The sequence below is a fragment of the Eupeodes corollae genome, chromosome 1 (genome assembly GCF_945859685.1).
Source record: "Eupeodes corollae chromosome 1, idEupCoro1.1, whole genome shotgun sequence".
Taxonomy (NCBI): domain Eukaryota; kingdom Metazoa; phylum Arthropoda; class Insecta; order Diptera; family Syrphidae; genus Eupeodes; species Eupeodes corollae.
In genome coordinates this window covers 21,476,596-21,539,055 of record NC_079147.1, presented here as the reverse complement: position 1 = coordinate 21,539,055, position 62,460 = coordinate 21,476,596, and the positions used below count along the sequence as shown (strand labels likewise).

Genomic DNA, 62,460 nt, shown 5'->3' with positions numbered 1-62,460 from the left:
ACACAATCAATAACCAAGACGATAATCCAAAAGAAATTAATGTGGGATTGGCCAAACCTTGACACATCACACTACTCCAACAGACGAACGAGACAGAACCGACCACTTATTAAACGGACAGACATAACAAAAGAGAACTAGCGTCCCTTCTATTTCTATCCTTTCATATTCTGTATATAGTGTCAGCAGGAGAGAACACAAATATTCGTCACGCATTCGAAATCCATCCGTCAAGAGGGTAGGACGCTTCGAAGTCTTTGCTCTGTTTAATTAAAGTACAATCTATTTCATTATATATAAATTCGTGTTTTATTTAAGTAAAATAAAGAACCCCTAGACAGAAGGAGCTTGAACCGCACATTGTACCACCAAGTACTAAAAACAGTGTTGATGAAAACGCACAAATAATTAACAATTGTAACAATAAAAATAAGCCAACTGATGGCAACTCTTCAAGTGAAGCCGAGCGATCAATTGAGCAACCGATCTCATCAGTTGATCCAGTTGATCGCGACAACTTCTAACCTAAATTAGAAATTGAGGCTCCTTAAGTGCCCGATGTAAGATCTACACCTTACGTGACTCGAAGTGGTCGAGTAAGTGCACCACCTGTTCGGTACGGTAGTCGAAAACAAAAAAAAAAAAGAAGCGTGTAATGTAAATGCTTATTTAATTTTAACTACAAATCTTATGTAAATGCTCACTTATTGTGAACTAGAATCTATCCATCAACTTGTAGTTATAAAAAGAAACGTCAAACCAGTTAAGCTTTAACCACGTTAATGTGTGGATAACACACATTGCAGTGATATTATTGACAATGCAAAATACATAAAATAAGAAACATTTCTAATTTGAGAACAATATATATAATAAAATCATATTTAAGACACGCACTACCAGTAGCATTTGGTCACGAGTCGTATTCAGAGTAAGCGATTCGTCTTCTCCCTTGTTAAATTTAAATTTAACCAAAGTTAATTGTAAAAGTGAAATAAAAATGAAACTAAAATTAGAAAAAGGAATTAGGTGGGAAATACAAACATAAGTGCAATCAATATATTTAGGTAAGTTATTTTGAAAACAGATATTTTAATGCATTTTCAAGTAGGTAACAAATATTCATATTTAATTTTTTTTATTGATACTACTTCATTTAGAATTAGTTTGAATTTACTAATCAGAATCTAGGGTTCCACAAAAGGAGATTATGCGAAGCAGAATGCAATTTATCTGAAATGTTGTATTCAGTGATCATTATTTTCAAAAAAGATATTTTAATACATTTCAAGTAGGTAACAATTATTCATATAACAAAATGCTAATGTTTCAAAATACTTTCTTACATTTTCCCTATTTAAACAGGTTGTTGCTTTAATTGGTTGGTAACTTTTAGGTGCAACAATGCTGTTGTTTTTGTTATTTGGGAGCTGTTGATTAATTTAAGGTAAGTTGCACACGTATATATTGTAGTAGCTATATATATAGGTTATGATACCGCTAAACCCAAAAAATACTAAAGGAGTATTTTCCCCTTAAACCACTTAAGTAATACAAAACCAACAAACAGATGAATCAACAACAGATGAAGTCACTTATCCAAATATAGAAAGAAACATCGATAACCAAAAACATCACGTATGCATGTTGCGCACAACACCAACAAATTAAGCAGTTTGCACCCGACACCAACAATCACAGTAAATAGCTACTCATCTTTTATGGCATATAAGACAGAAGTCACGTTCATATATTCCAGACAGTATAAAAGCAGCCCAAAAAACACATAATAAACAGAGTTTTAACATCAAACTCAAACAAGAGAGTTCTAACTTAAAAGTGCTTCCAGTTTAATAAGAGATACTTTTAATATTGTTCTAAGTTTATTTCGATAGTTTAATAAAGTTAACAGTTTAAATAGTATTCAGTTGTTTTCTTCAAAATCCACTTAAGGAAAATACTTGACTGCATTCAAGATCAGATCAAGTAAAGAAGGAATTAGCTCTTCTGATTTAATATCAGAAATACGCTATTTGACAACCATAAAACAGGAACAATCTTAAAATGTATATATAGTTATGTCACAGACATGCACCACTACCATACCTACAATATCACTTAACGTGATGGACGGATATAGCCATCGAGCTATCGGCGCCGTCCAATATAAACAATAACTTCCGTCAATGACCAGTGACAAAAATCTTAAACAGATAAAAATTCTTCCCAGCGAGTAACATAAACAATTACTCGCTGTAAACATAAATGTGCTGATTCGCACATCTTATCGATTGTGTCACCATCATTCCCGTTAGATCATGTATTGATCGTATACCAGAATATTAGAATGGGGATGATCGGTTGGTTATAAATAAGCCTGTAATAGTCGATGAGTCGTCTATTTCATTCATAACTTCGTATAAGCCTATGGTTTCCCCCGACCCACGGTAAGGGACCAGAAGCTTCAATAAATTAATCTTTAAAAACTGTAATTAAGAATTAATTGTCTCCGAGTAAAACATTTTATAAAGTTTAAATAAAAGTCTAAAAAACTAAGAAAAAATTAGTGTTGTGTTTTTATTTGAAACTCCCGAGTGGACGGGAGTATAAATGGTTTTTTTTTACCTTAGCGGGTAATTAAAGACATAACTATATGTTAAGAGATCGCATGCTATCAGTGTCTATTGTTATATTAGCCGCGTTTTATTATCACCATGATCTGATCCGGATCTTGGATTTACATGCATTACAACAACAACACAAGATCCTGCTTTGTGTTTGGATCTCAATTTGAGATCCAAAATTTAATTCTTTTTTTCACAACAAGGAGCGCTCTATCATTGTGATTTCACATGTAAATGTTGGTATCATTGCAAACAAATTAAATAAAACCTGTATTGCCATATAAACATTTCCATTTGACTGAAATAAAATATTTTTTTAAATAGAAAGTGAGAAGCTTTATATTTATTTATTTGGCATATAATCCATGAAATAATTAGATATTTTAACAAAACTTGATATTAATTGGTGAAATTCAAATAATTAAGTCCAAAAAAATGTATATTTGACATAATTTATGGGCATTCTTTTCCCAAAAAAAAAAGAACAAAAAAAAATCATTGAGCAAAATGTTCTATGGGCAACCCTGCTTTAAACGTCAAAAAATATAAACAAAATCGAGAAAGCTGCAGCAGAAATGGGAGAAAATACAAATAAATCGTAAGTAATCTCTAAATTAATTTATTTTAGTGTCACATTTATCAAGTTCAATTTTATTAATAGGTCAAAACGAATCTGGACTACAGATGAGACGAAAGCGTTCCTGGATGCTTACGGGAAGAGGCGTTTTGAGTTTGAGAGTGCCAGACTCAAAAAGTTCGCAATGAGAAATGTCTTGGAAGATCTTACTTCGTTTGGAGTTTTGGTAGATATTAATCTTTAAATTTGATGTGACTCGTTATTTATACATAAATATTCATTTCTAATGTTTTTTGCAGACTCAAACGACAACCGAAGAGATGCTGAAAACAAAATTAAAAAACCTCTTGAGGGCCTACAAATCCAGCATAGACCACAACAAAAGAACTGGAGAATCTTTTATTAAAGCTCCTTTTGCAGAGCAGATGGAAGAAATTTTTGGTTCGAAGCCCATAATGAAAAACAGCCACACCATAACTCTATGGGAAGAGACAACCGAAGGGCTGTCAATGGGAAGAAATAGTTTTCCACGACCAGGTAGCAACTTGAAACATATTGAACATTATGTGTGTAATCAAATGCTTTTTTTCTTTTATAGAATCAATCGCAACAACATCAGCCGCGTTGACTTCAACTTCCAACTCCCAGTCTGCAATACAAAACATTATTTGTCCACAAGCAGGTAACAGCTTCGAACATAAATGTGTGTTGTATGTGTGTTAACAAATTCTTCTTTTTTCCTTAATAGAATCAAGCATATCAACATCCAGCCCAGCAGCTTCTAACAAAAAAAACAGATTGAGTGTAAAAGAAAAATACTATTTAATGAAAGAGAAAAAGGCTGCCGAAAAAAATGAAATTTTAAGAACCTACACAGAAGAAAAATTGAAAAAAGTAGATGAGGCAGAACGAGCCAAGGAATCTCGTTTTGAAAGAAAAGAAAAGTTGCTAAGGGAATTATTTAATAAACCATAAACTTTATATGCATTTGCACTATGCCAAAGTTTATTAAATAATTCTCCAAGCAACTTTTCTTTTCTTTAAATTCTTTATCTATGAAATGTGATGTTAAGTTCCTACTTGCTTTTTTGTTTGTTTTTTTTTTTTTTAATGTACATACATATCTAAACGTGATGCTTTTTTAATCTATGAAATGTGATGTTAAGTTCCTACTTACTTTTTTGTTTTTTTTTTTTTTTTTAATGTACATACATATGTAAACGTGATGCTTTTTTTAAGCTATGAAATGCAATGCGATGTTAAGTTCCTACTTACTTTTTTGTTTGTTTTTATTGATAGATAGATAGATAAGTTTTATTACTAAAATCCAAATAAAAAAAATATAAAAAATAAAATCCAATCCAACGTCTTTACTTTTTTGTCGGTAGTTGTGGTTTTTTAAAAATTTAAATTTCAAACAAATTATATAAAAGTTCACTTCCAAGAATTTCGATAGAAAATCATACAAAATTCTTAAAAGTGTTACATACAACCCACCGTCATTTCATAACTACTCTCTTCATTGGGATGGTTCAAACGGTTCTGAGTTCTAATTTATGTCACCTAAGTGTTTCTTACAACCATTTTCAATTTAAAGAATGATTTCAAAAAATTCCCATGTAAAAGTATTTTGAACATTTTTTTATGTATGTAAATATTTATTTAGTTCAATATGAAATGTGATGTTTTAAGTTCCTACTTACTTTTTTGTTTGTTTTTTGTTTTTAATGTATGTAAATATGAAATGAAATCAATGATATGTGATGTTTTAAGTTTCTATTTACTTTTATTTTAATTATTTGTTTTTATATTAATAAAAAAATGTATTCAAAGAGTACAAGCAGTTTTTATTCTTTAAATTATGTGTCTATTGATTAAATCTTCCATTAACTGCTGCCGCCTTGAACTGCTTGAAGTTCCTGAATAAGAATCAAGCTCTGGAAAAGATTCATGCTGATGGCTTTCCTCTAACTCATCGTTGTTGTCTACACACATGTTATGTAGTATGCAAGCGCATGCCACTAAGTTCACGACAGAGTTAATATTCGTGTGCTCCGTAAAATGAAGTATTCTTCTAAAACGAGTTTTGAGCAAACCAAAAGTATGCTCAATTACTATTCGCCCAGAAGAATGAATTTCGTTGAATCTGCGTTGAGAATCTGTCATATTCCCATTGTCTTTGAAGGGTGGAATCAGCCATTCAAGACATGGATATGCCGAGTCACCAAGCAGGAATGAGTTGAAAGGAAAACGCTCTTCTGTCCTTTCGAATGAAACTCTATATAAATCCGATCTTCGGAGAAGTCGGCTGTCGTGCAAACTCCCCGGTTCTCCACAAAAGACATTTATAAACTTTTTCTTTGCATTAACAACACCTTGAAGTAAAATGCTGTAATAATGCTTCCTGTTAAAATAATTTTCTTTGTTCAGAACCGGGGCCTTAATTTTTATATGGGATCCGTCTATGCAACCCAAAATTCCTGGCATCTTTGTTTTTTCCTCCATTAAAGCAATATTTTGAGCAATTTCATCCCTGCTTGGCCACTTAACATATTCATGGCCAATGGATATTAGCCACATTGTCACTCTTTGAATAATATGCCATGCTGTGGACTGTGACACGCCAAATAAATTAGACACTTCGCGAAAAGTGTTGGTATTTGCCATGTACCACAAAAATATATATACTTCTTTTTCGGCAGAAGTTTTCGGCAGACCTCTTCTTGGTGTCGAATTGAACCGTGGTAAATGCTTGTACCGATCTGAAATACATTTTAAATACATTAGCTTCTAAACATAAATATATTATTCACTGACTGCATACCTATCAATATGTGGACGGTAGACCTATGAAGTCTGAAGTGTTTTTTAAAGTCTCCATCGGAATAGCTTTGAATTATTTCAAAAAAGTTTTTAATCCTTTGGTGATTTGCAGGAACATTTTCAGAAGTTGTAGAGCTACAACTGGAACTTGAATCATCATCGATAAGATTTAATAGGGATAAAATTGAATTGTTTGATTCTTCGCTTTCATCACTGTCCAATAAAATCTGCAAATTATAAAAGTTTTTAATAGATAAAAGAAATACAAATTAAAATGAATACTTACATCAACCACAGAAGCTTCCATTTTGGGTATTTGTTTATATTTTTTTTGCTTCGAAATGTCACTTTTGAAAGAAAGAATTTGACACTGCTACCAAACTTTAAATAATAAAAAATATGATGATCCAATGCTGTTTTATTATCATGATCTGATCCGGATCAGATCATGGTGATAATAAAACGCGGCTATTGTAACATTATTATTCATTTACTATCAATAAACCGAACGTTATTCTTACTTTATAAAATTTCCCCTACCGATCGTTATTTCTGTTATATTTATATACTATTCTCTTTTCCTCTTTGCTTAAAATATTGTTAACTCTAGACTTAAGAATAAAGTTTCAATAAAGTGCAGTTGAAATTTGGAAGCAAAGCAGTAAAGACGTATAATACATTATAGTTTTCAGAAGTGGGATACGAATATCCATTTAAAACCCATCGCGTGAATTATTTAAAAGAAAAATAATTTAAATTGTGAGCGAATAAGTTTTTTTGTCTTTTTCTCGCCTATAAAAAAAAACCTTGTTTTACGGCACGAGAAAAGCGACAAGAAAACAGATAAACAACGAGTATTTGCGCCTGGAGATTGAATTGGTGATGGGAGAAAAGGCGCTGATGGCAAGAGAATACGAGATGTTACGACAGATGGCACAACTAAACAAACAAATATCAATAACTGGAACAACAACAAGCGAAGAAAAAGGCAGAATACAACAGTTCGTCATTTACAAAGAGATGGTACCGCAATGGATGGTATGGCAATTGCATATAAAAATTTCATGTAACTTAGGTATACAAACATTGGATTTGGGAATATCAAATACCTACATTTAATGAATAAATCATAAATCACAGGAATCGTTCATACTCGTGTTTATGTATTTATGCATGAAAAACAGGCACATATTCATGAAAATCATGTACCAATCTGCTACCTGAAGGCGTTAAACGCTTTTGTTCATTCTGTGCGGTATATAAAACTCAATCAAAATTTCCAAGAGATCTCATTCTGCAAATGGTGAAGACACCATGTCTTCGCTTAAAAAGAATCAAAAACTGAGCTCTGTAGAGCATAACCGTTGGATACCTCTGCAAAACCGCATCCCGATACTGATATCGACATCGAAGTGGATGAAGTTGTTGTTCCACCAACTGAATCTAGAAAAAAATCAAACTAGTGAAAATGTCCATGCTTTGTTTCGTGAACTTAAAATTGATCTATACAGTATAAAAAGAATGTCTATTGGCATCAAAGTTAATTGTGAAGATATTGATACACATGCTTAACTTTGTGCTGCACTTAAAGTAAAAAATTGGCAATTTTTTACACACGATCTGCCAGCAGTAAGATCTTTTAAAGTTATGTTATATGGCTTATATGAAGTTAAAGTCGACGAACTTCAACAAGAACTAGTGTCACGTGGTCTTAAATGTCTTAGTATCAAATTGCTAAAAAAAAGTATGATAATTTCATTGATATTTTCTATCTTATCAACCTTGAGTGTGGTTCAGTAAAATTAAATGAACTAAAAAACAATTTCGTTCAGTATTTAGAACCGAAGTTAAATGGGACTTCGCCCGAAGGCAACGAAACAAAATGACGCAATGTTATAATTGCCAAATGTTTTGTCATGGTGAAAAAATTGCCACGTAAAGACTCATTGTGATAACTGTTTCCAAAATCACGCAACTAATGATTGTGACTCTTTATCTATCAAATGTGCAAATTTTAAGGAAACGCATAAAGCCAATGACCGTATGTTCATCGCATTGACGACCTACTATAGCGATGGCACAACAGGAGGCAATGACCAGCGCAACTTCGAGTTGTGTTATTATTTTTATTTATTTATTTTAATGCTGACATATTTAAATGTTATTGATTGACATAATTTGTATATATTTTGATTTGTAAGGAAATTATAATTATATGTAATCGATACTTTGTAATAAAAATTGTATTATGTGTAATGAATAGTTTAAGTATAAAAGAGACATAATTGTCAACAATAAAGGCATTCGTCAGTAACAACCAATCATACCAAGGTGTTTTTATTTACGAATCTCCACAAGAACAAGTTCAAGTGCTTGGATCTTGATTCTTCCTAATCTTATTGTTTATGTACAGTAAGAAAAGTCAATAATTGTATTGAACAATTTAACTTTACAAAACACCGTATTTGCATGAGCCAACAAAGTTTTTGTAAAATTAGAGATAAATTATCATCGCGTAATAAAGCACATCACAACAACAAGACGACTTTTGCAAGAACAATGCACACAATGCCACAGCAGCGGCAACATCAATCGTTTGTAATTGACATGAACGACTTTCCTGCGATTTCGCCACACAAGAGGTCCAAGGTGCCAAACTCAACTGAAAGTGTAGCTGTAGAAAATGTTTCAAATGACAACAACAAAGGTTATAATGCTCACGGTTTCCGGAGTGGGTAGGATCCTACCAAACTGGGTAGGTTTTTTTACCTTGGGTAGGTTGGTAGGTTTGAAGTCAATTTGGTAGGTTTTTCCAATATTCTAAATTCTAGAATAATTTTATTTTTAATAATTGACAAAAAAAATTGTAATGGTGTCAAATCTACCCAAAATATTTGTGCCAAACAAATGTGCCCATCTAAACCGAGAGTAATAATATTAATTAGTGTATGTAAACGCAGTATCCTCATTGTTAGTGTCTGAACTCATCCATTTTCATGTTTTGTGTTGACACTAACTTCACATTCTTGATTTTCATTCGATTGGATTTTGTTGCAAACAAAACATGGATAGGTAAATATATTATTGAATAAATAGTAAAAGTTTTTATAAATTAGTACTAAACAAAATTTGTTTGTTAGATTTATAATACGAAAAAAAAGAAAATCTGAAAGAGAAATCGACGATTCGTCTTCGAAGGCCAGCACATCCAAAACAATAAAGTTGCCTTCAAGCAGGTAAATGGCGGATTAACTCACAAAATTATGAAACTAAATTTAAACATGTTTGCAGCAAAGAAAAACAAACTTCTTCTAGTGGCAAAGTCGGGGATGGTTCATCTGAAGTCGGGTTCATCACCTTTACCATGTTTAACATTAAATGAATCGCCTTCAATAAGCCGGTTAGTTTTATTAAAATGAAATGTAATTGACTAGTTTACTGAAATAAAGTATAAATCTATATTTTTCATAGAGAGCAAAGTATTGAAGAAATTGAAGAGGGTAATGAAGATGCAGAAAAAACGCAAACTGCAAAAAGAAATCGAAATTTTCGCGAGGAGTGGAAAACAACTTTTCCATGGGCAACAATGAAAAATAATAAATGCTTTTGTAAAGCTTGTGGTCAATCACTCAAGCCACCTAACATTACATCAAAAAACCGATTCACATATTCGGAATTTAGAAAAGAAAAAAACCAAGTTCAAATTGAATCGTTCATGAACCAGGAAAAGATACAGTTTCGGGAGCAAGTCCGCCTAGCTGAGCTTACTCTGGTGTTTTTTTTAATTTCACACAATTTACCATTTTTGCTTATGTAGTATATTTAAATATTTAGAATTATACTAAAATTTATCCAATTGTATGGTAATGCCTTTTATTTATTTAAGTTGGTACAACTTAGAAATTATACCAAATACTTAGATATCCGAGGGACATCCATTTTGATATAGATCAGACTTGGCTTGCTCCTTCAACCTCAGCTTAGAGTATGACGTATTTTTTAATTAATAAAGAAAACTTGAATTATTATAGAATTGTAACCAGAGTTTTATTTCCTCAACATTAAACATAAAAGCTTATGAACTATTTGCCAAATTTATTAAGAGAATGTTTTCCTGATTCAAAAATAGCGAAGTCGATACAATGCGGTAGAACTAAGGCGACTGAGCTGGCCGAAGTTTTGGGCAATAGAGCTAAGAAAAAAATTGTTTTGGATCTTTAAACTACAAAATTTTCTCTGATAGTGGACGAGACAACAGATTTGTTAACAAAAAAATCATTAGTTATGGTAGTAAGGTATGTAGATAAGATCTCTAAATGCATCCATGATCGTTTTTTGGGTCTTATTGAAATGTTCAAAACGGATGCGGATACTATTTACAAGTGTATTAAACAATTTTTTAATGAAAATAACATACCACTTAACAATTTAATTGGTCTCTAATGTGGCAAGCGTCATAGCAGGAGAATTAAATGATGTTCGAGCCCTGCATTTCCCCAAATAATCGAACTAATCCCACCACTCTGGATTTATTCCTAACTAACACGCCCGAGCTTTTTACCCAACCCAACGTTGTAAATTATCTTAGTTCAAATCACTTTCCCGTTCTTATAGGAATTAATTCTACCCCTGTAGAGACATTTAATATTGTCTATGACTTTAAAAACACAAATTGGAACAGATTTAAAAGCATTACCGGTCATTAGTTCTAATAATATACATTTTATTCAAATTGATGAGTCTGTGAGTGCTTTCACGAACTCTGATTTCCGAAATCAATCTTGGAACCATAAGCTTCAATACTTAGATAAAGGGAGTAAACCCTTCTGGAATATTATAAAAGTTGTTAAGAAGAAAAAAGTTCACATTCCATCCTTTAAGATAGGTAATACAGTATTGCTTTCAAACGAAGAAAAAGCAGGTGCTTTAGCAACTGAATTGTGTGCTAACCACTTAGTTGCAAGCAATTTAACTGTAAACAGTTATATTGAAAACAATGTTTCGCAATCAATACAAAGGCTTAATACTAGTACCATTGATTTTACTGATGATATTATATCCACTGATGATCTAAAAGATATCTTACGAAGTCTTAAAAATACCAAATCACCAGGGTTTTATTGGTTTAAAAAATGTATTTCTAAAAAATCTTCCTAAAAAAGGTATACAATTTTTAACTGTGCTTTTCAATGCATATTTCAAAATAGGATACTTTCCAAATACTTGGAAAACGGCCAAAGTTATCCCAATCTTTAAGCCCAGCAAAAATGCTTGCCTGCCTTCTACCTACAGGCCAATTAGTTTATTAAGCTCTTTAAGTAAGTGCTTGGAAAAATTAATAAAAAGCAAACTATTACAACATGTGGAACAGTTTGATATCCTGCCACAGAAATAGTTTGGTTTTAGGAGACATCAGAGGCTGTCCAACAGGTTGATAGAATAACGAAAGATATTAAACACAACCTTACTATTGGAAAAAGTACGGGAATTGTCTTTCTTGATGTCGAAAAAGCATTTGACTCCGTGTGGCACGAGGGACTCATTCACAAACTTCTTGTTTTAAATTTTCCAATCTACCTGTAAAAATGATTTTATCCTTCCTTACAAAACGCACTTTCAAAGTCTCCGTTAATAATTGGTATTCTGATGTAATTGAAATTGTTGCAGGTGTACCTCAAGGATCCGTTCTTGCCCCTTATTGTATATTATATACACATATGATTTTCCGAAACCCCATAACTGTAAAGCTGCAATTTTCGTGGATGATACCTGCATTTACAATTGGTTCCTTAATCGAAACAAATCTGCAATCTGCTTTGTTCTCAGTGCAATCATATTGCAATGATTTGAAAATAAAATTAAACGCTTCCAAGACACAGGCCCTCTTTTTCACTAGGAAAAGAAAAGCCTGTTTTGGTTTCAAGCAATAGGCTTCAGTTGAATGGGGTTCAAACTGAACGGAAATCGAGCGCTAAGTATCTTGGGGTGCACCTGGACAAAACGTTGACATTTAGTTTGCATATTCAAGAAACACTAAATAAACTTAATATGGCGATAAAAACTCTATATCCATTTATAAATCGTAGATCCAAATTGAGTGTTGAAAACAAATTGTTATTATACAAAGTCATATTTCAAAGTATAATGCTATATGGTTCTCCTGTATGGGGAACATGTGCTAAAAGTCATATGAAAAGGCTGCAAATTATGCAAAATAACATTTTAAAAATGATGCTCAATCATCCCTGGCATTATTCTACTGAGGATCTGCACCAAGAAGCAAAAATTGAAAAAGTTGCATTTGGAATCTCAAAATTATATGATCGATATAAAATATTGTGCAGTTGCTCTGACAAAACCTTAATATTAATATTATTATCTAATTAATGCGTTGTAATTTTTCTATTCACTTGTTTATTGTTTGTTTATTAATTTTTTTTTGTATTTATTTATTTATTTATTTATTTACTTATTTATCTACTTATTTATTTATTTATTTATCTTTTTATCTGTTTACTTATTGTTAATTATATATTTTTGTTATTTGTTTAATTATTTATTTTTGTTACTTATTTATTTGTTTATTTATTTGTTTATTTATTTGTTTAATTATTTATTTTTGTTATTTATTTATATATTTAAAATTATTTATATATGTACATAACTGTGATAAACATTGTAGTAGATTTACTAGATTGTGTTAAATTCACACAATGATATCTTATTATTTAGAACTATAACATAAACATATTTGTCCGTGTAAACTAGGACTGAATAGTACGTGTAAATTGATCATCAGTTGTGTTGCTGAACGCACTCATTGATACAGGAGAAGTTTGACATATACACATTGAACATGACACTTATTTTACATGACTGGACGGAGGCACCTCGTGGACGGATTACGGATATACTACAAACATAATTATGCTTTTATTTTTATTATCTGTTATGTAAACAACATCTTTTTTGTGATACATACCAACCCATTTCTCTCTCCTCTCTTCTTACGGAAATATACTTATTTTAAAATTAAATGAAGGTTTTTCATGTAGCTTTTCCTTCTAAATACTTGTTGTATCTGTGATATTATTATTTTATAAATGTTATATGTAAGTAAATTGTGCAATCTAGTTATACGAACAAATTTATATAAATTTTTGGTTCAGTGAAGCATCAGTTATGGATCTATAATTTAACTGTCCACAATTTCTATAACGATCAAGCTTAATGTTATATGTGGCATGAAGGAATGGCAACGGGAGGTGAAAATGAGATGGCCTGTTGTATTTTTAAACACATGGACCAAGAAGTTCCGTTAAAAATGTAATTTCTTATAGCGAGTCTTGCCCGGTCCAAAATAAGAACACGCATGTTAATTTCATGTTTATAGCCGATTAAGTGAATAGCGACTATTCTTTAATTGAACGAAAAAAAAGAACACAACAGCTAAGATTCACCATCCAACAGAGTGGCAGAACTTTATTGCTGACATAAGGAACAGAAATCTTTTCAAAATGAAGGTAATGCGTCAGCTGAATAAAATAGTAAAATCTGAAAAAGCACTTGTAGATACAATTAAGGCTTAAAAACTTTCGAAGTGAAATTGAAGCTATCAGTTAAACTTGTTTTTACTAATAGGAGAAAAACAATTTATCCTTATAGTGTAAACAACCGTGATCTAAAAGGAAGAAACTAGCAATGTGATTCCCGTTCGCTCTATAAAGCCAGTATCCAGAAAGAGATAGGAAACATCATTAGTGAATATTTTCTTATAGAAAATGGTAATACAGCATTTTATAAAGAATACGGGACGTTATTCCACATAACAAACGTTATAACACTCTTACCGACGACGACGACACGGAAATCTAAACAACAAATGCAATTTGCTCTACGCGCTTTTGCGCGAGCTGCACGTTAGTGAACATGGCAACATGGCCGGGGTATAATTATTTGGGGCCGGGCAATGGTTTGAGTGAGCACGCGCCAATAGTAAATAGTACAGATTTTATAGCCTATATTCACGATTTGGAGTATGCGTTAGCAGAAAAACCAGAGGATATAAGGGCAGCGATCGTGAAGCAATAAGTAGTTTTTTGACAGACTTCAAAGCGACTTATAGTGTTGCTGATTTAGTGGGAATTCTCGGTCTCGGTATAAAATATGGCATTGAGAGTGTATTCAAAGTGCAATATCCTCGTAATATTGGTGGTCAAAATGTTAATGTAATGGGTAGAGATATTTCTTGCTGAAATGATTATTTGGAGCAACAAAAACTAAATCATTTAGAAAGTGAATGGAATCGACTGAAACAAAAATATCCGCGAATAAACGACTATAAATTGAGTAGTGAAGGAAAAGAATTAAGAAAACATTACGATAAAAACGGTCACTATTGGACTCAATTACGTCAAAGATACGAACAAGCCTATGGTATAAGCTTAAGTGGTGGTGCTAATAAACGTAATCGTCCACCAAATGGCGACGATCAAGAGGAAATAAGTCCAAATAAATTAATTCGATGTGATGAAGACTATCCAGACAATCCAGAAGTATCTAGAAACGTTAACTACAAACCAGTGGATAATAGTCGGGCTGGTGATTTTAGTGATGATTATTTGGTTGACGAAGTACCTGATATGGCACAAGAACGAAATCATGGCCAGGAGCCGATGGATGTTGCAGAGAGCGGGACTTCTAGGGGACCGAATTCAGGCCTTCGAGATGGTGCCAGTGGTTCAGGAGGCTCTTCATCTTCTGGGTCCGCATCGACCAGTATACAGGGAAATCTAACATACATACATCCAAGTCAGCCATCCAAATGGGTGAATTTGGATTTTAGCGAAACAAGAATTTTATACTCTTATGGCTATCGAGTTAAAGAGGTCAATAAGATGACTTATGATGCAATTTCTACACCGTTGGCATTGATACCGGTTGATTTTCTGCCATTCTATTTATCACATGCCGAATGGGACTCATTGCCAGCCGGATCTAAAGTACTACAGGTCAGCTGTACAGTGACACCGTTGGGCACAAGGACTGCATTTGATGTTGGTACAACGGTCAGTGGCAGTGGAACCTCAGAATATGTTCCCATAGGATTAGTGGCTCATGGTACAAATATTCAATTTTATGGTTCGAATAAAAAATATGAGAGCGCCACTACGGATCCAATGTCACCTACTAGTGTAAAGAATATATCGGCTGAACAAATAGCCAAAAATTATTATACACATGTTTCATCGAATGCAATGTGTGTTCCTATGCCCATTAATGAATATTGGGTACACGAATGGAATAAATCGAAAAATCCCGATAAAAAATATCCACAATATCTAATACATAATCGTGGTGTTGCTCGAGCCGACTAAGTTGTAACACAATTTTTAACTAATCAACATATTGCTAAACCAATTGCTCACTACAGCTATACACCAAAGGAGGCTACAATTCGTAAGAACAAAGAACACTTTATACCGTATAATAAAAAAAACAATTGTGTTGAAACCTGTATGAGACGTCCACGTTCATTGGTCTTAAAATATTTTGAAGATGTTAAAGGTGCACTGTTGTGATTAAAAGAAATGGTTTAATACTTTTATGATCACAAAGATTTATTTCAATTAATAATATAATTTATAATTCAGGAAAAAGCAAAGAGGTAAGCTCGGGTTTAAGGTTAGAAAGGAAGTCACTAAATATAATTAGATGACAGTAAAATTAATGACAATCTAAAAAGGCAAACACTGTTGCCAACAAATTATTTAATGGTGTTATTACATCACTCCCTCAGACTTAATTTGGAAAGAAGACTGGTTTTTTCCTTATCCTTCCCGTACGTCTGAGTGTAGGCGTAGCTGTGGATTCAGTCATCTGCGCTGTTTTTTTCTGCTGTTCAATTTGAAGTCCTGGTATCTGACTGCCCGATGCCATGGGGCTGGAACCACTTCTTACTTCGTTGTCTAATCGAACATCGCTGTATGAAGAGCTGTCGGGTGACGATAATGAGTCTGTACGCAAATGCAAATCGATGTCGAGATCGTCAGTGTTAACGTCGTCTTCGTTTTCTGTATTTTTTCGTGCCCGCAGTTGATTTTGGTGACGTTTGACGTTGCCTCTAGATGTTTGTACGATGAACATCATCCGACCGACTACCTTGGTTATCAGTCCAGCGATCCAACGATTACCTCTGATATAAGATCTTGCGTACACTTTTTGGCCGATTTCAAATTTAGTACACTGATGCTAACTTTGGTGATTTTCTGGAAACATGGCCGAAAATATGGTGCGAGGCTGGCGGCCGTGCAAGAGTTCCGATGGTGATTTTTTTGATGATTGGATTGGTGTCGCTCGATATGTGATGAGATATTTGTATAAAGCCTTCTCTCGGTCATTCTCCTCCTGCATTATTTTTTTGAAAGATTCCTTGAATGTCCGGACAGCGCGTTCAGCTAAACCGTTTGACGCTGGGTGAAATGGTGCTGTTCTCACATGTTCAATGGAATTTAGCTTGCAGAACATTTTGAACTTGGCTGATGAGAACTGCGGGCCATTGTCGCTAACGATTGTGCTTGGCAGTCCCTCGATTGCAAAAATTTTTTGTAAAGCATAAATTGTAGATTCTGTTGTTGTCGATGACAGCTCAAAAATAAATGGAAAACTGGAAAAAGAATCTATAACAATTAGCCACATTCGAGAGAAAAAAGGACCTGCGAAATCGATGTGGATTCTTTCCCACGGTCCAGCTGCCGCAGGCCAGGATGAATATTGTTGCTTCGGTTGACTTGCATGTAGACCACAGTTTGAACAAGCTTCTGAACAATTTTTAATCGCTTGATCAATGTTCGGGAACCATATATACCTGCGCGCTAGTTGTTTCATACGAGTTTGGCCCCAATGACCCTCGTGAAGCATTTTGAGAACCTGGTCTTCGAGCGATTTCGGTATGACGACGCGGGTATGCTCTGTTTGCAGAAGCAATACTCCACTCTGCAGAGAAAGAGCAAACTTTCGATGAAAATATGGAATTAAATTTACCTGTGATTTAGATAGCTTCTGTGGCCATCCGTTTTGAATGTAATGTAATGTTTTAATGTCAACTGTAAACATTTTTTTCTCTCTGTTATCAAATTCAATGTCATCTCCCATGGGTAGGCGTGATAAGACGTCAGCATTTGCATGATTCTTTGTGTTGCGGTAGTGAATCGTATAACTATAGGCCTGGAGAATAATTGCCCAACGTTGAAGCCGATGAAGAGTCATAACTGGTAGTTTTTTTGATGGGTGGAAAAGAGTGACAAGTGCTTGATGATCGGTGAGCAAAATGAACTGTCTGCCATAGAGGTACTGATGGTATCTCGTAACGCCGAAGATAATTGATAAGGCTTCTCTTTCAATTTGAGAGTATTTTGCCTGATGCTCGTTCAAGGTTTTCGATGCGAAAGAAATTGGCTTTTCTGTGCCGTCTGGATAGCGGTGTGAAAGAACAGCTCCTATTCCCGTTTTTGACGCATCAGTTGCTAACACGAGAGGAACATTTTCGTCGAAGTGAATTAATTGAACCGCATTGATGATATCGTTCTTCAATAAATTAAAAGCTGTACTTTGTTCTGTTCCCCACACGAATTTCTTGTCGTGTCGTCTAAGTTGATTCAAGGCTGAGGCCTTTGACGAAAAATTTTGAATAAACTTGTTGTAATAATTTATTTTGCCAATAAATGATTCTAATTCCGTTATGTTTTTTGGTTCTGGCATTAACTTTATTGCTTCTATTCTTTTTTCAGTTGGTCTAATACCTTTTGCATCGATTTCGTGGCCTACATACTCTAATTTGTCTTGCGCAAGGTGACACTTTTCTTGTCTACATTTGAGGTTATGTGCGGCGAGCCTGTTTAAGAGTGTTTCGACATTATTTCGGTGTTCTTCATTATTCTTACCAGTGACAATGACATCATCGAGGTATACTGCGCATCCAGGTATACCAGCTACTACACCTTCCATGATTCTTTGAAAGATGCCAGGTGCACTCGCAATTCCGAATGGCAATCGTTCAAATTGGAAAAGGCCAAAAGGAGTGTTTATAACCATCAGCTTTTTTGAAGACTCTGTGAGTTCTATCTGAAGATAAGCGTCACTCAGATCAATTTTAGTGAATAACTGGCCACCGCTTAGTTTGTGAAACAACTCCTCGATTCGTGGTATCGGATATCGATCAACTTCAATTTGTGGATTTACAGTGACTTTAAAATCAGCACAAATTCTTATCTTGCCATTCTGTTTTTTTACTACCACAATTGGTGCGGCCCATTCACTCGAGTTCACTGGCTTGAGGATATTCTGGGATACAAATCGGTTAATTTCAGTGCGGACGTCTTCATAAAGTGCGAATGGTAGATTGTAGGGTTTGTAAAACTTTGGTTGAGCATTTGGTTTTAATACTATGTTAGCCTTATACGTGGAACAGAGTCCTAGTTCGGATGAGAATGTGGACTGAAATTTAATTTTAAGAGCTTCGAGATCTGCCTTAAGAGATTTTTGGTCTACTTTGAAACATTGAGGGGTTGAAGAACTGCACTCGTTCATGTTCTTTGGCATTTGTATGCCGAATTCCAGTTTTTGAAACCAATCCATGCCTAGGATGTTGGTTGCACTGGGACTGTCAACGACTGTTAAACTCAAACTTTTATGATATGACGCTAAGGCTACGTCGACTAATATCGTGCCTTTCAATGGTAAGATGTTACCACCGTATGTTTTTAAAATCTTTGTTGTGGGTAAACACAAGGGATTGTTCAGTTGCTTCAAACCTTCAAGACCAATAAGTGAACACGACGCACCTGTATCTATTTGGAACTTAAGAATTTTCTCATTGACGCTTACATCTACGAATAGCTTATCTGAATGTATAGGGCTACTATGATTGACTTCGATTTGTGACACAAGTGAATCAAATAGATCAACAGTACTTACGGTTTCAAAGGGTTTTATCTGATTTATAGTTTCATGATTTTTGCTCTGCCACTTTGAGACCTCTGGTTTCCGATTGTTTGACTGGGATGATCGATTATGATGAGTTGAATTTGGGACTTTTGATGACATGCATACGGCTGCAATGTGCCCGACTCTTTTACATTTCTTACAGATCGATTTTTTTTTATAATGGAAGCACTCAGATCGTTGATGAGAGATGTCGCATCCTGGGCACGACTTATTACTTTGTCTAACTACATTCTTACTCCCAGTACAATAGTTACCTACCCGCTTACCTCTTGATCGTTGATGTGTTGATCGGTGCACAGCATTCACCTCTGCTTCACTTTTCTGCTCACCCTTAAGCTCACTGCATGTTTTCATAGTTTCCTCGTAGAGTTGTGCAATTTGAATAACCTCTTCCAGTGTTGGGTTTTCTTTTTGTAGAGCAGTTGACCGAACCTTATCATGTGGAGTATATAGGATAATCATATCCCTAATCTTCGAGTCTACGTATGATTCTCCACATCCTGCTTTTTCACAGACAAACATGCATTCTTTGGCTGTTCCACGCAATTCTGCAACCCAATCCGAATAAGTTTGGTTAGGTTGCATGAACGTCCTATAGAATTTGAATCTAGATGCAAGCATGTGAGGCTTTTTTTCAAAATGATTAGTGAGTTTTTCAATTAATTGACCGAAAGATACTTGCGCAACCTTTTCCCCATAAAATTTTTGAAGTAAGTCCAGAGAGTTGCCGCCAATCCAGCTAAGCAAACAAGCTCGCTTTGTGTCGTCTTCAATTACGTTGTTTGCAATAAAGTGTTGTTCCAGCTGAAGAAGATACGTGGCCCACGTTTCTTTAGATTTGTCGAAGGATTTGAAAGAAGAAATGAATGATTGTTTTACAGGTTTTTGCTCCAAGACGCTCTTGAGGAATTCTTGATTGGAGTCCTGAAGCCTCTTGAGTATAATTTCGAGAGTTGTAGCGTCCATACTCGTGGGGTTCGTTCTTTTCCTCGTCGCCAAATGTTGTGATTAAAAGAACATTAAAAGAAATGGCTGAACAAATAGCCAAAAATTATTATACACATGTTTCATCGAATGCAATGTGTGTTCCTATGCCCATTAATGAATATTGGGTACACGAATGGAATAAATCGAAAAATCCCGATAAAAAATATCCACAATATCTAATACATAATCGTGGTGTTGCTCGAGCCGACTAAGTTGTAACACAATTTTTAACTAATCAACATATTGCTAAACCAATTGCTCACTACAGCTATACACCAAAGGAGGCTACAATTCGTAAGAACAAAGAACACTTTATACCGTATAATAAAAAAAACAATTGTGTTGAAACCTGTATGAGACGTCCACGTTCATTGGTCTTAAAATATTTTGAAGATGTTAAAGGTGCACTGTTGTGATTAAAAGAAATGGTTTAATACTTTTATGATCACAAAGATTTATTTCAATTAATAATATAATTTATAATTCAGGAAAAAGCAAAGAGGTAAGCTCGGGTTTAAGGTTAGAAAGGAAGTCACTAAATATAATTAGATGACAGTAAAATTAATGACAATCTAAAAAGGCAAACACTGTTGCCAACAAATTATTTAATGGTGTTATTACATCACTCCCTCAGACTTAATTTGGAAAGAAGACTGGTTTTTTCCTTATCCTTCCCGTACGTCTGAGTGTAGGCGTAGCTGTGGATTCAGTCATCTGCGCTGTTTTTTTCTGCTGTTCAATTTGAAGTCCTGGTATCTGACTGCCCGATGCCATGGGGCTGGAACCACTTCTTACTTCGTTGTCTAATCGAACATCGCTGTATGAAGAGCTGTCGGGTGACGATAATGAGTCTGTACGCAAATGCAAATCGATGTCGAGATCGTCAGTGTTAACGTCGTCTTCGTTTTCTGTATTTTTTCGTGCCCGCAGTTGATTTTGGTGACGTTTGACGTTGCCTCTAGATGTTTGTACGATGAACATCATCCGACCGACTACCTTGGTTATCAGTCCAGCGATCCAACGATTACCTCTGATATAAGATCTTGCGTACACTTTTTGGCCGATTTCAAATTTAGTACACTGATGCTAACTTTGGTGATTTTCTGGAAACATGGCCGAAAATATGGTGCGAGGCTGGCGGCCGTGCAAGAGTTCCGATGGTGATTTTTTTGATGATTGGATTGGTGTCGCTCGATATGTGATGAGATATTTGTATAAAGCCTTCTCTCGGTCATTCTCCTCCTGCATTATTTTTTTGAAAGATTCCTTGAATGTCCGGACAGCGCGTTCAGCTAAACCGTTTGACGCTGGGTGAAATGGTGCTGTTCTCACATGTTCAATGGAATTTAGCTTGCAGAACATTTTGAACTTGGCTGATGAGAACTGCGGGCCATTGTCGCTAACGATTGTGCTTGGCAGTCCCTCGATTGCAAAAATTTTTTGTAAAGCATAAATTGTAGATTCTGTTGTTGTCGATGACAGCTCAAAAATAAATGGAAAACTGGAAAAAGAATCTATAACAATTAGCCACATTCGAGAGAAAAAAGGACCTGCGAAATCGATGTGGATTCTTTCCCACGGTCCAGCTGCCGCAGGCCAGGATGAATATTGTTGCTTCGGTTGACTTGCATGTAGACCACAGTTTGAACAAGCTTCTGAACAATTTTTAATCGCTTGATCAATGTTCGGGAACCATATATACCTGCGCGCTAGTTGTTTCATACGAGTTTGGCCCCAATGACCCTCGTGAAGCATTTTGAGAACCTGGTCTTCGAGCGATTTCGGTATGACGACGCGGGTATGCTCTGTTTGCAGAAGCAATACTCCACTCTGCAGAGAAAGAGCAAACTTTCGATGAAAATATGGAATTAAATTTACCTGTGATTTAGATAGCTTCTGTGGCCATCCGTTTTGAATGTAATGTAATGTTTTAATGTCAACTGTAAACATTTTTTTCTCTCTGTTATCAAATTCAATGTCATCTCCCATGGGTAGGCGTGATAAGACGTCAGCATTTGCATGATTCTTTGTGTTGCGGTAGTGAATCGTATAACTATAGGCCTGGAGAATAATTGCCCAACGTTGAAGCCGATGAAGAGTCATAACTGGTAGTTTTTTTGATGGGTGGAAAAGAGTGACAAGTGCTTGATGATCGGTGAGCAAAATGAACTGTCTGCCATAGAGGTACTGATGGTATCTCGTAACGCCGAAGATAATTGATAAGGCTTCTCTTTCAATTTGAGAGTATTTTGCCTGATGCTCGTTCAAGGTTTTCGATGCGAAAGAAATTGGCTTTTCTGTGCCGTCTGGATAGCGGTGTGAAAGAACAGCTCCTATTCCCGTTTTTGACGCATCAGTTGCTAACACGAGAGGAACATTTTCGTCGAAGTGAATTAATTGAACCGCATTGATGATATCGTTCTTCAATAAATTAAAAGCTGTACTTTGTTCTGTTCCCCACACGAATTTCTTGTCGTGTCGTCTAAGTTGATTCAAGGCTGAGGCCTTTGACGAAAAATTTTGAATAAACTTGTTGTAATAATTTATTTTGCCAATAAATGATTCTAATTCCGTTATGTTTTTTGGTTCTGGCATTAACTTTATTGCTTCTATTCTTTTTTCAGTTGGTCTAATACCTTTTGCATCGATTTCGTGGCCTACATACTCTAATTTGTCTTGCGCAAGGTGACACTTTTCTTGTCTACATTTGAGGTTATGTGCGGCGAGCCTGTTTAAGAGTGTTTCGACATTATTTCGGTGTTCTTCATTATTCTTACCAGTGACAATGACATCATCGAGGTATACTGCGCATCCAGGTATACCAGCTACTACACCTTCCATGATTCTTTGAAAGATGCCAGGTGCACTCGCAATTCCGAATGGCAATCGTTCAAATTGGAAAAGGCCAAAAGGAGTGTTTATAACCATCAGCTTTTTTGAAGACTCTGTGAGTTCTATCTGAAGATAAGCGTCACTCAGATCAATTTTAGTGAATAACTGGCCACCGCTTAGTTTGTGAAACAACTCCTCGATTCGTGGTATCGGATATCGATCAACTTCAATTTGTGGATTTACAGTGACTTTAAAATCAGCACAAATTCTTATCTTGCCATTCTGTTTTTTTACTACCACAATTGGTGCGGCCCATTCACTCGAGTTCACTGGCTTGAGGATATTCTGGGATACAAATCGGTTAATTTCAGTGCGGACGTCTTCATAAAGTGCGAATGGTAGATTGTAGGGTTTGTAAAACTTTGGTTGAGCATTTGGTTTTAATACTATGTTAGCCTTATACGTGGAACAGAGTCCTAGTTCGGATGAGAATGTGGACTGAAATTTAATTTTAAGAGCTTCGAGATCTGCCTTAAGAGATTTTTGGTCTACTTTGAAACATTGAGGGGTTGAAGAACTGCACTCGTTCATGTTCTTTGGCATTTGTATGCCGAATTCCAGTTTTTGAAACCAATCCATGCCTAGGATGTTGGTTGCACTGGGACTGTCAACGACTGTTAAACTCAAACTTTTATGATATGACGCTAAGGCTACGTCGACTAATATCGTGCCTTTCAATGGTAAGATGTTACCACCGTATGTTTTTAAAATCTTTGTTGTGGGTAAACACAAGGGATTGTTCAGTTGCTTCAAACCTTCAAGACCAATAAGTGAACACGACGCACCTGTATCTATTTGGAACTTAAGAATTTTCTCATTGACGCTTACATCTACGAATAGCTTATCTGAATGTATAGGGCTACTATGATTGACTTCGATTTGTGACACAAGTGAATCAAATAGATCAACAGTACTTACGGTTTCAAAGGGTTTTATCTGATTTATAGTTTCATGATTTTTGCTCTGCCACTTTGAGACCTCTGGTTTCCGATTGTTTGACTGGGATGATCGATTATGATGAGTTGAATTTGGGACTTTTGATGACATGCATACGGCTGCAATGTGCCCGACTCTTTTACATTTCTTACAGATCGATTTTTTTTTATAATGGAAGCACTCAGATCGTTGATGAGAGATGTCGCATCCTGGGCACGACTTATTACTTTGTCTAACTACATTCTTACTCCCAGTACAATAGTTACCTACCCGCTTACCTCTTGATCGTTGATGTGTTGATCGGTGCACAGCATTCACCTCTGCTTCACTTTTCTGCTCACCCTTAAGCTCACTGCATGTTTTCATAGTTTCCTCGTAGAGTTGTGCAATTTGAATAACCTCTTCCAGTGTTGGGTTTTCTTTTTGTAGAGCAGTTGACCGAACCTTATCATGTGGAGTATATAGGATAATCATATCCCTAATCTTCGAGTCTACGTATGATTCTCCACATCCTGCTTTTTCACAGACAAACATGCATTCTTTGGCTGTTCCACGCAATTCTGCAACCCAATCCGAATAAGTTTGGTTAGGTTGCATGAACGTCCTATAGAATTTGAATCTAGATGCAAGCATGTGAGGCTTTTTTTCAAAATGATTAGTGAGTTTTTCAATTAATTGACCGAAAGATACTTGCGCAACCTTTTCCCCATAAAATTTTTGAAGTAAGTCCAGAGAGTTGCCGCCAATCCAGCTAAGCAAACAAGCTCGCTTTGTGTCGTCTTCAATTACGTTGTTTGCAATAAAGTGTTGTTCCAGCTGAAGAAGATACGTGGCCCACGTTTCTTTAGATTTGTCGAAGGATTTGAAAGAAGAAATGAATGATTGTTTTACAGGTTTTTGCTCCAAGACGCTCTTGAGGAATTCTTGATTGGAGTCCTGAAGCCTCTTGAGTATAATTTCGAGAGTTGTAGCGTCCATACTCGTGGGGTTCGTTCTTTTCCTCGTCGCCAAATGTTGTGATTAAAAGAACATTAAAAGAAATGGCTGAACAAATAGCCAAAAATTATTATACACATGTTTCATCGAATGCAATGTGTGTTCCTATGCCCATTAATGAATATTGGGTACACGAATGGAATAAATCGAAAAATCCCGATAAAAAATATCCACAATATCTAATACATAATCGTGGTGTTGCTCGAGCCGACTAAGTTGTAACACAATTTTTAACTAATCAACATATTGCTAAACCAATTGCTCACTACAGCTATACACCAAAGGAGGCTACAATTCGTAAGAACAAAGAACACTTTATACCGTATAATAAAAAAAACAATTGTGTTGAAACCTGTATGAGACGTCCACGTTCATTGGTCTTAAAATATTTTGAAGATGTTAAAGGTGCACCATCTATTGGTAGAATTGGATTTACCGTCGAAAATAAATTCTCTTCAATATCAAATCGTATTGACAATACCTATGAACGTCGCATTGAAAATTATGGTACATTTAATTTGATAAGTGACACCCCAAACACTACAGCAAAACCACAATTGCATGTAGGTTTAATTGCTACACCTCAATTGAATCCTTATTATTACTTATTACCTACCTGAATTCATCATGCTATGTAGAATGTTCAATGAAAATTCCCTTCAGACGGTACATGTTACTTTGGTTTGGCCGACATTGAAGATCATGAAGTACAAGTAAAGAAAATCAAACAAAAACAACAAAAGCCTGTTGTTGTATGATGACAGGTGTTCTGGTTATTACTGCATCAGGCATATATTTTACCTTAGCGTTGACAGTGTCACCTCCAAGAATCATCTTTAGTGTCTCTTCAGCTGATGGTTCCATCATTGACTCGTTCCAAAGAATTACACGTCGGTCACAGCACTCCATCAATGGGAAACTGAAATACCTGTTAAAATTGCCCATTTGTCCGAAATTAATAAAATAATGTATAAATGTATCAATGAAAAAGTTTCCATGCGCTCTACGTGACCCAGCCATCTTAGTCGTTGGACTCTTACTCTTCTGGTTAAGTCAACGTCGCTGTACAGCCCGTACAGTTCATCGTTCCATCTTCTCCTTAACTCCCCTTCGATGCATACGGGACCGTAGATCACACGAAGAACTTTTCTCTCGAAGCGACCCAAGGTGCTTTCATCCGCTTTTGTCATGGTCCATGCTTCTGCACCGTATAGCAGGACGGGGATGATAAAGGTCTTATATAGCAACACTTTGGTCCCTCGAGAGAGGACTTTACCACTCAATTGCTTTCTTAGTCCAAAGAAACAGCGGTTAGCAAGAGTTATTCTGCGTTTGATCTCAGCGCTGGTGTTGTTTTCTGCGTTTACAGCGGAGCCTAGGTAGACGAAGTCCTTGACTACCTCAAAGTTACGTCTGTCGATTGTGACGTTTTGACCAAAACGTCGGTGTTGTATGTCCTTTCTAGACGACAGCATGTACTTTGTTTTGCCCTCATTAACCGTTAAACCCATTTTTGCCGCATCTGCCTCAATACTCACATAAGCCCCATTGACATCACTATGAGTTCTTCGGATTATGTCAATGTCATCAGCATATGCCAGTAATTGGACAGACTTTTGAAAGATAGTGCCTCTAGTGTTGTCTTGTGAGCTCTGCACTATTCTTTCAAGCACGATGTTAAAAAAAATCGCATGATAGCGCATCACCTTGTCTAAAGCCTTTTTTGACATCAAAAGGTTCTGTTAAGTTGTTTCCAACCTTTATGGAGCAGCGTGAATTCTCCATGGTCATTCTGCACAAACGGACGAGTTTGGCAGGGATGCCAAAACTAGACATGGCTCTATACAGGTCGTGTAAATGTTCTCACAGGTTTCGTTTTCAATAAATATTAGTGAGTAAGGAAATTGTATTTTAGTGTTAAGCAGATTGTGACGAAGTAAACAATAAAAATTATTTTTTTTTAAATACAAAGATAAAACTTTGTAACTGTAACAACAACGGTGGTGGCAACAGGCGACGTAGCCACACATACATAATGGAAGTATCGTAGAAATACAAGTCGTATACAACAAAGGAACTAAAGCGGCATATACACGATTCAAAATCTCATCAAGCATGTAAGAGTGTGTTTGTGAAATTGCAACACGTATAGAATGTGTGTATGCTTGACGGGAAATCAAAATGTTTTGATTTTTCTTCAATCAGGGGTCTATTTTTGACAAGTGCTTGAAAAGTTGATTGATTGCTTTATCAAGTATCATTCTTGTTTTTGCTAGTGTCAAGACAGCATTCGGAAGGTTTTTTTTTTAATGTGCATGATTTAGCATTAGAATTTATTGCCAGCATTGTGGAACATTAAGTCGAAGGAGTACAGCAACCGGTGTTTGAAAATTGAGCAGTACAAAGAGAAGTATCCCGAAGCGAGTAAAATAGATGTGGCTTTAAAATTAAAAAATTGGATGGAACCCAACGATTTTTTGCTGAAAAATTCATAAATGAAATTCTGTTTGGGGGGCAAAAGGGTACATTGCACAAGAATGCAATATAAATCAAAGGATATGTAAAAAGTTTTATATTTGCTGCTGATGAAAAATATATACGAGAGAGAGAGAGCACACAAAAAATGAGAGACTGCCGGTAAGATATAAGAATATTGTAATTTTGTAAGGCATTCGAAAAGTAGCTGTGAATAAATAAGGTTGTTGATTACTAAAGGAGTGTTATTGAAATAAATTAAAGGTAAAAATATACAAATGAAAGTAAATGAAAGTGGTGTTTTTGTTAAAACAAATAAAATAAAAGTTAAATAAATAAAAAAAAAGTAGATTAAAAATGAGAAGTGGGATTATGATCCATTAACCTGAAAAACAGAAGTACAGTTTAGGGCCGTATTATCACTCGCGAGTCGCCTATTCAAATAAGCGAATGTGACTTTTTCGCATAACTGTTTGCGATTCGCCAAGTTGACGTTCGCCTTAAACTTCAAAAATTTGGCGAATTGAAATGTCGTTCTATTACAATTGGCGAATGCTCGCCTTTATCTGTCATAATCGGTCAAACTGTAATTCTTGGTGACTTTGAAAAAAACACAGTTTTGGATCATCCAAAAAAACCAAGCCCAATATTGGGATTCGTTTGCCCTTGAGCTAAACGCATTGGGACCTCCTATACGAGGGGGTAAAGAGTGGCATAAGGTACGTAACAAAGAATATTACAAAACGGTTTTATAAAATAAAATATTATAGGTTTGGCTGGACTATAAATTGAAATTGAAGAAGAAAATCGCGACAAATAAAAAGGATGTAGTCGCAACAGGTGGAGGACCTTTTCGGCAGTTGACTTTGTCCCCTTTGGAACAGGCAGTTGACAATTTGCTAAGTTTGCAGCAAGCTGTAAATCCAATGGGTAATACATTTGGAACAAATTCAACTGCAACAGTGGAACAACCCGACTCAAATAATGCAGACGTTGAAGTTGAAGATGCTCCCATGGCAATGACATCAGCCCAGTCAACAAAAATCAACGAATGTCGTAGAAGCAGGGGAAAGTTTGTGGATGAACGAGTCAAACTCCTAAAAAAACAAACGGAGACTCAAGAAAAACTTCTTGTTGCGTCGGATTCAATTCAAAAATCTCTTTCCGAAATGGCAAGATATTCAAGAAAGAATTATGAAGTAAACAAGGAACATGTTGAGGTACTGAAAGCAAAGGAAAAACGGAAGGAGAGAGAAAATGTGCAGAAGGCGCAACAACATAAAGATCTTCTGGATTTGAAAATAAAAAAACTGGAATGTAAATTACAATACCACCCAAAATAGTATAAGAAAGTAGAATTAGAACAAATGTATATAAATGTATGAAATCGTTTTTTTTTTCACTAAACTAAATTCTTTATTTATTTTCATTATTATTTTCATTTTATTAATATTTATCATCTGTGTATATATTATGAATTTTTTAATAGATTTTTTTTAACTTCTTTACTTCATTATTCTACTGTATCTTATTATTAGGTTTAAGTATAAAATAGAAAAATAAAAAAAAAAAAAACATTTCCTAAAGAGAAAATAATATTTCATTTCTTATTCGGGTACCTTCTGATGATAAATTAGCAGTGTCCAATTCCGTTGGTTCATTTTCAATCTCATTGGATTGCAAGGTTTCTTCTTCCACTGCCTCTGGATCTGGAATCTTGTACTTTCTACAAATATTATGCAGTGCACAAGAAGCGTTAACTATTTTGATGGCTTTCTGTGGACTGTAGTGCAGTTTTCGCTCATTCAAAACTGACCTGAATCTACTTTTTAAAACGCTAATTGTTCTCTCAATAATGTTTCTTGCCTTCGCATGTTTTTTATTGAATAGTCCTTCTCTAGACCCTGAGGAGGCATTTCTAAATGGAACGATTAAATACGGCAGTAGAGGATAACCTGAATCTCCTAGAATTTTTAAAAACAAAAAATTGTTTAAACATATGCTAATATAAGAGTATGATTCACATACCAAGATATCTTGGCCGCTCTTCATTTATCCACCACCTTTCCAACAAATCCTTTAACGCACTATTATTCCACACAAACGAGTCATGCGTAGAACCAGGATATCTAGCATCAATAAATCGTATTACTCCATTATTGTCACAAGCCTTAAAAAGAAAAAGTTTTACCTAAACATCAAGATTCAATTTTGAAGTACTTTACCACCATCGCATTTAAGCTGTAAAAACCTTTTCTATTTAAATATTGGTGTTGTAACTGAGCAGGAGCTATGATACCTATGTGAGTTCCGTCTACACATCCAACTATCCCTGGTAAGCCTGCTAGTTTCTCGCTTCTTGCTTTTCATTAGTGAACATATCTGCATTAATCCAAACTGGGCAGATTCTTGCTTCAAGCAAATTAAGAACTTCGCTTAAAACTACTGAAACTGTAGGTTGGGAGAAACCTAGCTCAAAGTCATTTCCTACACTGTTTTGATAACTTCCACATCCGAGAAATCGTAGTGCGCACGCAAGTTTTAAAATTGGTGGAATTGCAGAACTTTGAGTCGTTTGAAATCCTGAACTTATCTGACTTAAAACATATTGAAATGCGTGTTTGCTAAGCCGAAAGTATAACACAAATCTATGAAAAAAAAAACTAGTTAAATTTTATCAAAGTAAATGCTAATTTTATTACAAATTATCTGGTACTTCCAGTGGGTTGGAAGCATCTCTTAAACTTCTCCTCAATCTGCAGATCATGATTTTTTCTTTTTTATTTGTTACTTCTTCATTTTCATCCTCGAAAAACAGTTCAACGCTGCTAATCATCTTTATTTTTATTTACTTTTTTTTCACAAAAAACAATATTCTTCAATCTGACTTTATAAATATTTATCACAATGAATGACATTTCACTTTCAGTTTTTAATGTTGGCAGTTTTGTTTCGAAAGACGAACTACGGAGTTCGCCATTGGTAATACCACCAAACTTTTAATTCGCCAAAACATTCGACTTTAAGCGAATTTTCGACTCGCGAGTGATAATACGCCCATAAACTCACAAAGTGCGAGTGCGAGAATATATGTATATTAAAAAAAAAAAGAAACAAAACAAAATGAATAACGACGCGACATCATCGGTCGAAACATATAAAAAATATACCGCTGCGCAGCTTCGTAACTGGCTTGCGGAATTAAAAAAAAAGACAACAGGCACAAAGGCAGAACTAATTTTGAGATTGCTGACTGTACCAAATGAACAACGTGCCATGTACACACCAGGGGCACACGCAGACGCTGGCACAGTAAATAATACCCATGACGACGACCAGAGCGAGCAGGTAAGCAGCGACGACGAAGCCATCGAGTTGGATAGGGAGAGTACGAGAGTCGACAGACAACGAAAAACGAGAGGCCACAAAAATAAAGAGCGACAGCTAATGAGAGATGACGACGACGACGACGAGAGAACCACCACCACCATCAAACAACAAAAAAAAAGAGATCGAGCTACTAAGAGGATAGTTGAGGTACAGGATTATAATAAGCGAACGAAAGATCGAGGAAGAGTGGAGAAGAAGTATCAAGTAGGTGACTATGTAATGGTTACGAATTTTGTGAGTCCGGCGAATGTGTGTAAGAAAATAATTCCGAAATTTAAAGGACCTTATCAGATAAAACAGGTTTTGCCAAATGATCGTTATGTGATAGAGGATGTCGAGGGTTTTCAAATCACTCAGGTACCATATAGTGGAGTATGGGAGGTGGCAAATTTAAAGCCTTATTTTGGAGGAAAAGTAGTCGGTCAAAGGCAATAGGGACGATTGGGGGTCAGGAGGGTCGAATCGTAAGAGTACAAAATTAAATCAAAAGAGAGATAATGTAAACGAGAGACAGAGCATACAAAAAATGAGAGACTGCCGGTTACATATAAGAATATTGTAATTTTATAAGGCATTTGAAAAGTAGCTGTGAATAAATAAGGTTGTTGATTACTAAAGGAGTGTTATTGAAATAAATTAAAAGTAAAAATATACAAATGAAAGTAAATGAAAGTAGTGTTTTTTGTTAAAACAAATAAAAGAAAAGTTAAATAAATAAAAAGAAAGTAGATTAAACATGCTTGGATAAGGTTATTCGAGTCATTGCTGCATTTGTGCTATAAGCTTACAACTTTATCTTGGCGTTTATCAAGCGAAAACAAAAACATGGTAGAAAGAACAAAAAAAGATATCCAAACACAATTCCAGATCCAGCTGGAATTTATTGTCGACAAGCCTAAACCAGGCTTTGGAAACTCAAACGATGGGAATGTAGCTAGAAATTTTTTTCAAAACTACTCAATTTCTTCATCAATTACGAAAATAGATGCTGAACTTATAAAAAGATCTTACAAACAACATCCAGCGTATAAGACACCCATTTATTAAATAATCATTTATTCCTAATATTTGCATTTCATAAATTCATACATTCATTGATTTTCATTTATGTTCATGTATTTTACTTATTTTGTGAATTAATTTTTTGTTAATTTAACTTTATTTTCATAAAACAGAAAAAACACTTACATGTGTAAATAATCTTAATAATAATCAATTTGGCACCACAAACTGCGCTACTATAAAATGACTTTTGAGCTCAAACAGCTGTTAAAAGCTTTAATAAGGAAAAGCTCCTTTCAGAGCGTATAAAAGGAAGAACACGATGCGAAGAAAATCACTCTTGTTTGTTATTTCGTTGAGCGAAGGTTGCTACATAGCGTTTAGTTTTGTTTGTATGTTTTACTGCCGTTTTTCCCCCCGGATCGCATAAAATATTTCAAAGACCACACAACGCAGTTTATGGTTGCCTATGCTATAACACTTTTTCCATTTACTTTTAAATTAAATTTTTTGTATTACTTTTAAGTTCTTTCTATTGTTTAATAAAATTGTTTCATTTCTTTTTTTTTTGGCTGTTGTTGTTGTTTTGCTTGCACAGCGCGAGTTAACACACGCCAACGATAGTGATAGTGATATTGATAGTGATATTGCTAGTGATAGTGATTGTGATAGTGATAGTGATAGTGATAGTGATAGTGATAGTGATAGTGATAGTGATAGTGATAGTGATAGGGATAGTGATAGTGATAGTGATAGTGATAGTGATAGTGATAGTGATAGTGATAGTGATAGTGATAGTGATAGTGATAGTGATAGTGATAGTGATAGTGATAGTGATAGTGATAGTGATAGTGATAGTGATAGTGATAGTGATAGTGATAGTGATAGTGATAGTGATAGTGATAGTGATAGTGATAGTGATAGTGATAGTGATAGTGATAGTGATAGTGATAGTGATAGTGATAGTGATAGTGATAGTGATAGTGATAGTGATAGTGATAGTGATAGTGATAGCGAAAGTGATAGTGATAGTGATAGTGATAGTGATAGTGATAGTGATAGTGATAGTGATAGTGATAGTGATAGTGATAGTGATAGTGATAGTGATAGTGATAGTGATAGTGATAGTGATAGTGATAGTGATAGTGATAGTGATAGTGATAGTGATAGTGATAGTGATCTTGATAGTGATAGTTTTTGTTTTTTTTTGATAGATATTGTTACAAATCATATCATAAAACTGAATAACCGATAACTACTAGTGCGATATATCATGAAACTCAATAACCTGTGAGTCGATAAAAACTGTATAAAACTTAAGAATAAAATAAAATTGTGGAAGGAAAGTTTATTAAAGAAAAATATATCAAAGAAAAAAGTAAAAAAGAAAGTAGTAATCGAAATTTATAAAAAAAAAAATTAAAGAAAATAAAAGTTATAAAAAAAATATCTTAATACAAAGTTTAGGAAAAATTAAATTGGAGAGAACCTTAATAAAATAACTAAAAAAAAAAATTGAGAGAAATTTTGAAATAAGCTTAAAGAAATATTTGTGTTTAAGAAGAAAAGTAAAACCAAAAAATGGATGAGTTGCAAAAATCAGTTCAAGATTTGACCGGTGCGGTGAATCGTATTTATGAGCAATTAAAAATTGTTGAAAACAGAGTAATGTCGATTGAAGTTGCGAACACGGCTAGCGCGAGAGGTGTGAGTGGTATCTGTGCTGCAGAAGCACCCTTAGTAGGTCCGAGGACCGAAGTTGAGCTAAAGGAGATAAGCAAGCTTCCGGATAGTGTTATAGAGCTACAAGTATTCGATGGGAAACCGACGCAATATGTGTCGTGGATTCACAACGTGGAGTTGATTTTGAGCGACTTTAAAATCGTAAGAGGTAAGCCGATTTACAGGGCAATAATGCAGCATATACGAAATAAAATTAGGGGGAATGCGGACACCGCATTAATATCGTACAACATATTTGAGGACGACTGGAGTGCGATCAAGATATGTCTCTCGCTGCATTACGCAGACAAGAGGGACATAAGGACTCTTGAGCACCAGTTGAGTCAGTTGTCTCAGAGGGGTTCTAAAATTGATGAGTTCTATGCTACCGTGAACCATCAATTCTCCCTCATAATCAACAAAATTAAAACGGAGACCTATTCATCAGAGACGGTCAATGTATTAGTAGAGACGTATCGGAACCGTGCGTTAGATGTCTTTATACGTGGGCTGTCTGGGGAGCTTTCTCGTATGCTAATCATACAGAAACCCAAGACTTTGCCTGAGGCCTACACGGCTTGCTTATAAGTTCAGAATTTGAATTTCAGAAGCAACACGATTCATAACCCATACGTGACCAATTCTACAAACGCCCCAATCAATCAATCCGTCAGGCCTATGAATGGGGAAGATTGAACGATACCAGGCCAGCGATGCCACCCCACCGCCGAAAAAATTCTCGCATCCTGGTTCGTCTCAAAACTATCGTCGGGATGGTAATCCTCTACCCAGGCCAACAGCTCCGAAACCTCACGAGAAAATGGAGTTGGGCTCGGTACAATCAAGGCAGGCAGATTATATTCATCGCCCTCGGAATGGAAACCCATTCAAAAGGGTAGCCAGGTCAGAAGGTTATGACCCTACCTATAAAAAGCAACAGAGCTTGTACAATACTGAGTTTATAGATGAAGATGAAGCCTACGCTGGTGAATATCAACGCGCAGCCCAAGATAATGTAGAAGACACAGTAGACGACACAGTAAATTTTATGACGGGCGCCTCTCCAGCGTTCCATATATAGAATATTAAAATTCTTAATAGACACGGGTGCTAACAAGATACAGTCCAGGGTTTGCAGCTGTTCTCATACACGTCACCGCTGGTTTCCATCAAAGAGAGCAAGGCTTGGATAATCAACGGAACTTTAATCTCATCCATATCATCGACCTGAGCCAGTTCAAGCGTCAACTATAAGAGGTCTCGAAATCGATAAAGAAGAACTTCTTAGACTGACGCAGCAGACTGGAATAAAATCCTGCAAAGTCAACAGCAAATCGTGGAAAATAACAATGAACAGTACAAGGTGAACGAGAACATGACAAGGAAGATTAATTGGGTTATTGAAAATTCTAATCGCGAAGTGATGGTAGCAGATATTCAGAAATTCGAACAGGATATCATTCATCAAGATTTACTATTCAAGGAGGAACTAAATGAAATGAATGGCGAAAAGTGGCATCGTTAATACAAATCTCCTGAACTATGACGAAGTTACCATGCTGATTAATGAATCCGAGATGCTTCCATACGAAAACGAAATTGAAGCCATTGAGTTTGGAGTCCCATCAATATACGCCAACAGTTCAATGCATCCTGTCAATACCAAAAGTCAGAAAAAACGACTATAACATGCTTCTGATTAGACCAACAATCATTAATGACAACAAGTGAACATCGACTTCAATAAAGTCCTAGTCAATCAGGATGAAACCTATGGCATAGTAAAGAATTGCCTCTCCATCAACAACTCTACGGTCTGTAGGGATAAAGCTCTCCACAAAGTTCCAGAAGATTATTGCCTGTCTAGACTACTTAAAGGAGGTCGCGCAGCATGCACTTACCGAACTAACACCAATGAAGTCATTGAGCTGATTCAAGAGGATACCATCTTCTTCACGAACTTCAACGGTGAACTTAGATCTAACAACTCAATACAAACCTTATCAGGAACCTTAATTGTGCGACTAAACAACGAAACCATCCAAATTGAGAACAGGACCTTCACGAGCTCAAGCTCTACAGTTTTGCAAGCTTTACCACCAAATATGACGAACATCACTAACGAAGGACATAAAATAGATGTGCAATTCGTGCATAGCCTTAGTCTTCGAAATATAGAACGCCTCAGCAACCTCACAAATAAAGTACGTATTTCCACCGCGTCCGACGCTGTCATCTTCCTGTTGCTAATCTCGTTCGCATGTGTCATATGGCGGAAGATTAGCGGAAGACTTAATCTCCCAGCGATGAGGATACCACAGGAGAGATTACTGACGTCACTGATCTACGGGACGTAGATTTTCGAAGGGTGAAAAGTTAACACACGCCAACGTGTTATATATTATACATATATATGTATATGATATCGTTAAGCTTTATATAAATACTCAATAAAGAACAGTCTCTCTTAAGACGTTGTCAAGAGCACAACATAGTAATAAGTGTTTTACGTGTTATATAACATAGCGCAGTCGAAAAATCGAAAAAATAAAATTAATTAGTTGAATTATTGAGAACTAAAAAATAAAAACATATTCAAAGTTAAAATAAGAATAATAATTGTGCTAAATAAAATAGTCTTATTAAGTGAATAAATCTAACAATTTCATTAAAAATTACTTCAAAACTGAATTAAAAAAAAAAAAAATTGTAATAAAATAAAAAATGGATCTATCTAGTTCATTTCGTGCTCCTGCTCCACTAACATTTGAGGGCAATAAAAATGTTGAGTGGACACGATCTAAAAAACAATTTGATATATTCATTAAAGCCACCACAAAAAATGAAAAGTAAGATGATGAGGTTATGGTTGCCATGCTTCTTAACCTCATGGGAGAAAAAGCATTAGAGATTATTGAAACTTTTAATCTAACAGAAGTGCAAAGCAAACTTCTAAAATCGTAAAAGAAAAATTTGATGAGTATTGCTCCCCCAAGAATTTTTTGGTTTACGAACGATTTAAATTCCATTCGAGAAAACAGCAAATGGGAGAGAGCTTTGATAATTTTCTCACAGACATTATCAATAAAGCAAAAAAATGCGAATTTACTGATACAACGGTATCAATTACTGATCAAATGGTCAGAGATCGCATTGTTCTTGGCACCAGAAATGCCGACCTACAAGAAAAGTTACTACGTACACCAGAATTAACACTTAAAAAAGCTATCGAGTCATGCCGCATCGCCGAAGCCACACACCATCAAGCAAGAGAGCTTCAAAATTCACAACAAGTACATCAAGTCAACAGAAATCAAGCAGCAGCATCCCAGAGTAAATCTTATAAGGTAGAAAATAAAGTAGAGAGAAATAGTAGAGATAATGAAAATGAAATAAATCAAAATAAAATTATAACGAATTGTAGAAATTGTTCATATAATCATAAATTAAATGCATGCCTAGCCTATGGAAAAAATTGTAATAAATGTGGAAAAAGTAATCATTTCTCAAAAGTTTGTAGAAAAAAATATGTGAAAAATAAAAATGTTAATCAAATTTTAAATTATGAGTCAGATATAGACGTAGATGACCTTGTTATTGATTCTATAAATCTTAAATCGATTGACAGCGTTGACAAAGGTTGGTTTAAATTTGTAAATGTATGTGGAATTAATATTCAATTTAAATTAGACACGGGATCTCAGGTTAACATAATACTTACTTACTTACTTACTTAAGGTGGCGCTACAGTCCGGGGCGGACCTGGGCCTCAACCAACAAGCGTCTCCAGCCAGCTCGGTCCCTAGCTAGCTGTCTCCAGTTTCGCACGCCAAGTTGGTTGAGGTCCTCTCCCACCTGGGTGCGCCACCTGAGTCGCGGTCTTCCTCTACTGCGCCGTCCCTCGGGATTGGATTCGAAGACCTTCCGGGCTGGAGCGTTGATGTCCATCCGCTCTACATGACCTAGCCGTTGGACTTTGATTCTGCTAACTAGGTCAGTGTCGCTGTACAGCCCGTACAGCTCGTCGTTATATCTTCTCCTATATTCTCCATCTATGCGTACGGGACCAAAAATCGCCCGAAGAATTTTTCTCTCGAAGCATCCTAAGACGCTCTCATTTCTTTGACAGGGTCCAGGCCTCAGCGCCATAAATGAGAACCGGGATGATGAGTGTCTTATAGATGGTGATTTTACATGCTCGAGAGAGGACTTTACTTCTCAATTGCCTTCTAAGTCCAAAGAAGCAGCGATTTGCAAGAGTTATTCTTCGTTTGATTTCAGCGCTGGTGTCGTTGTCTGCATTAATAGCGGTGCCTAGGTAGACAAAGTCCTTAACTACCTCAAAGTTATAGCTGTCCATGGTGACGTTTTGTCCAAGACGTCGTCGTTCAGTGTCCTTTTTTGATGACAGCATATACTTGGTCTTGCCCTCATTGACCACTAAACCCATCTTCTTCGCTTCCGTCGCAATGCTCAAAAACGCTCCACTGACATCACGCTTTGATCTTCCAATTATGTCAATATCATCTGCGTATCCGAGTAATTGGATGGATCTTTGGAAGATTGTGCCTCTAGTGTTGACGGTTGAGTTTTGCACAATTCTTTCCAGAACGATGTTGAAGAAGTCGCATAACAGTGCATCGCCTTGTCTAAAATCTTTTTTGACATCAAATGCATCGGTAAGATCTTTTCCGACCTTGATAGAGCAGCGTGCATTCTCCATCGTCATTCTGCACAAACGGATAAGTTTGACAGGGATGCCAAAACTAGACATTGCTCGGTAGAGCTCTTCCCTATAGATGCTGTCATACGCGGCTTTAAAATCGATAAAGAGATGGTGGGTATCGATTTGAAGCTCCTGGGTTTTTCCCAAGATCTGCCGTAGTGTCAATATTTGGTCGATAGTGGACTTTCCTGGTCTGAAGCCACACTGATAAGGACCAATCAGGTTGTTGACGAATGGCTTCAGACGTTCACATAATACGGCAGAGAGGATCTTATACGCAATGTTAAGGAGACTGATGCCTCTGTAGTTGGCGAAGTTTAGAGGGTCTCCTTTCTTATGTATCGGGCACACTATGCTGAGATTCCACTCATCGGGCATGCTTTCTTCCGACCAAATTTTGCAGATGAGTTGGTGCATGCTCCCTACCAAGTCATCGCCTGCTGCTTTGAATAGTTCGGCGGTGATGCCGTCAGCTCCAGCAGCTTTGTTTGACTTAAGTTTAGATATGGCTATCTTCACTTCGTCAAGTTCGGGTAGGCGGAATTGTTGATCTGCGTAGCCGAGGTTGAGTGGTTCTATCTCCCTTACAGCGGAATTCGGTTCGTCATCGCCGTTATATAATTTGGAGAAGTGATCTTTCCATATTCTCAGCATCGACTGTGGTTCTACTACGATGTTCCCTTGATCGTCTTTACCCTTGGTAGTAAGACCCATTTCATAGAACAAAATAAAAATAGTTTCCAAGGACTAGGGTGTTTTCCGGAAACCTGTAAGATATATGTTAGGCCTGATTCTGTTTCGACTACTAAACCGCCGCGAAGAGTTCCATTGATTATACGCGATAAAGTTAAAATGAAATTAAATGAAATGGAAAAAGCTGGAATAATTTCAAAAGTTATAGAACCTTCCATGTGGGTTCATAATTTAGTAATTGTGGAAAAATCTGACAGTTCAATACGTATTTGCTTAGACCCTCGGGAATTAAACGTAAACATAGTCAAGGACTCTTTTGAAATACCACGGCTTGAGGATATTTCATCCAAGTTACAGGGTATGCGATATTTTTCAGTGCTGGACCTTAAAGATGGGTTTTGGCAAATCAAATTAGACGAAGAAAGTACCCAGCTTTGTACTTTTAGTACACCTTTCGGTTGCTACAAATTTGTGCGCCTTCCATTTGGGTTAAATCTTGCCCACGAATTGTTTCAAATACTAAATTCAAAGTATTTTGCTTATATTGAAGGTGTATTTGTATATTTTGATGATATACTTGTTTATGGTCGAAATAAAATGGAACACGACAAAAATTTACAAAATGTAATGAAGCGAGCAAACAAACTTAACATACAATTTAATCCGAAAAAATTACAATTTCGACAGGAACAGGTTAAGTATTTGGGTCATGTGTTTTCAATGTCAGGCATTCGGTTAGACCCAGATCGCATTACTGCTATAAATAATATGAAGGAACCAAATAATATCAAAGAACTTCAGCGTTTTCTAGAGGTCATAAATTATTTAAGAAATTTTATTCCAAAGCTTTCTGAAATCACAACTTCTTTTCGAGAGTTATTAAAGAAAAACCACACGATTTCAATGCACAACTATCCATAACGTTGCCTTTAAGAACCTCAAACGTTTAATTACAAAGGCTCCCGTTTTACAGAATTTCAACGAAAAACTACCTATTACCATTCAAGCTGACGCATCACAATCTGGATTAGATTCCTGTTTGATACAGGAGAATAAACCAGTATTTTATGCGCTTTAGAGGCATGACTCTGAAAAACGATTTGCTCAGATCGAGAAAGAAATGCTGGCTATATTGTTTTCATGCTTGAAATTTCACAACTTCATATATGGCCGGTCAGTTACTGTTTTAACAGACCACAAACCTCTGGTGGCAATTTTTGAGAAACTAATAAGTGAAGTTCATTCAAAAAGGCTCCAAAGAATTAAACTTAAGTTGCTGTCCTATAATCTTTCCGTTAAATACGTTCCAGGAAAATACTTATATATTGCAGATACATTATCCAGATCATTTATAGAGGACAACTCTGTTGAAGTAGATAGCGAGCTTAATGAAATGGTTCATTCCATTAATGTTAGTTATGACCGTCAAGAGGAGATTAAGTCTGAGACAGTGAAAGACCAGGAATTAGCTTTCTTAATTGATGCATGTTGTAAGGGCTGGCCTGTAAATTATAAAAAAGTAAACCCTTATATTAAAAAATACTGGTCTATTCGGCATGACATATACAGTGGCGAGCAAAACTGGTCGGATGTTTGTCAAACCTAAGTTCATATTGCTGTTAAACTTGTAAAAATTACTCAATTTGCTTCCAGTTTTCAATTATTAATTCTTTATTTATTACTCTCGTCATTGAATAACAAAAAACTTAATAAAACAAACAAAAAATAGAAATTTCTTAGAAAAAACAAAAAAAGTCAATAAGTCCACTTTTGCACGCAAGACTCAGCATACAAAAAACAATGATTTATATAACATTTTAGTACTTGGACCAGAGGCCCTTTCTTTTTAAAACACTATTCACTCTCCTTGGCATACTTTCCACTAATTTTTCAATTGTTGTGTTTGGTATATTGGTCCAGGCAACTTGGACTCGATCCCATAGCTCGTTCAAATTATTTGGAGGCGAATCGTTCTGACACAAAGTTCTTTTAACAATTGCCCACAAATTCTCAATTGGATTGAGATCTGGGCTTTGTGCAGGCCATTTTAATGTTTTAAATTGTTGGTTTTCAAGCCACTCTTTGACTATTTTTGAGGTATGCTTGGGGTCTCCATCTTGTTGGAATACAATTTCCTCAATTGGATACGCACACTGGTCAACAAACTCAGGCAAATATGTTTGCAAAATATTTAGGTAGTCTTCCTTCTTCATTATTCCTTCTATTTTATGGATAGGACCGACATGCCACCAAGTGAAACATGCCCACGCCATTATACTACCACCGCCATGTTTCATAGTTTGTTTGACTTGATGTTGCTGGAGCTGCTCACCGGGTCGGTGCCAATAATAAGACTTACCATCCGATAAAATACGATTGATCTTTGTTTCATCAGACCATATAATGCGTTTCCAGTCTTCAACAGACCAGTTTTTGTGTTCTTTACAAAATTGTAATCGAGCTATTATGTTTTTCTTGGAAAGCGCAGGTTTTTTCTGCTTTACAGACGCGATTAACCCTATTCTTTTCAATGCTCTTCTGGCTGTCCATTCGCTTGTTGGTTTGTTTATGGCCAGTGTGGCTTCTTTAGGTGTTAGCTTGGAGCTTTTACGAAGCAACCGTTCCATTTCACGAGCGTCAGTATCCGTTAGAATTCTCGGTCGTCCTCCAAAATCACCCGGAGTTTCCAAATTATTTCTTTTTCGTACTGCTATCACTGTTGACTTTCCAACGCCAGTCTTTTTAGCTATTTTCCGGGTACTTTCCTTTTTTTGCAGGAGTACCACAATTCGGTTTTCCAAATCTTTAGTGATTTTCTTCATTTTGCACTAATTGAATAATAATTTCACAATTTTTGGGTGTAACAATGTTAACTCTCCGCCGTTTTACTTTATAATGACGTAATAATTAGAGAAACGCATTAATCTCTTGACAAATTTCATAAAGATAACGGTAAAATAGTGTTTTTTGTATGCTGAGTATTGCGTGCAAAACTGGACGCATTGACTTTTTTGTTTTTTTCTGGGAAATGTCTGTTTGTGTGTTTGTTGTATTACATTGTATGTTATTCAATAATGAGAGTAATAAATAAATGTTCAGTAACTGAAAACCGGAAGCAAATTGAGTAATTTTTACAGGTTTAAAAGCAATATGATCTTAGTTTTGACAAACATCCGACCAGTTTTGCTCGCCACTGTACTTTGAAAATAGTTTATTATTTTTCAAAGATAGAATTATTGTTCCTCGCATTTTGGGTCGGAAAATGTTAAATAAATTGCATGAAAGCCATATGGGAATATGTAAAACTAAAAGTGCTGCAAGAGTTCTGTTTTACTGACCAAACATTGATGAAGACATTGATGAAGTAATAACTAATTGCAGAACTTGCGAAAAGTTTCAAACTTCGGAAACCAAAATTACCACTGATTCCTCATGAAATACAACTTTTGCCATTCAATAAAGTCGCATGTGATTTATTTGATTATGGTTCTAGATCGTTTCTTACTATAATAGATTATTATTCAAAGTGGATAGATGTAAAACAATTAAAAAACAAAACTGCATGTGAGGTAATTACAAAATTAAAATCGATCTTTTCCACTCATGGTGTGCCAGAAATAAGGGTTACCGATAATGTTCCCTTTACTTCATTTGAATTTAAACAGTTTTCATTAGAATGGAATTTGACTACTGTTTTTTCGAGTCCAAGATATCCTCGATCTAATGGACTTGCTGAAAAGGCAGTTTCAATTGCAAAATCACTTATAAAAAAGTTTAAAGACGATAACAAAGATTTTCAAAGTGCCCTCTTAGCGTATCGTAATACACCAATTACAGGCTTCTCATACACACCATCTCAAATGCTTATGAGCAGATTATTACGTCCAAAGTTGCCCATTAGTCCTTAAAGTCTGACTCCATTCGTTGTTAAAGGCATAGATGAAGAATTGAAAAAGAATCAAAATCGTTATAAATACTACCATTACCGTAAGATAGGCCGAAATAAGGAAAAAGAATTTTTTGAAGGTCAAAATGTGACATATCAAAATGGGAAAATATGGGAACCAGCCAAAATTATAAAAAAAGACACAGGCCCCGATTGTGAGTTTGGATTTTCTAATCGATGATCGACTTTTTTCGATTATAGATTGTCGATTACTTTATTTCATATTGTAAGTATCGATTTCGATCGAAACTTTTCGATTGGTCGTCGATTTTCGATTGTTATTTTCTAATCGACGGGGAAGAAAGCTGATGTCCAGAAGTTTTTTCTTAGCAACAAAATGTAAGTTTTTCCATTAAATAATTTATTTTAAGGCAAATAAAATGCAAATATTTTTTGTATACAGGTCCAAAGCAATAACAAATAAAAAACAAATGGAAATTTTGGTCAGATTGGTGGAGGAAAATCTGGACATAGCGAAGGGGGTTTGCGCTAAAAGCCAAGCAAAGCCAAGATGGGAAAAGTTTGCTTCGGAACTTAATGGTGAAGGTCCTCCAATGCGTACTTGGGAGAAATGGCTAAAAGTAAAAAGGAAATCTTTTTAATACATTCATATATATATAATATGAGCGCCTTTATCCAATTAGGTATGGACAGATTTCAAGTTCAACACCAAGAAAAAGATGTCACAAAATAAAGTGGAACAAAAAGCAACTGGTGGTGGACCAAATAAGCTTCATACTTTCAGCCAATTGGAAGAAGCTGTAATCTAGATGTTGGATATAAACACCGTCGTCGTGGACCCACCTGGAGTTGAGTTTGGTAACTTGGAATATGCGCAGAATAATAATTTGTCATCACAGGAGAATATCGAAGAAAATAATGAACTTGAGGCCAAGATTAACATGGAATTAATAAGCCTCATTGAAACTCCAAAAAAAAGTACATCGGTATCTAACAGCAATGCACCAAAAACTACATCAACAAAAAACAAACGTTCTGACATAAAAGAAAGGATTGTGCTATTGGAGAAATCAACAAATTCTCAGGAAATTTTTTTTAAGGAAATTAAAACGTTGGTGCAAGACATTAAGGAATCTGAAAAAACAAAAGCCGAATACTATCTGTGTCACTGTCGCTAAACCACAACTCAATTCCACTCATTTTTAAATGTTTATTAACTATTTTAATTTATTTTAAAAAAAGGAAAACTAGAAAACAAATAATGATTTCAAATTATTTCAAATTTGACATTTCTACATCAACATCATAGAAATGTCAAATTTGAAATATTCACAATATTTTGTGCACAATATGTGCATTGTTTGTTCGATTGAGTTTCGCAATAGAAAATATGAAAATCAATCGACACAATCGAAAAGTTTCGACTCGATTGATAATCGAAAGCGACAATCGAGGCCACAGATCCAAGATCCTACATTTTAAGAACAGAATATGATAAGGCTTTAAGGCGTAATTCCTTGCATTTGAGACTTTCATCTTTGGAGCCACATAAAAAAACATCAGATGAAAATAGTTTTCCAAACTTAAATTCAAGTATTCCACCTAATCTAGAACCACAATCCGATTCACCCCTTGTCACTGAAGATAAGTTGAAAATTAAACCAACCTTAGTCAATGCTGAAGCATCAAGCAAGAACGACCAAAAGAAACATTATAACACTAGGAGTGGTCGACAAATAAAGCAACCTGATCGGTGGCAATATACATAATGTAAAACACTGTATATTAAAATGTATGGTAACAAATAAAATTAATTATAAAAAAAAGATGGAGAAATTAAAAAATTAATTATATTATTTAATTTAATGGAAACATTTATATTGAATTATTGAACATTGTTCAATGAATAACTTTTCTTCTTTTATGACTTAAATTGAATTACAAAAACCTTTAATTATGTTCTTACTAAAAAAAAACTACAAATTATGAATTTAATTAAGACTATTATTCTACTATAAGATTATTATTCAATTTATTGTAAGTATCTATATCTTAAATATAAAAGGGGAGATGTTATATATTATACATATATATGTATATGATATCGTTAAGCTTTATATGAATACTCAATAAAGAACAGTCTCTGTTAAGACCTTGTCAGGAGCACAACATAGTAATAAGTGTTTTACTTGTTATATAACAAACGACGTTGACCTTCGGAAACATCGTTCTATTGGATGTCAATGAACCAGGCATAAAGCATTCATGGGAACCTGCTGACATTGCGCTTAAACCTTTGCATTGCTTATGCGATACGCCTATAACCATCCGCTAGGCGAAATAGCTTGCTCAGCATTTGGATTGGAGCAAATATCCAATAGGTGGGCACGGTTGCCAGTTTGGTCTTTTACGACCAAATTTGGTCATTATTTTCTTACTTGGTTGCATGGTCATTTTTTTTTCCATTTGTTCCTTTTTTCTAAGAAATTGAAAAAAAAAATAACTTGACTCTATTTCTTTCATATTTTCAAAAATGAAAGCATACCTTAATTGCTTTTCATCTAATATAAACGGTGCATAATTGAACGCACCCCATAAAAAATACATGAAACACGATCATTGAATGCACACACTGAATGCATTCATTTCACAATTTATTGACAGATTTTTTTCAACATTTTAAAATCGCATACCTAAACAAACCTGTAAGCTGTAAAGTACTTTGTGTGCAGCTCTTTCTCGTTTTTTCCAACAAATAAGTAATGGATAGGTAAGTAATAATATTTTAAATAATAATTATCTCGTCATATCTGTAAAACTTAAATAACATCTAGGTTTGTTATTAAAAAGCCAAGGACTGAGTCGGCAGTAGAAAGTTCCACAAATGCAGATGAGCCGTCATCTTCAAGCAATTGGTATTTTTCACTTTATTATAAGGTTTCATGAAATTACAATTACCTATGTATAATTTCTTAGTGATCAAAATGTGGACCAAAAAAAACACGAAGCGGAGAGAAAATTTAGACAGGAATGGCTACAAAAATTCAATTGGCTTAACCATAAAGCTGACAAAAGCTTTTGTGCTGCTTGTGACAAAATTTTAACCAACCATTTAGGTCACTTAAAACAACACGAAAGAAAAGAAAGCCATATCAAAAACATGGAAAAAAAAGAAATCAAATACAAATTGATTCGTGCTTGCAGCGGGACAAGTCGAGTTTTGAAAAAAAAGTTTATTGGGCTGAGCTCACGCTCGTCCATTTTTTAATAACTCACAATCTCCCATTTTTATTAATGGATTTTTTACCAAATCTGCTAAAAGAATGCTGTCCCGATTCGGAAATTGCAAAATCAATCAAGTGCGGACGAACGAAAGCAACTCAACTTGCAGAGACGCTAGGAACAAAAGCGAAGCAGAAAATAGTTTCAGAGCTGCAAACTACTAAATTTTCCTTGATAACAGACGAGACGACTGATATTTCAACCAGAAAGTCTTTAGTTTTAGTTATAAGGTATGTCGATAAGAATTCCAAAATTATTAAAGATAGATTTTTGGGTTTGATTGAACTTATAAAATGTGACGCTGAAACCATTTACAACAGCATTAAGACATTTGTTTCTGAAAATGATATTCCATTTGAAAATTTAATTGGACTGTCAACTGACGGTGCAAGTGTTATGGCCGGTGAGGTGAATGGTCTGCAAGCCAAGCTTAAGAGCAACTCCAATACGTTTTTTCTTAAATGCACTTGTCATTCGTTGCATCTATGCTCTGCCTATGCCTGCAAAAAAATTCCCAATGAAGTTGAAAAACTTTGTCGTAACATCTATAAATTTTTTGCTTACAGTGCTAATCGTATCAATAACTTTAAAGAATTTCAAGACTATGGTGCAGTACCACCGCACAAAATATTAGGTATTTCGTTGACAAGATGGCTCTCCTTAGAAAACGTTATAAATCGAGTGGTGGAACAGTGGGACGCACTTCAATTATATTTTCTTTCGTGCTATTTGGAAATTAGCGGAATAAAATCATACGATTTAGCGAATTCAATGGGAAAATCTGAAACGAAAGTTTATTTTCTTTTTTTATCATACATTTTAAAAATAATAAGCAATTTAAATAAAGAATTTCAATCGGAAAGTGTTCGCTTGCCATATCTACATGGCCAAATAGAAACAACAGTCAAACTTATTTTAAGTAATTTTGTAAATAACAACTACATTAAAAGTATAAACTGTTGGTCAGAATTTAATTTAGAAAATAGACAGAATTACTTACCTATTACAGATGTTTTTCTGGGAAGCAAAGCCGAGGATTATATCAAAAAATCAAACCTCTCAAATTTTGATAGGAATGAGATAAAAACAAACGCTTTGAATTTTTATTTAGAACTTTTAAAACAATTGCTACTAAGATTTGATCTGAGTAATAATGATTTAAAAAACTTGTCTATAATAACTCCGAGAAGTGTTTTGTCGGATTCTGATGTGCCACTATTACCTTTAATGAACAGTTTTTCTTACTTGGTTCAGGGTGATCCAGAAGATTTGGTCATGGAGTGGAAAATGCTAAGATTTTCTAATGATCATAATCTTAGGGAAATAATGGACATATCAGAATTTTGGCAAAAGGTCAGTTATCTTAAAAATGGTTTAAATGAATATTGTTTTAAAAATTTAAGTAATTTCGTTTATAACTTGATGTCACTTCCTCATAGCTCGGCTGCTGCTGAGGGAAAATTTTTTGAATTAAGTTTGATAAAAACCAAATTAAGAAACAGGCTTAATTTTGATGCCATCAATAATATAATGCTGGCAAAAGAGCTTCAAGATGTTAAAAATAACCACAGCGTTTGGTCTGCAAAAACATGTTTTTAATTAATTACATACAAGTTTTATTTAGCGAAAATATGCAATCTCTTATCATAATGTGAACATATTGTGATTTTAATTTTAAATTATGTTAGAAGTAACTATTTATTTTGTATTATTTATTTATTTTAACTAATCTAATTAAGTTAAGTTTGTGAGGTACATACTCGTGAATTATTTTTGTACCTACCTGTTTTTTATTGTTTAGTTTTTTTTGTTTTTGTTTTTTAATTCCTACTAATAACTAAAAATAATATGTGATATATGTATTGTGTAATATGTATTTATGTACATACAATATGAAAAAATAAATGTGATGAATTAATTGTCCTGTTAAAAAAAAAAACGATTCTAGACTTATTTATTTTGGTCATTTTTTGGTACGATTGGTCATTTTTATTTTCAGCTTTGGTCATGTAATTTTTTTTCAAGTGGCAACCGTGTAGGTGGGTTAGGGAGTTAGTCTTTCGGCAGACGCGAACCAGAAGGGTTATAAGAACAATTCAAAGAATAAATAAAACTAAATCAAATTAAGTCTTGTTGTCTTGTCATTTCATTTAATAACGGTACGAACAGTTGGGCCAACCCACGTTGGTGTTCGGTTTTTTTTACTATTAAAGGATGTAAAATCCTTAATTCGCATTCTCTACACAGCATAAGCGCTGAGAGAACAACAGAATTTAGTTTTTTTTTTTGTTTTTATTTCCTTTGTTCGGCTGCATGCTCAACGTTTACTGCGGTCACTTTTGACAGCATAAGCGCGGCATAGAGTTGAACAAAGAGACACGAGAGAAAGAGAGTTGCATTTGAATAAACGAGAGCTGCTGCTTACTGCTACGTATGATCAGTGTAGACATCAACCCAGACAAATTTGAAAAGTATTGCTTTGATACAGCCTCTCTATATGTAAGGTTGTATCCTTGGATGCCAATCGGGATGCTAAGCGAGGAGGCGCAGGGGTCTAAAAATAAGGATTTTCTACAGAGAATTTTTTTCAAGGAAAACTTCTAGACTTGATAACATAACTGACATTATCAACAGATTGTTTATTTCATCTGACCCATTACTAAGCCTTATGTGAAAATTGCCAATATTAGACAGAAAAATTTTTGATAACGAAGTAATAAACATGCTTAAAGAAGAAATATAAAATAAAAAATAAATATTAATGAATTAAAATATATTTTAAAGCATTTTAAATAAAATAAAACACAAAAACTTTTTATAACATAAAAACTAAAGCTGGAACGTACCAAAGAGCGATTCATAATCTTTGTCCACTTCCAATCGACGAACCAGATTATAAAGAAAAACAAACAAACTGCAATATTCCAGAATATACAAAAAATAATCCACAAACTACAAGAATTTTGAGACCAAGAAATCCAACAAAAATTACATTATTTTCAGTATTGTGTTTGGTACTTATAATGATACCCACATCCTCGTGTCACTTACGAACACAGGAGCAAGTAAATATAAGCAAACTTGATGATGGTGTTGGTGTATACCATGTACCAAAATAAGAAAGAACCAGGAAAGCAAGATCACCCTTTGACTTTGTAGGGACGTTGGCGCATAGTTTGTTTGGTATACTTGATGAAGAAAGTGCTAATAGAATACAAGTTCAAATCGGAAACGCTTACAAAAATGAATATCATTTGATTGAACTTTTGAAAAAACAAAGTTCGATTGCAGATGCTACTTCTAATATTTTAAAGCGAAATCACCTTCAAGTTTAAGATCAGTTTAAGAGTTTAAATGGACACCTTCAAAATACTATGGCAATGATGAGCAAGAAAGACAAAATTAATTAATTGACTTCATATCTAATTCTTGTTCTCACAAATTTTGAGCATGTCCAAGATCTACTTTCAGATGTTCTATTAGATTTAAATCACCGACTAACCTCCAAGCCGACAACATCGCTTTCTGTCCTTGGTGTGCCTCTCGCTTGTATTCGTGTGTACTTACCCCGCTATTTCAATAGCTTTTTCTTAAATATAATTTTCTCTGTCTCTCCTGTTAGAAAGTCCAAATCACATACTAATAAGAGATAAGAAGTGTTCAATAATGGCCCAAGGGCTACGTGTTCTATCAGGTAATCGGTTAACGCCTCTAGAAATAAATGCGTATCCCGAATACACCCAACAAAAAAAAATCCAACTATATAAATCTAGACCTTAATACTTCAATCCCAACCTTTTCAAATAGTGCTAATCCTAAATTTATAGTGGTCTCACCTGAAAACAATAATATAAAACTATCCTCCTTCAGTGTTTTTTTATTAAAAAAAGCAATAGATGGTATCAGCACTAGTTATGATTCTAGTCAAATCGCAAAAGATTGCTGACATATTCCTCTCAAAAAAAAAACTCTGGCAAACCTTTGCCCAATAAAAGTGACCCTTCATACAAATCCGAACTCTTCTTAAGGTACTGTATACGCACCATACCTCGCAACCGTTCCAGAAGATTAAATCACTAAGGAAATGAAGTCACAGGGCGTCACAAGTGTTTACAAAATTACAAAAAATAATTCTGAAGGTAAACCAACCAGTGTCATCCTCTTCACCTTTGACGTTTTTCGCCCACCATCCACTGTAAATATAGGCTGGTATAAATGCATTGTACCAGAGTATTTCCCAACCCCATGCGTTGCAAAAATTGCCAACTGCTGGGCCATACAGCAAAAAGATGCACAAATAACCCTACCTGTGTAAACTGCAACCTTCCACCAAATTCACCTCACACATGCACCCGCACTTTTTGTGCAAATTATTCTGGGGAACACCCAGCCTCATCCAAATCCTGCTAAAGTTTTTTAAGATCTAAAGAAATTCTGAAAATAAAAACCACCAGAAAGTGTACATTGAACGAAGCAAAACAAATTTACAAAGACTTAAATCCAGATTTACCATTCGACCAAGGTTTTGCGACGGTCGGACGGGAACCTCAGGAGTCCCGGTCGCAAAAACCCTCACACCAAAAACTATAACTCCAACTCTGGCTTTCAACATTATAACTCAGCTTATACTGTACAAAAGCCTTGTTTCGACGAGACTTCGATTTTTAAAAAATTATAAAAACAAAATAATAATAAAAATATGAATTTTAAAAATACCAGTATTTGAATTATACAACTGGTATAACATTTGAATTTGGCGCCCTTTCGGCCATATTTAATTTAAGAAAAGAAGAAGAAGAAAATGAAAGAAATAAAATCATTCCATACGAACAATTCAACCCGCATGGTCTTTTCTTTTTTTCGCTCCTTTTTTCTCGTCGTTTTTAAACGAATTTTAAAAGTAAATTTAGATTCGAAATAAGAATCAATTTGTAAAAAATATTACAAAATTTCCAAGCCTAATAACACTCAATCTATGTTAAAGGTTCTACAATGGAACCTTAATTGTTATTTTAATAATTGGCATAAGCTCCAATTATTAATACATGACTATAACCCTTCAATAATAACTCTACAAGAAACCAACCTTCAAGCTAAGTTTTCCCCTCACCCCCCAAAACAGTATAAAGCTTACTTCTATAACATAGAAACTAACACCACACCAAAACAAGGCACCGGATTGCTGATTCATAGTTGTATCCCCCATTAACCATTAACTCCAATATTTCATAGCTATTTCATAGATATTTTATAGCTATACCCCAAACAAAAACCACTGCAAGTAAATCGATAGCTCCGTGGTGGAGCACCGAACTCTCTATTTTACGAAATAATAAACAGATTCTTTTTAAAATTTTCAAAAAAACATCCATAAGACACTAACCTCGTGAACTACCGCAAAACAAATGCCCTCTTTCGCAGAGAAGCAAACATAGCCAAAAAACTAACTTTCCAGAAATTCACATCCAATATTAACCCAAACTCGACAAGTAAAAAAATGTGGGCAGACATAAAATCCCTTACAGGTAACCACACCCCTCTTAGTATAAATATGTTAATTACGGAATCTGGCATACTTACCAAACCATTAGATATATGTGAACACTTTGGTATGCCTTGGTCTAATTACGCTAATGACTCTAACTTCTCTTCGACTTTCCTCGACTCCAAACGTCTCATAGCAAACAGAGAACTGCAAGCAGAAAACCTAAGTTTATCAGCAAAGTATATTAATTGATAGCGCGTGGTCGAGTACGGCATTTAATAAAAAAAAAAATTAGGAATAAATATAATATAAAATATAAAATAAAATAAATAAAATTAATTCGTATCGAACTATAATTACGAGTAAATAAAGTTAAGTGGCAAAATGACGGAAAGTACAAAACTATTTATGGGTACAATTGAATCGTTTGTAGTGTTTCACGAATCAAACAGAGCTAATAAATTCAAATAAATAGTTCACTGCAAAAGCAACAGATGGAGATGATGCGGCAGGAAGGAATATCTTTCTATCTCCATTTAGTATCCATTTAGTTTGTTCAGATTTATATACTTTTTGTAAACCGACACGCAAGGTGCATATGTTTTCTGATAAACTTAAAATAAATAATTCGCGAGAATCTTTCATTGTTAAAATACATTTAAATATATACAAAATAAAATAATATTATTGTGCCTTGTTGAAAAGTAAAATTGTTGTTTTAATAATAAAGGATCAAGCAACAATATTGGTGACCCGACGCTCGACGTCCGCCGCCGCGCCGTCGCGTCGCCCACAAAATATCGGTCGAGACATTCAACTTAAAGGGAAGTCCTAAAAACATTTTTTGGTGGCAAACAAACTCCACGCCCGAAGAACCAGACAAAAATCGACAAACCAGAGATTCAGTGTTTAAATCCAACCCTTGTGTCACACAAATCTCGACACAGCACAACGCGTGTCTGCACACAAAGAATCCTGTCTGAGCGTATCCATCAGCAAACAGAAGAAAAAAACCCGCTTTCCCAGGCCAGCTGCAAAAACAATATTGGTCTATCACTGCACCATCTCGCTGTTTTCCTAAAAATCACCCGCTCAGATACAACATTCACACATCTATACCCATATATAACATCATCAAAATCATCCCCATCAGACGCAATAAGCGGCAACGGAAAGGAAACGCAACGCATCGCAACGCAACGCAGCCGAACAAAATCTTCTAGAACATCAGCGCGTCTGTGGTGGATATAAAATAAAACATATTGTAATCGCGACATTAAATCGTTTGCGCGAACCACATACTTGCGTTTTAAACTTTAAGTTTTTAGTTTCCAAACGCTCACCAAAGCAACCTAACGAAAATGAAAATCAACAGTCCATCGTGTCTCCTTAATCATGATTCTATCTATCGTTCTCATTCTCTATCTACTTCTCGAGTTGTTCGGTTCATTTTCTAAAATATAAATCTAATTCGTGTGCTGGTGCAATATTTGCTCCCAACCTAAAAAAACTATTTATCATTATATATTATAAGAAGTAATTAAATAAAATAAAATAAAAATAAAAGCATTTCGTTCTCGACAAGGAAGATAAAAAAGTAGCCACACAATAGTGTGCTATACGTCTGTTGCACAGATACACAGATACACAGATACATTTGTATATACGCAAGTAAAATTTTTTTTCTTTTTGATAACCACCCTGCATGTCTCTTAAATTGTAACGTAAACAAATTAATAATTCTAAAAACAGATTAAACTTTCTTAAAATAACAGATATTTTATCCATTTTGTAAGCCGCATCCTTTCAATCGAAAATTTATTTTTCTTCAAATAACCCCAAAAATTAAATACCATGCCTGACGAAGATTTAAATAAGGACAATACATCACCTCTACTTCCAGCAGGAGGCGGAATAGTTCATGCAGTGTCTATCAAACTGCCAGATTTTTGGACGAAAATGCCAGCCATTTGGTTCATTCAAGTAGAATCACAATTTTCCACTCGAAGTATTGTTTCAGAAGAGACAAAATTTCATTACGTCGTTCAATCCCTTCCTCAGGACGTGGCCGCAAGCGTCTATGACATTTTAATTCAGAAAACCCAAACACCCTACACGAACATCAAAAAGGCGCTTATAGAACGACATTCGATGAGCGAAAGCAAGCGAATAGAGGCTTTGCTTTCAGGGGAGGAGATGGGGGACAAAAAGCCTTCAGAGTTCTACAGAAGATTGCAAACACTGGCCGGGCAATTAATGATTGTAACGGAGAGTCTCATACTAAAACTCTGGAAACAGCGTCTTCCCACTCTTGTCCAAGTCTCAATCAAATCGAGCTCCAAAACAAAAACGGACGAACTCCTTGAAATAGCAGACGACATTTTTGAAGTCTACCAAAAACAAAACTCCTGTTTCTCAATGTCTTCACATTCTGAACGATCAATCAATGAACTTATGAGCATCAACCAAAACCTACAAGCCGAGATAAGCGAAATAAAAACTATGCTCTCAAATCTTAATTTCAATAAACGTTCTTCACGAACTCAAAATAGAACCCCATTCAGTCGATACTCAGACAAACATAGTAGGAATAGATCGAATTCTAAGAGAAATTCACAAACTTGTTGGTTCCATCAGAGATATGGAAATCGTGCCATAAAGTGCTCACAGCCTTGCAATTTTAAAAATATGAACCCAAACTAGATTCCACTGTCATGGCAGCGGCAAATGACAGTACAATGCATAATGTTGCAAGCCGCATTTTCATTCAAGATACAATTTCTAGCCTTACATTTTTAATTGACTCAGGTTCAGACGTTTCAGCCATTCCAGCCTCATTACTAAAACAATTCAAAAACAATAAACCAGATCAAAAATTTCTGCAGCAAACGGCTATTAATGTTTTTGGCACAAAATTTTTAAAACTAACGCTAGGATTCCGAAGAGTTTTCAACCATACCTTCTTAATAGCTTCAGTCACAAAACCCATCATAGGTGCCAACTTCTTAAAAATGACTGGTTTGGTAATCGACATAAGAAACTGCAGACTTATTGACCCACTGACAAACACAAGTGTTAGTGGCACACCTTGTAGAGAAAATATAATAAGTCCACGTTTTTTTGAAATTGAACAAAAATACAACTCAATCCTTCAAGAGTTTTCTTCCCTTATGGAACCTCCCAATTTCAACCTTCCGGTAAAACACACCGTCATGCACCACATTATTACAAATGGACCCCTTCCTTATTCTCGCCCTCGTCGCCTCAACAACGTCAAATTAAAAATTGCAAAAGAAGAATTGGACTACATGGTCCAAATAGGCATTTGTAGACCTTCATCCTCACCCGATGCATCTCCACTACACATGGCTTCAAAACACGAGGCGAACGACTGGAGACCATGTGGTGATTATAGGCGATTAAACGCCATGACAGTCCCAGATAGGAACCCACTTCCACATATTCACGACATGAATGCAACACTCTTCGATTGCAAAGTATTTTCCAAAATTGACTTAGTAAGAGCCTATCACAACATACCCATGGCAAAAGAGGACATACACAAAACAGCTGTAATCGCACCATTCGGACTTTTTGAATTCCTACGTATGCCTTTTGGGCTCAGAAATGCAGCGCAAACCTTTCAACGGTTCATGTCCCAAGTGTTAAAAGGTCTCCCATTCCTTTTCATCTACGTAGATGATATTCTGGTAGCTAGTAAGTCAGCTGAAGAACACGAAGATCACTTAAGAACTCTATTTCAACGCCTTTCGAAGTATGGGCTTCGAATCAAGGCATCAAAATGTGTCTTCGGTGTTTCCAAAATACAATTTCTGGGATTCGACGTATCAGAAAAGGGTATTCAACCTGCTAAGGATAGAGTAAAAGCAATTTCGGACTTTGCTGAACCAAAGTCCATAAAGAGTGCACAACGATTTGTAGGTATGGTGAACTACTATCACCGATTTATACCTAAGTTAGCACGCATACTTTCACCCATTTATGCACACCTCGCTTCACAAAAAAAATTGTTGTTTTAATAATAAAGGATCAAGCAACAATACGTTCACATTAGGCGAAGATTTCAGTTTATATGCACGTCGATTGGATCATTTGCTTTCGTTAAATAAAGTTTCAATTGATTCAGAGAAAGTGTCATTTCTTGTAAGCCTCGTAGGCCCAGATTTGTATAAAATCCTAATGTCTTTAATTGCGCCAAAATTAAAAACTGATTATACAAGTTAAGGCAACAAATATTTTCCTATAATCCCAAACAACCATTCCCACGATTCCAAATAATCATTCCCACAGCCCCACACGCGCAAGGTGTCAAAATGCTGACTACATGTCTGGAAGCAAAAGATGACACCAAGCGCATTCCATCACGTACCTACGATGCTGGCGGCTCCCATAGGTTAAGTTAGCTTTAGGTAAATTTAGTTTTTAAGAGTTAGTTGTAATTTTGAATTGAATGAATAAAGAGCTCTCGCTCGTAAAAAAATATATATTTTTAATAAAATAAAGTAAATAAAAACTTATTTTACATATGTGAAATTGATAGAAAAGCATAAATTACATTTCGCGCCTAAAAAAAACAGTTTAGTAGAGAGCTTTTAATTTTTTAAGAGAAAGCAAAACCAGAGTGAAAATATCAGTGACTACATAGTTGAATTGAAACAATTGTCTAATGAGTGCGAATTTGAGAGTTTTTTGGAGAGGGCACTATTGATACAATTTAAATGAAACTGGACTAAAAACATTAGACAAAGCAGCCGAAATTGCTCTATGTATGGAAATGAGCAACAACAATATGGATATGATGAGAGGGAGTAGTGTTAATTATGTGACAAATCACCAACAAAGGAACAACAACAGTGTATAAGTATAAGTATAAGTATATATACTTATACACAATCATCAACGAAAGAGCGTCTTTCGCGAAAAATATATTTTCCGTTAAAACAAAATTCAAACGAGCGTCGCTCCAACGAAAAATATATAAATCTATATAAATTCCAACGAGCGTCCTTTCGAACGAAACAGTATATAGTCAGTTTTTTAATTGTTGGCCGAATACCGATGTTTCTAACAGTATGAAGGGCGATATTGTAAGCGGCAACACTGTTTGTTCGAAAAAAGAGAGGACTGCCAGTGTCTAGAGTAGGAAGAAATAGTTGAGTTTTTTGTAAACCTTTGAAGAGTAAAGACGTACATTTAATAAATAAAGTTTATAATAAAGTGTGAATTGAATTGTGGTCTTTTAATTCACCAACGGAGTTTTTAATTCAGAAGTGGGATATAAATCCACCCCAAATTCCCCCGCGCTCAAAGCTTTTTATGTGAAAAAAAAATCGTGCTCCCTTGCTCTGAATTCGACGAATTTGTCTTTGAATAACTAAGTAGAATACTTTTTGTGGCTTCTTGACGATTCAAGATTGTGAAATTTCAGTGTAAATTTTCAATTTGCAAACCTAAAAACGACGCGCAAATAACGAACAACGTTTCACTTTGCAATAAAACCTAAAAACGACGCGCAAATAAAACGGTAAAGCAACGATGGATACACACACCGACATCGACAAATTTAAACACTTTACAGCTGCGCAGCTGAAGGCGTGGCTTCAGAGTTTAAAATACAAGACAACAGGCAGCAAGAGCGAACTTATACTTCGCTTACTCTCCATCCCAGTGCATGAACGCGGTGAAAACGCGGTCAACGATGAGAGCAACAACGATGAGGACGACAATGACAACAATGAGAGTAACAACAATAATGAGAGCAACGACGAGAGCAACGGCGAAGTCGAAGGCAAAAATGATCGAGAAAAACAGACTGAGAAGGGGAACCTAAATCAACAAAGAGACGAAAACAAAAAGATTGAATTCAATTACATGAAAAAAAAGTCTGAATTACTGAAACAAGACATAGAAATCCAAAGAAGAGAGAATAAAGTTTTGTACAAAGAAAACGAATGGTTGAAGAAAGATATCGAAATATTAAAACGAGAGGTAGAGACGTACAAAATAGAAAACGAAAAACTGAAGAAAGAAAATGAGTTTTTAAAAAAACGAGAGACAAATGACAACGAGAGGCAGACGCAGAATATATTAACGACTGGAATAAGAGATCTGCTCCCAGATTTTGACGGAGAGGTAAAAAGTATAGTGAAGGAGAATACGTGATGGTTAAAAATTTTGAGAGTCAACCCGGATTGTGTAGGAAGATAATACCCAAGTTTAAGGGCCCATACGAGATAGAGAAGGTTTTCCCAAACGATAGGTATCTAGTGAGGGACGTAGAAGGGTTTCAATTGACTCAAGTACCTTACAAAGGAGTGTGGGAAGCAGCCAACCTAAAGCCATATGTTGAAACAACGAGATAGCTACGGAACAATCGGGACGATTGTAAAGTCAGGAGGGCCGAGTTGTAAGCGGCAAAACTGTTTGTTCGAAAAAAGAGAGGACTGCCAGTGTCTAGAGTAGGAAGAAATAGTTGAGTTTTTTGTAAACCTTTGAAGAATAAAGACGTACATTTAATAAATAAAGTTTATAATAAAGTGTGAATTGAATTGTGGTCTTTTAATTCACCAACGGAGTTTTTAATATATAAGGTGGATGGGTGTTTAGGTGTCTTTGTTCGCAGTAAAAATTTTTGTTGGCGTCTTCGACAATCGGTGACTCGCAAATTTTTGGTGTGATTCGAGCAGTTAGAAGGTCTCGGCGATGTTCGATGGACGGAAGGCTAGATTCAGTGAGGATACCTAACGCACCAATGCAATATCCTAAGTACTCTATCTCCTCCTTGAAAAACTCGCATTTATTCAAGTTTACCTTAACGTTAAATTCAAGAAGCCTATTTAACACCGATAATAAATTATTCATACAGTCTTCTCTATCTTTACCACCCACCAGTATATCATCAAAATATATATGAACCATCTCGATTCCCTTCAAAATTTCACTAATAATACTCGAGAATATTTGAGGAGCTGTTTTCAGCCCAAAAACCAGCCTTGTAAATTTGAACAATCCAATGTGTGTGTTTACTGTCATCAATTCTTGTGATCGTTCTGATAATGGTACCGCAAATATGCACCTGTCAGATCTAACTTGCAAAAAAACTTCCAACCAGCCAACCCTGCCAAAATATCGTCAATTCTGGGAATAACAGTGTGTTCCATCTCTACAAACCTATTAACCGTCCTTTTACAATTTAGCAGTCAGCAGAATCTACTTTAAGTTATCAGATTTAACTATAATTAAATAACTCAAATTATAAATTGTTCACATGACTTCAATAGATATTATATTTCAAAAAATTCGCTCCCACACTTTATTTAAATTCTTTGGAAATAAAATGAGATTAAATATCAGAACGTGCAGCTATTTGCTGCACAAGCAAAACCTTTGTAAATCCAAACGTTTCATGTCCATTCCCAGCAAGCACAGCTACAGATCCCTTACAGTCTGTTGACAGAAACGACGAATGTGAAATACCTATGGTCACGCTCAAAGAAGTAAGAAGCATGTGTCAACATAAGTTGTCAAACAAAAAATCACCAGGGTACGATCTTATAACTGCTCAGGTTCTGAAAGAAATGCCTCTTATAGCCTTCAAGAAACTCCAATTTATAATAAACGCATGCCTTAAACTAAGATATGTGCCACATCATTGGAAAATTGCAGAAGTCATTGTTATACCTAAACAAGGTAAGCCACCAACAGAAGTTACATCTTACAGACCAATATCGCTTATACCAATCATGGCAAAAGTTTTTGAAAAACTGCTACTGAAAAGGCTTAGCAAAATAATTGAAGAAAGAAGACTTATTCCGAGCCATCAGTTTGGATTTAGAAATAAACATTCCACGATAGACCAAGTGCATCGAATTACGGATGTTGTGGAAAAGGCACTTGAAGAAAAACAAGTATGCTCGTCTGTATTCTTAGATGTTGCTCAAGCTTTTGACAAGGTTTGGCACTTGGGACTTGAGTACAAACTGCATAGGAACTTCCCCAGGCAGTACTACGAAATACCGACTCTTTAGAGTACGGTACGATCAAAATTACTCGGAACTTAAGAAAATTGAAGCCGGTGTACCACAAGGAAGTGTCCTAGGACCAACCCTGTATCTGTTATATACAAGGGATATTCCAGTGGACATCAACGCTATCATGGCCACCTTTGCTGATGATATTGCAATATTGGTGCCAGATAAATCCGTTACGAAGGCTACACAAAAATTGCAAAATGCAGTCGATAAAGTTAGTGATTGGACGCACAAATGGAGTATCAAATTAAACGAAACAAAATCGACGCATATAAACTTTACAAACAAAAACATGAACAATGTTCCAATTTTTATAAACAGTACAGAAGTACCTTACTCCAATACCGCCAAATACCTTGGAATGAATTTGGATGCAAAGCTTAAATGGAAAGAACACATCAAAAAGAAAAGAAAAGAACTAAACTTGAAGTACAGAAAAATGTACTGGTTAATAGGAAAGAACTCTGACCTATCTATCCAGAACAAACTAATGTTATATAAGCAAGTATTGAAACCCGTTTGGACATATGGCATCCAACTATGGGGCTGTACAAAGAAAACAAATGCTGAACCCATCCAAAGCGACTGCAAAGTCATACTATCTCTGAAATGGAGACCGTATTAAATGTACGAGACAATGTTCGGAGATTAAGAAGGACCAAGCCTCATGAGCTGATGGGCTAAAAGCTAAGGGAAAGTGTTATAACCTTAAACTTCCCCCTATACGATTTAAAAATTAAGAAATAAAAATCATTTGTCGATCTTTCATAGATTGGTCCTGATTCACCGGTGGTTTTAGTGCGGTAAGATTCCCACACTACTCGGTACCGATTCTTAACGAGTGTCTTTTGAAGATTTCCATCGGATAAAAAAAAAAAAAAAAATTATAATATGTATTTGATAAAGACTTAAGATGTTAGTGTGTAAGTAGATTATTGTGTATAAATAACTTAAGTTTGATTGAATAAGTTCACTTTCAGATTGGAAGTAGAAAAGAACATTTTGGATCTTCAGCCTTGTTTTTACTTCAAACTTGGAACAAATAGGCTTTCTAGCCAACATCCATTCGGCTTGGGGAAGCCATCCAATATCCCCCACAGCTTAGTAGGTGAGTTAGACCCACATTACAATCCACTTCAATTCCATTTTATAACGACAAGCATACATGGCGATCCTGTCCAACCGAAACTGACAAAACCAAACCAAAACGAAACTGATGATATCGATCCCGTCCAAGCCAAATCTGATGAGCAAATTTGAAGACAGCAATGCTTCTCAACAATCCTACCAAACTGATGTTTAATGTCTACCATAGAAGAAATCAACTGCATCTTCGAAAAGTAGGAACAACTTTCGGAATACGCTCCTGAGGAAGTGCCAGCAGACACTGAAATACGTGCCAACCCCTAAGACAGCTGGAACAAGACCCCTTTCCATATGACAGCAAAGGCCTATCCAAAAAAAAATATCGTGGTGGAAAGTGGACAATTCCAGAGACAAAGTTCTGAACTACAAAGGAGCATCAACATAAATAAGGGACAAAACAAAAACAACCTTCTACAGAATCTTAAGGACCTAAAAAATCATGGGTGGAAGAACCTCGAAGGGAGAAACAATAAATAACCACATAGCAGCAGCAGTAGCAGCATATAACGATAATTCGATTAAATATACATCGTTTGTGACACAGCTGGGGCACTCCAGTGATTCATAAGCGATGTGTTTGAAGATCTTATCCGCGCAGGAAAAGTTGCGATCTACTTGGATGATATAATGATAGCCACTGAGACAATTGAAGAACATTTGAATATACTGAACGAAGTTCAAGCTTGGTTAAACGAAGTTCGGGATATCGCAACATTTGATTGTTACCACTTCTCGCTTCCAAAACTGGTAACAGTTGGCAGCCCTTAGGGGCCGAAATAGCGTAGTCGGTAGGATATCAATCAGACATAAGCAACAAATATTGAGATATAGTAATCCAGTGATCGAACCGGAAATAAATTTCGAGGTCAAAAATATTTTTTTTTTAAACTAACAAACACGTATAAAGTGGCAGCCCTGGCGCTACTTCTTGCAGATATCGCACTCAACTTCATTCAAAACAGACATACACACACACACAAGCAACATGATACAACGTGCAGGCTGCAGTCTGCAGATGCCAATTGAACCAATATAATGACAACCACGCACACGCAACAAAAAGAACTCAACCTCAACTGAGTAGGCCTAGCCAACCTACCGTGATGTCAACTGGCAGAGTATAAAAGGCGATGCTCCAGCGTTACGAGATCTCTCAGTATTTAACTTTCTCAGCACGAGCACCTCTGGTCTTGTCTGATATATTTATGTAAAATTGTATGACATAATTATTTCCAAAAATAAAAGAATTGATTTTTATATTTTAAGAAAATTCAAATGAAAAAAATATAAATTCTAAGAAAAAGCGAATTAAGTGTGCTTAGCTTATTGCTTCAATTTTGGACATAGCATTGAAGAGTGTAGGAAAAAAGAAAGAGACGCTAAACAAGAAGATAATAAGTGTCGAGAGAACCGAAAAACATACTCTCAATTGCTACGGTTGTGGGAAATCCGGGTACGTACGCAGCTAATGCCCAAACTGCAACCAAGCAAAAGAAGCTGCAAACATAAATTTTTGTTCTATTGATTCTTTTCCAACAAAAATCTTATCGCCACTACGTCAACGACCTTCGGTAAAAATCACTATTGGTGGGCGGTTTTGTCTACGGGTCGATTGAAATTTGTAGTGAAATTTGTAGTTAAAGTAAAAATGTATTGTGATTATAAGGATTGTTTAAATAAAAAAAAGTTCAGGTGTGCCGCGGTTTCGTCTGCCACAAAACGAAGGTCTAGCCAAAATTTG

General features: G+C 35.4%; 6 protein-coding genes, 2 long non-coding RNA genes and 1 pseudogene across 8 annotated transcripts; 4 read left to right on the top strand and 5 right to left on the bottom strand.

Annotated features, from left to right (window-relative positions):
• The first annotated feature begins 2,696 nt into the window (after positions 1-2,696).
• Positions 2,697-4,268, top strand: LOC129941522 (uncharacterized). The gene is made up of 5 exons (XM_056050193.1): positions 2,697-3,222; positions 3,286-3,427; positions 3,501-3,738; positions 3,800-3,883; positions 3,950-4,268. Exons 1-5 carry the CDS (start codon positions 3,200-3,202, stop codon positions 4,174-4,176), a joined length of 714 nt encoding a protein of 237 aa, XP_055906168.1. The 5' UTR covers positions 2,697-3,199; the 3' UTR covers positions 4,177-4,268.
• A 787-nt stretch (positions 4,269-5,055) lies between these two features.
• On the bottom strand, positions 5,056-5,985 carry LOC129950860 (uncharacterized). The gene has a single exon (XM_056062818.1). It carries the CDS (start codon positions 5,983-5,985, stop codon positions 5,056-5,058), a length of 930 nt encoding a protein of 309 aa, XP_055918793.1.
• Positions 5,986-16,275: 10,290 nt separating this feature from the next.
• Positions 16,276-19,995, bottom strand: LOC129950773 (uncharacterized protein K02A2.6-like). Its single transcript, XM_056062720.1, has 2 exons — positions 17,131-19,995; positions 16,276-17,037 (listed from the first exon to the last, which is right to left on the bottom strand). Exons 1-2 carry the CDS (start codon positions 19,993-19,995, stop codon positions 16,276-16,278), a joined length of 3,627 nt encoding a protein of 1,208 aa, XP_055918695.1.
• Positions 19,996-21,102: 1,107 nt separating this feature from the next.
• LOC129950690 (uncharacterized protein K02A2.6-like) lies at positions 21,103-24,822 on the bottom strand. Its single transcript, XM_056062639.1, has 2 exons — positions 21,958-24,822; positions 21,103-21,864 (listed from the first exon to the last, which is right to left on the bottom strand). The coding sequence occupies exons 1-2, from the start codon at positions 24,820-24,822 to the stop codon at positions 21,103-21,105; spliced, it is 3,627 nt and encodes a 1,208-aa protein (XP_055918614.1).
• A 3,201-nt stretch (positions 24,823-28,023) lies between these two features.
• Positions 28,024-30,342, bottom strand: LOC129940633 (putative nuclease HARBI1; annotated as a pseudogene).
• A 12,598-nt stretch (positions 30,343-42,940) lies between these two features.
• Positions 42,941-44,001, top strand: LOC129940753 (uncharacterized). The gene is made up of 3 exons (XM_056049198.1): positions 42,941-43,133; positions 43,198-43,375; positions 43,439-44,001. Coding segments are annotated over exons 1-3 (306 nt in total). The 5' UTR covers positions 42,941-43,131; the 3' UTR covers positions 43,565-44,001.
• Positions 44,002-45,146: 1,145 nt separating this feature from the next.
• LOC129940642 (uncharacterized) lies at positions 45,147-45,866 on the top strand. Its single transcript, XR_008780730.1, has 3 exons — positions 45,147-45,525; positions 45,590-45,670; positions 45,732-45,866. It is a non-coding gene; the product is annotated as an uncharacterized LOC129940642 (long non-coding RNA).
• Positions 45,468-47,475, bottom strand: LOC129940641 (uncharacterized). Its single transcript, XR_008780729.1, has 3 exons — positions 47,038-47,475; positions 46,602-46,818; positions 45,468-46,537 (listed from the first exon to the last, which is right to left on the bottom strand). It is a non-coding gene; the product is annotated as an uncharacterized LOC129940641 (long non-coding RNA).
• Positions 47,476-53,376: 5,901 nt separating this feature from the next.
• LOC129950494 (uncharacterized) lies at positions 53,377-54,225 on the top strand. The gene has a single exon (XM_056062454.1). The coding sequence runs from the start codon at positions 53,377-53,379 to the stop codon at positions 54,223-54,225; it is 849 nt and encodes a 282-aa protein (XP_055918429.1).
• The last annotated feature ends 8,235 nt before the right edge of the window (positions 54,226-62,460 follow it).

What these genes read in the sequence shown, in the direction of transcription:
- LOC129941522 (XM_056050193.1), top strand. Translation starts at nt 3,200, where the DNA reads ATGGGAGAAAATACAAATAAATC. An exon ending in GGAGAAAATACAAATAAATC is followed by an intron (nt 3,223 to 3,285) that starts GTAAGTAATCTC and finishes TTTTATTAATAG; the next exon opens with GTCAAAACGAATCTGGACTA. An exon ending in CATTATTTGTCCACAAGCAG is followed by an intron (nt 3,884 to 3,949) that starts GTAACAGCTTCG and finishes TTTCCTTAATAG; the next exon opens with AATCAAGCATATCAACATCC.
- LOC129950860 (XM_056062818.1), bottom strand. Translation starts at nt 5,985, where the DNA reads ATGTATTTAAAATGTATTTCAGATCGGTACAAGCATTTACCACGGTTC.
- LOC129950773 (XM_056062720.1), bottom strand. Translation starts at nt 19,995, where the DNA reads ATGGACGCTACAACTCTCGAAATTATACTCAAGAGGCTTCAGGACTCC. An exon ending in GAGAGAAAAAAATGTTTACA is followed by an intron (nt 17,038 to 17,130) that starts GTTGACATTAAA and finishes TTTCATCGAAAG; the next exon opens with TTTGCTCTTTCTCTGCAGAG.
- LOC129950690 (XM_056062639.1), bottom strand. Translation starts at nt 24,822, where the DNA reads ATGGACGCTACAACTCTCGAAATTATACTCAAGAGGCTTCAGGACTCC. An exon ending in GAGAGAAAAAAATGTTTACA is followed by an intron (nt 21,865 to 21,957) that starts GTTGACATTAAA and finishes TTTCATCGAAAG; the next exon opens with TTTGCTCTTTCTCTGCAGAG.
- LOC129940753 (XM_056049198.1), top strand. An exon ending in CTTGGGAGAAATGGCTAAAA is followed by an intron (nt 43,376 to 43,438) that starts GTAAAAAGGAAA and finishes TTATCCAATTAG; the next exon opens with GTATGGACAGATTTCAAGTT.
- LOC129950494 (XM_056062454.1), top strand. Translation starts at nt 53,377, where the DNA reads ATGCCTGACGAAGATTTAAATAAGGACAATACATCACCTCTACTTCCA.